The 72,089-nt window shown below is 49.4% G+C and overlaps 1 protein-coding gene across 2 annotated transcripts; it reads left to right on the forward strand.

The window, feature by feature from the left end:
• The first annotated feature begins 1,378 nt into the window (after nucleotides 1–1,378).
• On the forward strand, nucleotides 1,379–27,715 carry TOB2 (transducer of ERBB2, 2). Of its 2 annotated transcripts, none has more exons than XM_085601206.1 (2): nucleotides 1,379–1,586; nucleotides 21,630–27,715. In XM_085601206.1, exon 2 carries the CDS (start codon nucleotides 21,688–21,690, stop codon nucleotides 22,621–22,623), a length of 936 nt encoding a protein of 311 aa, XP_085457332.1. In that variant the 5' UTR covers nucleotides 1,379–1,586; nucleotides 21,630–21,687; the 3' UTR covers nucleotides 22,624–27,715. The 2 variants fall into 2 exon arrangements, with proteins under 2 accessions (XP_085457332.1, XP_085457333.1); XM_085601207.1 differs by lacking the exon at nucleotides 1,379–1,586 and adding an exon at nucleotides 15,728–15,863.
• Nucleotides 27,716–72,089: the final 44,374 nt, after the last annotated feature.

Consider the following 72,089-nt stretch of genomic DNA (forward strand, 5'->3'; position numbering starts at 1 on the left):
TGCCACAGTTCAGATTATTCCAGGTCCCCAAAGCTAAAAGTATGGCTGGGGAGGCAAGTATTAGTATTTTTAATATATATTGTATTCATAAACAAACATTGTCCTGCTTATCTCTAAATTAGATGGGCAGCGCCACCATGCGGCAGAGTGTCAGAACTGTGGTGATGACAATTAAGTGCCGGTGCCGAGCTCCGGAAACCACAGGCTCAAATGAAGCACTGTGTAGTCAGGTGAGTCACTCACTCTTTTTGAACTGAAGTTCGCTTGTCTGATCTCTGCAGCAAGTGCATTAGCCTACTAGGCCACACTTTCAATTAGTTACAGTGATAGCCAGAGGCATGTTTTTTCTTTGTATTTCAGATGCACAATTCCAAAAAAATAACTGTGCGGTACACACAGCAAAGTTGCCATGCCTGCAACCAGAAAGCTTCTTTTTTTTATATGTAAATAAAAAAAAAATTTGAACTGTATTACGAAAACAGAAAGATAATTAAAGGACCACTTCTATCCCCCTTGAATTAACATACTACTTGTACCTTAGAGTTAATCTTTAATGTTTGTAAAAGGTGTGTGCTTTTACTCGCGAGAAAATGTCACTCTCAAGTGTCACACATTCGGTCACTTAATGCCACTCGTAAGTGCCCTAAATCAGGGAAATGACACACGCAAGCAATCTTAAAACTTGGCAGCTATGAGTACCCTTCCATTTCTGGTACTTTGCAGCAGTTTTAAGATCTTCTTAGAATTTCTCGTTGCTCAAATGGGTGTAATTTCTGATATGTATACGTTTCCCTCGTCTTCATTGCTTGATTTTACTCGTGAGAAGGTGTCACTCATAGTTGTTGAATGTCACTCATAATTACACTGAAATTATGCAGATGTCACCCATAAGCAACCTGAAACCTTGGCAGCTGTAAATAAGGTAGGTCTAAAATAACCATCGTGTAACTAATAAAAAGCCGATTTGGACAATTTGTGGGGTTCTCGTCTCAACTCCTGACGATTTCAAGTGAACGGAGAAGCAGTTCTGTTACGCCAACAATCGGGGAAGGACTTAAACTTTAATTCCCAAAAACTTGTATGAAATAAAGTAAAATGGCCACTACGTTTATGTCCTTCCAGAAGTAACACCCAAGGCGAAGGAGGGGTCTACCCAATCCATGAGGGCCACCGTTTTCGTCATTTTACACGGGTTCTACCAACCCACTGGATCGTAGCGGCCTGGGGAAGAAAGTAGTGCCGGCCGTAGCCCCGCCCAGTCGCTGTCCTTGTGATGGCGTCAAAGATAGCGGCCGCCCCTGGTTGCTGACGGTGGAGGGTGGAGCGCCGTGTCCTTCCGCCGGGGGAGGGGAAGGTTGCTACGGGGTGAAACTTTTTCATTGACTTTGCTCACTTTGGGCCAGGGAGAGGCAGGCTCCAGCTCCCCAGCGGAGGATTCGAGGCGGCAAGGGGCCGAAACATTATAATCCCCCCAAAACCAGACTACAAAAATAAAGCAACAGAAAAAAGGAAACTCCTCCGCCAGCCGCAGCAAAAAAAACAACAACAAAAATCACTCTGCAACAAGATCTCCCGGAGCCCACCGAGTAAGTCTTCTCTCGGGGATGTGGGGAGGGAGGGCATGTTTTTTTTTGTGAGGGGTGTTTGGGTGGCTCTTTTTTTCTTTTAACTACGTCGCAGAGGGACAGCGGGGGTGGGGTTACCGGCGATCAGTCGGCCGGATCGAACATGTCGTCGGTGCTGGAGGGTATCGTGACGTATGCGTTACGCCGTCCTGTTCGTATGGAGGCTATTATACGTTGTTGCGCGTGATATTTACCTCCGTGGGATACAGTGATTGTTTTTACTATTAGTTACCTGGAAAACTAATAAGAGGGGTGTTTGGGAGCAAAATGTAGTCGCCTCTACCGAAAATGTAGGAGGGGGACTTAAAATGACCCCGACGCAATTAGGTGCCCCCCGCCCCAAAAATTGAAAGGCGCGTTTGACCATTAAAGGGTCGGGCCGTACCAGTGGGCCCTCCTCCTAGTTTACAGCCTTTTTATGATGGGACAATGTGGCCTGCCCTAAGAACGCAGTTTTAAAGATTCATTTTCTGGTCCTCGTTTAAACAAGGTCTTTTTTTGTTTTTTATCTTTTAACAATGTATGTTGAATTTGTGCGTGCGATATTGAAAACAGGTGCATTTAATCACCCCCTCTAATCGATCATAACGATGAAGTGCCTTTCTTCCCTTTTCTCCTTGATAACTTGCTCCACCCCCCACGCAAAAAAAATGTATTGTGATAAAGTCTCTATTGACTATAGCCATGTCCAAATTGTACACCTACGATCCACTTTTCCACCAGGCATCAACACTTCTATATCTCGCATGGCCCCGAAAACATCTGACAGGCCGATTTAATCACCCCTTCAAAACCTCTGCCAGCACAGTGTGTTTTGGCTGTTTAAGATTGGAGACTTATTGCTGGTATTGGAAGAGATTATACCTCTGTCCAGTAAGTAGGCCAGTATCTTACATTCTCCTTGCGGAGTGGCAACTATCACAGTAGATAAACCTCACCTTGCTGCCCGATCATGAGTAGATTGACATTAGAACTGATACCATCACTTTGTTTCTGTAATGTAGCGGACATCCTATCTTCCTTGTTGTTGTATAAGTGGATACCCTCTCTCATCCGATAGTTTTTGAGCTTGAATTCCCCCCTGCCCTCAGGTGTTATCAAAGCAGATACCACTACCTTTACTGCCAGCTGATTCTCTCACAGACAAGCCCACAGCTGCCAAGAGCATCTTCCACAACAGGAGGAAGGCAGTCACCACCTGGATGAAGGACAGCTGCCTCAAGCTCAACTCTAAGACCGAATTCCTCATCCTGGGCTCCACCCCCTTTGAATGAAACAACTCCTGGTGGCCCGCAGCCCTTGAAACACCCCACCACTTAAGTCCCACACATGTAACCTCGCCATCATCCTGTACTCCTTGCTAATCATCGCAGTCTTGTCCTGATTGCATATGCTCTCTGATTTGTAAGCTCTTCAAGTGGATCCCCACCAAGTCCAGGAAAACTGTGACCCATTTGCTCGTCAGCAGCAGACTCTACAACGGCAACGCACTCTATGCTGGCAGCGCCCAAAAACAGAAACCGCAGAACATCCAGAACGATTCCGCCAGGCTCATCCTGAACAACCCCTGCCGCGGCCACATCATTGGTCACCTGAGACCGCCACTGGCTCCTGATCAAAAAAAGAATTACCTTTGAGATGCTCTAACACGCCCACAAAGCCAAACCAGCTGACCTCAACCACTGCCTCTCCTTCTACATTCCCACCAGACATCTCCACTCAGGCCAACTGGCCCTGGCCAATATCCCACAAATCTGCAAGACCACGGCTGGAGGAAGTTCCTTCTACCTCGTTGCGAAGACCTTGAACTCCCATTCTACATCGCTGGCTATCACTGCCTCATTCCAGGAAGGACCTGGCTCTTTGACTGAACCGCACATCCCTCCCACTCGGCGCCTTGATACCCTAACGGGTGAGTAGTGGCGCTTTATAATAACCCTGATTGAGCAGACATCGTGCCATTGCTGAGCTACAAGTATTGAATCTGAAAGACTTCTCCCAGCGGCTGATGTCAGAGCCGATGGTGTTCCTAGGCCTTGAGCCGATGGGTGGGTGCTGGCCCTCCCTCCCTCCCAGGCCTTGAGCCGAGGGGTGGGTGCTGGCCCGCCCGCCCTCCCAGGCCTTGAGTCGAGGGGTGGGTGCTGGCCCGCCCGCCCTCCCAGGCCTTGAGCCGAGGGGTGGGTGCTGGCCCGCCCGCCCTCCCAGGCCTTGAGCCGAGGGGTGGGTGCTGGCCCGCCTGCCCTCCCAGGCCTTGAGCCGAGGGGTGGGTGCTGGCCCGCCCTCCATCCCAGGCCTTGAGCCGAGGGGTGGGTGCTGGCCCTCCCTCCCTCCCAGGCCTTCAGCCGAGGGGTGGGTGCTGGCCCTCCCTCCCTCCCAGGCCTTCAGCCGAGGGGTGGGTGCTGGCTCTCCCCTCCCTCCCAGGCCTTGAGCCGAGGGGTGGGTGCTGGCTCTCCCCTCCCTCCCAGGCCTTGAGCCGAGGGGTGGGTGCTGGCTCTCCCCTCCCTCCCAGGCCTTGAGCCGAGGGGTGGGTGCTGGCTCTCCCCTCCCTCCCAGGCCTTGAGCCGAGGGGTGGGTGCTGGCTCTCCCCTCCCTCCCAGGCCTTGAGCCGAGGGGTGGGTGCTGGCTCTCCCCTCCCTCCCAGGCCTTGAGCCGAGGGGTGGGTGCTGGCTCTCCCCTCCCTCCCAGGCCTTGAGCCGAGGGGTGGGTGCTGGCCCTCCCCTCCCTCCCAGGCCTTGAGCCGAGGGGTGGGTGCTGGCCCTCCCCTCCCTCCCAGGCCTTGAGCCGAGGGGTGGGTGCTGGCCCTCCCCTCCCTCCCAGGCCTTGAGCCGAGGGGTGGGTGCTGGCCCTCCCCTCCCTCCCAGGCCATGAGACGAGGGGTGGGTGCTGGCCCTCCCCTCCCTCCCAGGCCATGAGACGAGGGGTGGGTGCTGGCCCTCCCCTCCCTCCCAGGCCATGAGACGATGGGTGGGTGCTGGCCCTCCCCTCCCTCCCAGGCCATGAGACGATGGGTGGGTGCTGGCCCTCCCCTCCCTCCCAGGCCTTGAGCCGAGGGGTGGGTGCTGGCCCTCCCCTCCCTCCCAGGCCTTGAGCCGAGGGGTGGGTGCTGGCCCTCCCCTCCCTCCCAGGCCTTGAGCCGAGGGGTGGGTGCTGGCCCTCCCCTCCCTCCCAGGCCTTGAGCCGAGGGGTGGGTGCTGGCCCTCCCCTCCCTCCCAGGCCTTGAGCCGAGGGGTGGGTGCTGGCCCTCCCCTCCCTCCCAGGCCATGAGCCGAGGGGTGGGTGCTGGCCCTCCCCTCCCTCCCAGGCCATGAGCCGAGGGGTGGGTGCTGGCCCTCCCTCCCTCCCAGGCCATGAGCCGAGGGGTGGGTGCTGGCCCTCCCTCCCAGGCCATGAGACGATGGGTGGGTGCCCCCCCCCCCCGGCGCCTTGAACCGATGGGTGGGTGCTGGCCCACCCCCCGCACCTTGAAGCGATGGGTGGAATCCCCCCCTCCCAGGCCTTGAGCCGATGGGTGGTGGGTGGGTGCCCTCCCCCTGGCGCCTTGAGCTGATGGGTGCCCCCCCCTGGCGCCTTGAGCTGATGGGTGCCCCCCCCTGGCGCCTTGAGCTGATGGGTGGGTCTCCCCCGCACCTTGAGCGAGTGGATCTCCCCGCACCTTCAGCTGTTGGGTGGGTGGGTGGGTCCCCCCCCCCACGGCGCATTGAGCCCCCCACGGCGCATTGAGCCGGTGGGTGGGTGGCACTCCCTCCAGTGCTTTGGGTGAGTGGTGCCCCCTCTGGCACCTTGGGCCGATGGGTGGTGCGTCCTGAGCACCCCCCCCCCCCCCCCTTGGGCCTATAGGGCGCCAGCACCTTAAGCAACCGGCGTCTCCGCTGACGGGCATCCCCACAGCTGCTGGTAGCTTGAGCTGATGGGGTGCCGCTGGCGTCTGTGCTGACCGCTGCCACCTGTGTCTGAGCTGATGGGTACCTCTTTCTTCTAGCTGCTAGTAGTGGAGTTCATAGACCCTCCCTTAGCACCTCCAATCTGTAGGTGTTGGAGCAGATAGCCTCCTTCCAAATTTCTGCAGCAAACGGATCAATCCAATCCACACTGCTTGACCTAAGAGTATCCGCATCTCCATGGCTGCTGGAGCAGAGAGGACACCCCCCACCAGATTGACTGACTGAGCCAAGACACAGCCCCGGTGCTGCTGGAGCTGATAGACCGCATCCACTTTCACACAGCTGGCAGTGTCAGAGCTAATGTGTCTTCTTGACACAGTGTCACATCACTCTTGTCAATGGACCCTGCCCACTCATTGGGCTCAATCTCATACCGTTCTGCCGAATCTGATTGGCTCTAGTGGAGTTGACTGAATGAACTACTGGCTGCTGGATCCAATAGACAGCCTCTTCCACAACTACCAAACAATATTGCCCCCAACCAGCTGGCAGTACAAGTCAGTAGACCTCCCCACATGATTCAGTATATATGCTGATGTACTCTTCCCCACTACACGTCCGCTGTCGGTATATAAGATGATAGACTTTCCCTTGGCTGCTGCTATTGAAACTTTGGTCGTGGGACAAAAAAGTATAAACCATCGCAGAAAATATGAACGGACAAACAACGCACCCTAAGGCTACAACTGTACGTTCTATCCTAAATCAGAAACTGATTCACTTCCAGTCAAAAAGAAATAGTGAGTTCAGCCGAATTGCCCTTTCAATATAGAATTCCGGATTCAGTAATATCAAATACAGGAAAGGGGTTATATTTTTCCCATGAGTCTCAAATGAATGCGTAGATATTTTAAAGGGCCAAATGAGCAACATCTTTGACCTTTGATTGTGCACAGCCTCTGGCTTTTAGTTCCTACCCGAATTGTAATGATAAATATAGTTCTCCAGTTCAAGATAACTTGAGATCCGCCATGGACGATCCCTTAACGCCCTTACCCACTTTTGTTCACGAACCATCATTTCCCTTGCACAGTAATTTAAAAACATTTAAAATCAAAGGATAAATTTATGCCAGTAGCAAATACTTGGGATTGTTGTTTCGCAGCTCCATGATTTTAAGTGAGCTTCCATCCCAACAGCTTGCACTTTTAGGAATTCCTGATAGTTCTTTTGAGGCAACATCCTTCTGCCTTATCCCAATCCATATATGATCCTAGGCATAATACGCGAGGAGACACTATGGCACTGCTGGCTCTTGGAGCTGATAGAACCCATGGCTGCCAGAGCCATAGACCATCCCTGTGGTGCTGGACATGATGGACCATAGCTCAATGGAGACTCAATAGACTCTCCCAGTGGCAGGAGTCCAGTGGTCTTCAAACTTTTTAAGCCACGCCCTTGTGGAGGAAAAAATGACCTGGGCCCCCTTCAGATTTTTTCCCCAATTCCATTAAATTTGCAATGGTTTGCTATGTTTCGACTTGTATAACAACAAAACATATTTAAACATTGCAGTTAAATTCTGTTACTGTTTTAAAAATGCAACCAAATACGTGATTGCCAAACATACGATTGCCTATTGTCTCAGTGGATTAAATCCCCCACTCGTACTCTATGGTGAAGGCTGCCAAGGGGGATTATTTTGCTGAGCGCATTGCCCAATCTAAAAATAATTCTAAAGAAATCTTTTCAATTGTTCAGAGTTTCTTGGATCCCAGGGCTGAACAAAGGTCTTCTCCTGAATCCAATGATTGGTGCGAACAGATTTTAGTTTTTTTTTCTCCGACAAAATTAAATCCATACAGATTAGCTTGGGGCCTGTCAGCCAGTCTCTGGTGATGCAGCTTCATCCTAACGGTGCAAAGCTGGGCACGATCTGCCCGTCTTTGACTACATTTTTGTTCTCGATCATTCCCCTGTCTGACACCCTGACGGTACTTAAATCGCTGAAATCTGGTTCTCCCATTGATCCCTGCCGAGCTAGGCTTCTGGCGGCGGTTGCGGACATAGTCAATCCGGAAGTGAACAATATTGTGAATATGTCCCTCCAGGCCGCTATGATTCCACCTGAGTGGAATCAGGTGAAACTTCTTCCACTGCTGAAAAACCCTCACGCAATCCCAGCTATGCTATCATCCTATTTCACTCCTTCCGGCTGTGGCAAAGGTTTGTGAGAAAGCTGCCCATAAGCAACTCTCTGAGTTTGTTGAGACCTCGGGCGCCCTCAACTCTGCCCAGTCGGGCTTCAGGGCATCCCACAGCACCGAGACAGCCATGGTCTAGATAGCAGGGGCAATTAGAGACTGTCTTGATGCGGGCAGCAGAGCAGCATTAGTGCTTTTGGATCTCTCTGCCGCGTTCGACACCGTGCCACATCAACTCCTGGCACGATTGTCCCACATCGGCATCACTGGGCAGGTATGGAGTTGGATTGAATCCTTCCTTGTCAATAGATCGCAGCAAGTATGGCTGCCGCCTTTTTCCTCTACTCCAAGAAGTCTGAATATGGGCGTCCCCCAGGGCTCTACATTGAGCCCTCTTTTCAATGTTTATATGACGCCCTTGGTTTATTTAGCAGAGGAGCTGGGTGCTAGGATCATAGCTTATGCTGATGATACCCAGCTCCTCTTCACGTGGAGTAAAGCGGACTTCTCTCTTTCTTAAACGCCTTAAGAAGTTTTTGCCTTTCCTTCCGAAAAAGGCTAAGGGAATGGTAACCCGCACGCTCATCCTATCCAGGTTAGATTACGCTAACGCCTTGTACATTGGACTACCGGTTTACCAGCTAAAAGAGCTACAGATTGTACAGAACGTGACGGCTAGAATTTTGCTGAACATGCCAGGTAGATCCAGTGCTAGTCAGAACCTTCGAGATCTCCATTGGCTCCCAGTTGAGCAGCGAGTACGGTTTAAGGCCCTGACATTAGCCCATGGTGCTCCTTTACAAGACCAGGCCTCAATACTTCAGAAGGCGTTTCTCGTTTTATGAGCCGTCTCGACAGCTTCGCTCGACTGGTCAATGCCTTGCAGTGGTTCCCTGGTTTCGTTTGGCTAGGCGGCTGCTCTCTTTCTGTTAAAGCGGCCAGGGCCTGGAATGCCTTGCCCTTGGAATTACGAAACATGGAGAGCCTTGGGTTATTTAAAAAACAATTAAAAACCCTGCTATTTAATTAAACTTCTGTTAGGTCGTTTCCCTCTCTGTCATTCCCCCCCCCCCCCCCCCCTTCCTCTTTTATCAGCTGGCTTTCGCGCCGGGACACTTTCTAGTAGCCGTGCTCGCTATAAACAGAGGTTAACATAACTATTGTGGCCAGCGGGGCGGCAGGATCCTGCCGCAACTCAGAGGTGGCGGCGAGTCCAGAGGCCTTACTAACTTGTAAATGTCTCTGCAACGTAACTATTAGAAATGGGGGGTGGGTTTTTGGAGAATATTTGGAGTCCCTTCCCTTTTGACTCCTCCCCAGCTAGGATATAAATGACAAAAGGTATTACTGATGGCCACATTATAGAAAGGCTTACTGCTGCTCATCCCCCCCCCCCCCCCCCCTTAAAACAAAAGACTCTTATCAGCATACTGCTTCTTTTGGCCAGAGCTTGGCTCCCCCCGGGATTGCTCGACGCCCCCCCTCCCCCCAGTTTGAAGATCCCTGCAGTAGACTGACTATGCTCCTTCATAAGACTTAACCCCCCCCCCCCCCCCCCCCCCCCACCCCTTGCTACTGGTGTACAAGCTGATAGACTCGTACTGGCTGCTGCTGCTATAAAAGCAGAGTGTTTTGCAGCTGCTGGTGTCGGAGCCTATAGTCTACCTCGGGGTGATGAAGCTGGCAAATCACTCCGATACCCCTATAATCCTTAACCCCTTGGGTGCCAGGCCTTTTCCCCCTCCTGTGCCGGGCGTTTCATTAGTGGGTGGGTGTCATGACGAGATAGTCTCGTCATGGGCACAGCGCGACTGTGCTCCATGACGAGACCATCTCGTCACGGGCACAGAAGAGGTTAAATGTCGGTCTGAGCTGCTGGAACCCGTTAATTGTTTGTGGTAGCTGATCTGCTTTGACTGCCATAGCCCACAGGATCGTCAGAACAGCCCCCACCAGCTTGCGCTGCGGTAGTCAGTAGGACACCCCGAGGTGCTGTTGTTGTCGTCATCCAATAGACCAACTCTACCAACCTGCTGACAGCCCCCTCGAATGTCTGTTGGGGTTCATAAACTGTCATATCTGATACAGCCTCCCCTCATGGTTCTGAAAGTGAAAGGAACCCCCAACCATGGCTGCTGGTATAGAAGCGTACTTTGCTGCTTCCCCTTAAAGACTGACTCAGTGTGCCCCCTGCATAAGGCTGTCTGAGCCAATATTTATCATGAAAATAGTAAACGTGAGGCGTGACACACAAGTGAATTGTATCCGTTTCCTAGCATCGGGAATCACCCATGTGATATGGGGGGGGGGGGGGTGGTCCTGGTGTCCCAAGGAGTCTTGGACCCAGACCGGACCCAGGGAATTCTCAAAAGCAATGTCCAGCCTTGCTGGGTTTTTTTTTTATTTTTTTTTTTTTTTATTTAAATTCCCTGGTTCTGTCAACCAGGTATCCTACTGTGTGTGTGTATTTTTAGGGGGGGGGGGGGGTAGATAACCATCCACTTAGTATTGGAGCTGATAGCCCCTCGTCTCTGCCAGTGTTGGGCAGACCCCTGTTTCTGGTACTGCAGTACGACACCTTTTAGTATTTGATATGTTCCTCGTTCCAGCTGGTAGTATAGCAGATATCCCTCCTTATGAGGTAAGTAGTGAAGTCCTTATTTGACAGAAATCCCTTACCACCAGTATTAGAGCAGATATGTTCCCCGGTTTTTCATATATCGCTCCCTGTCCATATTGTAACTTTAATATAATCATTCCTTTTCAACAACTAGCTTTAGCAAATGGGTCACTAGTGGCGAGAATCAGAGCCGATATTTCCTCGTTGAAACCAGTGTTGGGCTTTTTGGGTTAGATACCTCTCGTATCCCTCCTTAAAAGAAACGTCTCTCCTTTCCAGTATTGGAGCTGATATCTATCCCACTTAAAATCGTGATCGCTAGTACCAGAGAGGATAAATCTTAATTGTCAGTTTTAGCCGCGTTCAAAGCGCAATTGGTTTAGAGAAATAAAACGGGGTTGATTGGCCGAACGTGTCTGTCATGGGGGCAGTTGGCTGTCACACCCACCATCAAGTCTGCTTTCTGGGCTCCAGCTTTACACCTGCTCTATGTAATTGGTGCCTTCTCCCATACTGCGCTTATCACACAGCTGTCTTTTATGGCACCTTGTTCCCGGCAGCACCTTTTACTTTTGACTAGCTGCTTTCTCGAGTCCCACAACTCGGGCTTTGCATTACTTCGCACTATTTTCTCTTTGGTACCTAGTCAGCAGCTTTTCTTACGAAGCACCTTTGTCTCCCTTGTATTTCCCTCAGGTATAGACTCTGTTGTATTCCTTTCGCCCCTTGCAGAATCCGCTCTACTATTTCTCACCTATGGCCTAGGCCTCAGCCTGTACCTAGTTTTGAAAAAAGTTAAGAGTCGTCGTCCACCTGTAGCTTTTTTTTTTTTTTTGTTTGTTTCGTTTGTAAATAACCCCGGCCCCACTACAGCGCTCCTGTGTTCAGGTGTCTCACTTCACTCTGGCTCCCATTTTGTTCCTCGTCTGTTCCAGGCCAATGCAGTCCATTTTTTTTCTTCCTCAGCTTTGCACAAATACTTACAGGTAATTTGCAGATGGGTTTTAGGGCACAATAACAATGCTATGAAGTCTATTGGCGATAAGCTATCCGCCTTGGGCCCAGATACCTAAATTAGAGTTGGCAACTTATGACCCTGTTTTAAGACGGCTCGTCTTCTAATTGGAGTGTAGATAAAAATGCACAAGGGATTTTACTTGGTCTGCCACCCCCCTCGAGTATCTTTACGCAGCTTGCCATATGGCTGTGTAGACGGCATTGAGGCAAATATGTGGTAACTTTCCACATGTAGTTATCAATTGCGGATGACCTTCGGACAGTTTCTTATTTTTGTATTTAAAAAAGGCACCGCTAGGACCTTGGCGCATTCAGCACTGTGCTGGTTGGACATTGTTTGCCTAAATACGCTCCTACGTATATTATTTATTTTTTAGGATAAGCGAGCGACATTTAATTTGGGCGGAAACGATTTTTTTTTTTTTACACAAACAAGTTGGTGGCGTGGTCTCAGCAACCTGCAAATGTTTTATTCCCCTGTCTCTGTAAATGGCTCCTGTGTGCTTCATTTATCTAGGGTAATTAATGGATGCTGTAAGCGTGTGTGTACACGGTTTCAGTATTAATGTTCAGATGGGTCGCCTCGGTTGATCCAGATGTTCCTTCATCTTGCTGTACCATATACATAAGTCGTCTTGTACCCACTGTTCTCTACAACCATGAGTTTTAGTATAGCTTTTTTACCTGTTCTTTGTGTATTTTGTTATGCGTTTCCATCCGTCCTGTGACTTCTGTGTGTCTGTGGTTCTGTACCATATCGAGTTGTAGCGTTCATTTTGCTTGTTTGTATTCTTGCGGACTGGACTGCTCCACGTATGATAGATTTTGTTTTTATACATGTTTGCCCTTACCAAACCAATATGTATGTTCTGAGGTGCTCCGGTTGTATGTTCTGAGGTGCTCCGGTTGTGTGGTATGTTTTTGTTTTCACATGTCTTTGTGTCTGCCCTAACATGTACCATATGTCTCTTGGAGGTGCAAACCCTACCCTCTTAATAACATATGCCAGGGTTGGTCCTGTGGTTGTCAACCCCTCCCCATATACTGAGGTCAGATGTATAGCTGGTTGTGGTACAATATATGCAGGGTAGGAGTCTATTTTAGGGTATTTGCGTGTCCTATTCGTGGACTGGTTTGTAATATTCTTGTGCCGACCCTGTACCATGTTGCATTTTTAGGATCGAGTCTTGTTCCTAAACCTGGTTAGTTCTGTAGTTAACCAAGCTTCTGCTTGCAATACAACACATTTGGGGAGAATGTATTCTTTTGGATTGCTTGCCCTGACATGTTCCCTATGATGGTGTGTGTAATTTGATGTGCCTGCTCCATCCTTGTGGGTTGTTTCTTTAGTGTTATGGTGCTTTATCAGTATATAAGTTGGCGTGTTCTTTGGGTACAGTTGTGTAGTATCGTAAGTCTGGGGTGGCCTTTTTTCTTTCTGGGGAGCAGTGGACTGTTTTGTTCTACCTAGAGATGTTTTAAGGGTTTGGGTGACGTGTGCAACTGCCCTAGATCTTAAAATAGGATTGGGTTTTGTAAGTTATTTGTGTGAGGAAAAGCATCCTGTATTGTTAAGCAGTTGTCCGCATTTTGGGATGCCTATTAGCATGGACCTCTATGATTTTTGTAATTTTGGTATGCAGACCTTTGTTTTGTTACATACTCATTCTTGTTTTGGTATTTTAGGTGTCAACGTCTCATGGTTGCCTCCTTTAGTTAGGAAATTCTTCATATTGATAAGTTATGGTGGTTTTAGATACCACCCTTGCCATTTTTTTTTTTTAGTTAAGAGCGTTTTACTGTAGTAAGTCGTCGTGGATGCAGGCCTAGTCCTTAGCCATATGCTGTGTGATTCGTAATATAGTTGTGGTTGTTGTAGGGGTGCCTTATGTAAGCTTGTGGTTCTGTTTCTAAGGTGGACTTCATTATTTTGGATAGCAGTCTGCACCATATGCCACGGTTCGTTTTGCCTATTAGTTGTGAACAGGCCAAGTTCTGTACCATAATGCTGGTGTTTCTTAATGCAGTTCGGTTACCTGCTCAGGCCTGTTCCATATCCCGGGGTTAATTGGGCAGTTTTGCTTTTCTTTACTGTGTGCAGCGTTTGTTACTGTAGTTTTCGGCAGCAACCGACTCTTAGACGCATTTTGTCTTTTAGTTTTCCCGTACGGTTCATTGATTGTCTTTTCACTGGCTCTCAGGTGTTGTTTTTGCGTCTGCCTGTATTAAACTACGCGCCAGCTTATGTTGTAGCTTTTCAGGGTGTGCTTCTCCGTATTATATGCTGGGGTTCACGTGTAGCTAAAATGTACGGTACTTCTCATAGTTTACTTTAAAAAAAAAAAAAAAAAAAAAACTTGATGCCAGTACAGTTTTTAGTGTAGAGGTTCGGTGATGTTTTTTTTTGGGGGGGGGGGGGGGGGTAGCTGGTTTAAATGAATTCGCGATTCATCGCTCTGTGTAAGGTAGGCTTATCTCTATTCCTCTGCCCCCGGAGATGGATAAAGTCCTTCTCCCCTCCCTTGTGGGCAATAAACCCCTGGCCCTCCCTCTCTCGTGACCCAAGAGTACTCTTCTGGTTTAAGTGTTTGTGGGCCGTTGTTAAATGTACTGCCAAGCAAACGCCCCCAAGCCTTTGGACCCGGCGTTGTCCTTGAGCAGTGGACTTGGCGTCCGTCCACCCGCAAGGAAAAATGGTGTAATCCACCGGCTCTTGGGGCGGGTCATTACCTCTTGACAACTACTTGGGTGGGGAACTAGTCTGGAGGGGGGCTTTTATCTTCACCATGCTCTATTTAGTGTTTTGGAATGGGGGCTGATTCGAGCTGGCTTTTTATTAATCCTTCGGGGGAGGGGGGGGGTGTATGAGGGGGGGGTTGAGCTTGATCTTTCAAAGTTGTTGGTTGGATTTAGGTTGCTCGATAGGGGAGGGAGACTGGAGTTCAGTAGGTGGAAGACGGGTGGTTTAATGAAAAGGTGGGGTTGGTCGAGGTTGCTCTTTCGGGAGCAGAGGAGATTGAAGCTGCTAGGTTAAGAAGGTGGGTTGGCCGAGGTTCGTTTTGACGGAGAAAGGGGTGGGCGGTTCGAGGTTATTTGTTTGTGGCAAGGGGACGTTGGCCTGAGTTGATTTTCTTAGACTCCTGTTTTGAGGGAGGCCAAAGTTGTGTTTAGGGAGAGGTGAGTTGGATGTGTTTTGGTCGAGATTAGCCTGTGTGTTGGAGTTAGGGAGGGGTTGTTTTATTGGAACGGGTGAGACTTTACTGTGGTCGGAGCATGGGGGAATGGCATAGTTTGAGGTTGGTTTTGGTGGAGCAGGGGGTTGGTGGTTCGGTTCTGTCGAGAGGGGGTGTAGGCGAGGGTTACATTTGGCTGGAGGCTCGTCAGTTCTTTTTTTCGAGGCGGATCCGAGGTTGGTTTTGTAGATTATGGGGAGTTGGCGGAGTTTAGTTGGGGGATGGCTTAAGTTGGTTAGTTGAAAGGATAGGCTTGGTTGGTTCTAGTTGTTATGGGGTGGTTTTGTTAGGGTCAGATGGGCGCCGCTGGACCGCCTTATCTGCGGCCGACGCTGCGATTTGATGTGGTCAGAGCTTATGTAAGTGGCCTTTTCCCTCTTTGGGTTTAGTGAAGCACCAGGCCACGGACCGTGAAGGTCGCAGAAGGGTTGTACTAGGTTGTCGGGCTGTGCGGGACCTCGCGGCTGTCGCGCTGTGCCCGAGCTCCGGGGGTGCGTGTCTGTTTGTCTGTTTTTAGCCTTGTTTATCTGAGGTACTAATGAGCACGCCGGAGCTACAGGGGTCGATAGTCTGTGCTGTCTGGCCGGATGAGGAGATTCTGTACTGGAAGGGGTGCGGGTGACGCCCAGGGTTCACGCTACAGGGTGGAGGGCCTCTACAAGAGGCGGATAATGTCCTTATTGTGGAGCCAGCTGTCGCCTGGCGGTGCCCGGCCCATAATCCTGAACGCGCACCCGAGAGGGTGTGGGGGAGATCTGTGCGCCCCCTCTTTTCATCAGTTAAAGGGATCCGCCCGGAACCGGGGGTGGCGTGCTGTGCCTTTTATCATGGGGTAGAGACTTAAAAGATTACAAAACGAAGCTTGTAAATGACTGCCCCCCCCCCCCCTTTACAAAAAAAATGCGTCTTTTTGGATCGCCTCCAGGTACAGACGGGATGAAATCTGCTACAGGGTTGTGCGAGCAAGGGACGAGAAGGCCTAATTCTGATGCTCCCCCCCCCCCAGGTTGAGCAATAGCCCTGGAGGAGGTGGGTGAGTGTGACGTGTGCAGCGTTCACTGCAAATGTACCTCCTCTTCTCCCTAAGCATGCCGGTGGAGGAAGTCCAGAGTAAAGTGGGTCAGCAGGCGGGCGGGTGCTGTGGGCTGCCAAGACTACATTTCCCTGCATGCTCTCGACGCGCAGAAAGCGGCTTTAGGAGGGGCGGGCGATAATCCTCGAGCCGAGTTTGCGGAGGAGCCATTATGTGTACAGCCGGAGCGGCTTCGTGAACTCCACCCTCGGTAATACACGGTGTCTTTCTACTCGTTTTAAAATGAAGATTGTAAAGGTAATAAGTGCGATCCGTCGCTCGCCGTCAAAAGTAGGTAAGGGATGGACACTCCCTGACGGCAAGGCGGGTGCCTCGCAGAAAGCAACGTTTTATTGGAATACACTCGCATTCATTTGGGGTCGAATGTATTCGATGGAATCCTCCAAGTACGCGTGTACTTTCACCGCAACAGAAAGGACGTGTCTCGAGAGTAGATCTTGAATTCTTTTCCGAGGAGACCCTGGTGACATATGGTAAACACATCCGGACGTGCAAATGAAGGTTTTGCACAGTTTGTGGCTAGGGATGCGGCAGCCAAGGTGCCATATTTTAGTGCTTGGAGACTTGGGTTCATTTCACCAAAGTGCCCGAATGCTTGTTAGATTTCTCATCCGACAATCCAGGTTACTTTTTGCGTTTTCCTCTGGCTAGAAGTAAACGCTGCTGATGGGGTAAGATTGGTGTCATCCATAGTATTTTAGAGGTGGAGTGCGGCCCAGACATGTAACGTTCTGACCTGGACAGAGGGCGAACATGCTAACGACGGTGGCCACTACATTCTGGGTTGTCAGGCCATACACAGATCGTGGCAGTTCCGCCAAGTTTGCGGTTTCAACTTGTATCAGGGTAAGACTTCAAAGGCCCGTCGCTGCGTGGGTGCTGCCAGATAATACCTATTCACGGAACGAGTCTGTGGGGGGCTCGGACCTCCGGTGACTGTCTGATCTTAGTTTTAATCTCGCCTTATCGACGTTTTGTTAAATGTGCGCATCTCCCCCTTGGTCCCGTATTGCAAGTGACGAGAAGCTGGTGTCGTTTTTGTATTAGAACTCTGCATATTTACTTGTAAATATTGTTGACAGGGTGTGAATTGGCCATAATAAAATGATGGGTGGCGATGTTGCACAATCTCCAGTGACACTTTTCGCTTCTCGACGCTGCCCCTTTAATGAGTTTCGGATTAATATACCCGTCTGTATTGTTCTACAACCGTCTTCTGTGCCCACAGGATTGGGATCCTTGGTAAAATCACCTTGAATTGCCGAGATAAAAAAAAAAGTCGGTCACCTGGCAACCTCCCCTTATGCTTATTGGCTGATGCGGTCTCCACCCTCTAGCAGATGGATTTGTCTATTTTTATGCACGGCAAGTATTCCAGAGGAACCTTTGCACTTCACTGACCCTGTCTCCATAGAGGGATATGAGCCTCGAGGGCTGCCCCCCCTCCCCAAAGCTCTTCCAGGGCTTCATAAAACATTGTCTGCGTGGGAAGCGCTTACCTTCCCGGGTACAGAGGGGATCCGGCCTCTCGGGAGATCTGTTGCGGCTCCTTTTCCCGTCCTGTATCAGACGTTAAATTAGCGGGTGCACAACCCTTAAAATTAGGTTGCCTACGTGGCTTGGGCATTTGAACCATTTTTGATTCCCCCCCCCCCACCCCCCCATTCAAATAAGTGGCTTGTGCAACTAAATGTGTAAACCTTTAATTTAGCTGAGCTCTGTGAAGCGAGGTAAACCTGCCCGAGCGTAGCTACGCAATGGAATTTCATATCAGTTTGACCCGATCGGCTTTTGTACCAGACTCCCAAATATCCCCTCGTGTCTTTGCCCTTATTATTGATTATTGGTATATGCACACTCCAACGTGCCAGAAGGACTGGGGGGGGGGTTAAAAAATTACAATTCATCGCTTATACAATGTATTGGGGGGGGGGGGGGGGGACCAAAAAACGAGCTCTGTAAGTAACTCGTCAAATTTGTGGTGGTGTCGTTCCAACCCCCTATTTTTGAATATGATAAGCAGTCGAATTTGATGGAAGTGTTGAACAGTCTTCGCGTGAATATTGACGGTGAGGATATGAATACCTCTTCCGGGTTCTACGACGCTGCAAGCATCAGCGTGATTTCTCTTCGGCTGAGTGGAAGCTCAGCAGAATGTGCCCGATCTAGCGCCAAGCCGAAGAGTACCGCTGGTGTTTGTAGTGCTTCGCGCTGACAGGTTACCACTTTCAAAGCATTGCAGATTTATGCCCGAGGAATAGAGGCGCATGGGCCGAGTGATTCGAACAGCCTTGTGCCCAAGGTAGGCACCCCGGGATTGCATTTGGGACAGCTGGTTCCACACTGAGCCCCTAAACCACGATGGATTGTGCCCTTTGCAATCTGCCTGTGGTGATTGGACACGGGCCCCAGACAGCACAGCTACCCCTCGTTTCACCCACATCCCCGTCTGGGGTGTCTTAACTCCGCATGAACAGGTTCATGTCTATGCTGCGCAATTCTAAGGTGAAGGGGTCTGGCCTTTGCCTTGGTCTGCAAGGGCAGAGAGAGAGCTTGCTTTCCTTACTCCCAGAGAAGCACTTTAAGTAAACACCTTCATCTACAGTTTGCTCTTAGTTTCCTCGTGCCCACCCTGACTACTTGGACCATCGATCCTTCGTATTTGGGGTCCGCCTCGCCATTTCCATGATATTTAAGATATCCGGAAAAAGGGTCATGCCAGTTTGCTCCACGAATGACTGTATAAATTCACCGAGATCTTATTACTAGGCTCCCCCTGTACCCGAAGGCCCCAATTCACCTTTTTAGTTTGCCAGAGGATGGAAATGCGTGTGCAAGTTGGGGCCAGAACCGCTCAACAGCTACTGCCTGCATCCTGTGCTTTACATGGGCTGGCTCTGGCCACGTGTGTTCTATTTTACTGCAAGAAACGCGAGTTTACCTACGTTTGCGTGCGAGTCTTCTAAACCGAAGGAGCTAATCTGTTGGCGGGAGACTGAATATACATCCATGCGTTGAGATTTACATTTAGTCTTGATTTAGTTTCTAGTAACCATCGACTGAAAGGATGCTGTAGACATGAACATGATGCGAGACCCGACCTCCCAGACCTGGAGGGCAGTTTGAAATGACTGGTGGCTCTTACACTGGCATGCAGACCAGCTCCTGGTGAAATCTTAATTATGACAGTCATTTCAGGGAGGATTTTAAATAAACAATGTAACTTTTCTGTAATTTTTTTTAAGCGAGCTGCATTTCAGGTAGAATTTTTGAGTCCCCTGCTTGGGTAATTTTTGAGTGCAAAGCTACAATATTGAATGCAAGCAGTAGTTCCTTTAACGTCAGCAGGCAACTAACTTTTCAGGGAGTTTTTTTAAATGTATACTTTTTATTTTATTTTAAATATCTAAGTGGACCATTCGGGCACGATTTCGGAACTCTTCCATCATGACCTCTTAAGGCACTTCACTGGAAGAGTTGACTAGCTACATGTTTGCCTCCCCAAAGTCAAGCTAAATTTCCATTGAGAAACAGTTGTTCAAAAATGTGACAGGATGGCAGTTGGGTAAACGATCCCCTATGCATTGACACTTCTAAAATGTGTTGCCACCTTAGGCCTGCGCGTCCTAATGTCCTTGACGTGAGGACCAGGAATGGCCAAAGTGCTGGTTACCAGATGTGGCCCCGTCACTTCTGTTGCAATCTGCAAAAACGGATGACTGTTGGTGGCTTGTCAGGCCATTTCCGACCTCCACTGCCATCCGGTTTGGAAGGCATGAGAATCTTTGGTGGCACGCCGTACCTACCTGGAGTACATTGTCAATCATGGAAAGTCTTGACAAGTGGTCGGATTTTGGCCAGAAGTCCGCGTGTAAACGTGAGTTCACCAGATCCTTTTCGCACAATTGTCTAAAATGTCAACAGCTCAAGGTAAAGTCTTCCACAGTCCTGTTTACCGTGCGCTACAGTCACCACAAAGTTCAAAGGGCGCTAAATTGCAGGGTTTTAAGAAAAAGCAGATGGAGGTGGAAGGTACATGTTCTGAAGGAAGACCATGGAGCACTTTGGCAGGAGGTTAAACTGCCTAAGCATGTAGGAGCCATTCTGGTTGAATGGCCGAACTGCAGGCCTCAGTCAAGCGTGGATATGAGGCTGTTTTTAAATGTCCATGCTTTGGGAGAAACCTATCATTTTTACCTTTGGCTCCTGAAGACCCAAACGGTGCTCTGTTCCCCAAAGCCCACCTCGGTTATTTCAAAGCGCCTCATTCGGTCTAACCTAGGGACCCATTTAGCTCTTTTGCCAGTAATATATATATATATATGTATGTATATATAATATATATATATATATATATATATATATATATATATATATATATATATATATATATATATATTTCTATTGGGCTATTTGGCTTTCACGCACATTTTGCTTCTGGTGGTCAGAGACCAACATCCACATTAAAATAAGCGTTCGGTGTTGGTGGGTTAACCCTTTACTTAAAAAATGCATTTTCTCTTTATGCGCTTTGTTCTTTTTTAATAGTCCTATGTGTTTGACCTATCTGTAGCTTGCAGTAATTTAAATCAAATGGAACCCTTTCGTTTTGCTAATGAGCACATTTTCATGTGCTGTGCATTAAAACTAAAAAGGGAGTTATTCTCCTATTGCATGTTCATCTGTCTGCTGGAAAGCACTGGCATTAAACAAAAAGCCAATCCTTTAAATGGAAAATAATTGCTACCTTTTGATTGCAAGCGCATACATTTTAGATTGTGGCATGTTTTATCTCTTAATCTGTTGGCACATGCTTGCAATAAAAAATGAAATAACCTCCACACCGACTTGCCTAGCTAGACCTATTGGGTTTGCCAGTGACCTTGTGGGCTACTTTGCTCGATTATTTTGAGATTCGTTTTGGCTGACCAAGGACGTAAAGTGCGTGTGCCCCACGTTCAGCACAGTCCTGGTGAACTTGAGCAGCACAGGGGGCACTTTTACAATCCGTACAGCAGTATTAAATCATGGAGGTCGTCATCTTGAGTATCTGGGCACCTGTACCACCTGTTTGACATTGATACCACGCTGCACTGGTGACTGCCTCGGAGACGAAATGTTAATCTCTCTCGTTTCAATCTGATAGCTAGATGCAGGAGGGGTAAAGGCTTCTGAAGCTTGCCCCCATTAGGTGATCTAGACTGGTGCAAGGGGAGGTGGCTTGAAGCAACAGGGACAGAACAACTGATTTAAGAAAATGACATGAACTGTAACATAACCCGAGATGGCGAGGGAGCGGGGAGTGATATATTTAGATGGATGAACAAGGCATTTATAAATAGCGACGCCAGAGGTGATGTGTTGGCTGTGGGCTGGTCTCCGGGCCCTGGTGTTCAGAGGCCAATTGCTACCGTCATATACTTCTGGTATAGGAAAACAATACAGTTAACTGTACTAAAGCAGGGTGCTAAATGTAGGTCCCATGGATACCTACCCTATTATCTCAGAGGCTGCTGCTTTGGAGATTGCAAGGGGTGGGGCACACGGACCCAGGCATACTCTGCCCTGTCTACTGAGCCACTAGGTAGACCATTAGAGCCATACAAGCTGGCTTAGCGGAGCTAATGGTTTAGGAGGCACCTGCTGTACTTTGTGATATCTTAAATTGTGATAGAATCTGTATCGCAGAGGTTGCTGTTTCACGCGTTATGTTGGACCATAATGTTCCAGGAGGAACCTTATCTTTCTCTGATGCTTATTTAAGGGTAAACAATGAAGTTCCCCAATGTGTTTAGCTTTTCTTTAGGTTTTACAGAGCAAGACTGTGAATGGTTTAGGGTACTTGTAGATAAGACGTGCCTGGTTCTCCCTGGGGTTGGAGTGGGGTGCTTGGGTTTGAAAGTTTGAGGCGTTAATACTCAACTGTCCTTTTTTTTTTTTCTTCCTTCTTTTGCAGGATTATTTGGAACCAAATATTTTATACACTGCCCTGATTCGTTGCTGTGAAGGAGAGTATGCATCTGGAGATAAAAGTTGCTCTAAACTTCATCATTTCGTACCTGTACAACAAGCTGCCGCGCCGGCGCGCTGACCTGTTTGGTGAGGAGTTGGAAAGATTGCTGAAGACCAAGTACGACGGCCATTGGTACCCTGAGAAGCCCCTGAAAGGCTCTGGCTACCGCTGTGTGCACATTGGGGAGACCATCGACCCGGTAGTGGAGCAGGCAGCACGCCGAAGCGGATTGGACATTGACGACGTGCGAGCTAACGTGCCAGAGGAGCTCAGCGTGTGGATTGACCCCTTTGAAGTTTCCTACCAGATTGGTGAGAAGGGGGCCGTGAAGGTACTGTACCTGGACGAGCTTGATAACAGCCTGGAGCTGGACAAGGAGATCAAAAGCAGCTTCAACCCAGAGGCACAGGCATTCATCCCCATTACCAGCCAGGACAACTCCCTGTCCAACTCGCCATCTCCCTCCTTTGGCCAGTCACCTAGCCCCACCTTTATCCCTCGCTCAGCCCAACCTATCACTTTTACCACTGCCACTTTTGCCGCCACCAAGTTCGGCTCCACCAAGATGAAGAAAGGTGGGCAGCGGGTGGCCCGCTCCCCCACCGGCAGCCTGCCCAAGCACAAGGGCCTTTCTCTGTCCATGCACTCTCTGAACTTCGTCAGCAACCCCAACCCGCCACCACAGTCCCAACTGTCACCCAACGCCAAGGAGTTTGTCTATAATGGGGCAGGTGGCTTATTCTACGATGGTGAGGCGGGGCAGGGCGCCTTTGGCAGCACTTTCGACATGGCACAGGTCTTGGCAGGAGGAAATGCTGGTGGTACTGGCGGCGCCCTATTCATGGAAAAGTCCCAGTTTGTCGAAGGGCTTAATTTCAACCTAAACTCCATGCAGTATCCTGGCCAGCCCTTCCAGCCTGTAGTTTTGGCTAACTAAGAAACCAATCCTTTTTATACCTTTTTTGTGAAGATACATTAAAAGAAGAGGAAAAACAAATCTATAAATATAGCTACTGGAAGATAAAATTATTACAAACCAGATTATTTTTTTTACTCAACTTTGCTGTAGATCACCTGTGAAGCGAATCTTTAAGTAGAATATTTAAACAGAGCAAAGAAGAAAAAAACAGGTGGCGAGTGTTTGTGTTTTTTTTTTTTTTTTTTTTTTTCTGTCACTTCCCTGGCGATCCTAACGGGAAGACTGAAACTAGTGTTGCCTTTATACACACAAATATATATTTTTTTTGTACCTCTGGGGCATAGCCCATTGTTATGACTTGGGTGGCCGTCTGTCGTGGCAGTGAGCCAGAATTAAACTGCTTCTGGAATCTGAAAGCCCAGTGTGCCCGTATGGACTATGTGACTGCCTTGTTCCAACTGCCCCCCACCCCCACTGGACCCAGCAGGCATGTGAAAAGGTTTTCCGTAGTTGGCCATTATGAAAAATGGGTGTAGAAAAATGTAAGCGTTTGGGACAACTTGCGTGTACTGGTGTACCTGGGAAAGGCCTGGAACAGATATCGCTATTTCCCTATCTGAACTGCCTCTTGTGCCCCCGACCCACCACCACCCCAACTCTTTACCTCTTGGTATCAGTTTGGGGAAATGGTACAAGTCATTAATTTTGTCTCCATTCCAGCTGCTTGGAAAGGTCTTGGTTTGTATTTTCATGTGTTTTTGCACAGGTGGATTACTTCTGACAATTGCACCCTAATGCGCACAAACGAAATGCAAATTTCTTTGATCTTTTATTCTATTTGAATATCCAGAATTCGCCACCACCATGCTCAACTTTTCCATTTATTTTATTGGGGATATTCCAAAATTATTTTCTGATGACCTCTCTCTCCTTGACTTTTTCTAAAATAATTTTGCCACCAAAGGTTCCTCGAAGTAGTCTTGGATGTTGTTTCCCACACCAATTTATTTTCTTTGAGGCATTTAATGATCTCTGGGAGTAGTTCTCTATACAGTCCCACCCCACCTCAGTCCTTCTGGGGTAGCAACATTGTTATTGGCGCATAACCGCCAGTATTTTTCTGTTCTCAACAGCTTGGGTATAGTCCCTTATTTTTTTGGGTTGTTGTAGTGCGGAACCTTTGGCCATGCTGTTTCCAAAGTAAGGAAATTCATGTTCAACCTATTTTCCGTGGTTCAGTGTATAAGCTTGAACAATAGGTGTGGGGCGAAATTTGAGACTGCATTGCAAATGTAGTCTGAGTGGTTACGTGTTTTGTCCCATTTCCGAAGCTGTGCTTGCAAGTGTGCTTTGAGCTGATTTGTGTAGGTATTGGTGAAGATGAGCCAAGCTGCCTAGTGAGGGCGATGAAAGCCAACATATTTATGGCAAAATGAGTTAATTTTTGAACACACTAATGAACAGAGTTCTGGCAAGCAAATTGACCCCGCGGAGTTGGGTGCCTTGCGTACACTGAGACTGCACAGGTGCCTTATTTGGTCTCTCTTCTCCATTCTATTATCTATCACAACCCGTTTCAGGCCCGGTAAATGCCCTTAACTTGTATTGAAAGGGGCTGCGAGGGTTTGGAATGGTTTAAAATGGTAACATTTGTGAGAGCTTGGTGGAATTGCGTGCAAATGAAGTCCGGGTTAGGTGTTTTTATTCTGTCTCCCAGTATTGTAAACTGTCCTCCTCCTTCCTCCCCAGGTACTCGGTGTGTCTCTTCTCATCTGTCTTACTGTTTGGGGTGGGGGGTGGGGATGCAGCACTTTGAATCTCATTACGTGCCTGGGGCTAGGGTCCATGGTACTGTTTCCTGTGGGGCTCTCCCATTAAGAAGTGGGTGGGTGGCATGTTGGCAGGGCTAAGAAGTGAATGGAATGTGGCGCCTTCCAAATGACAGTATTCTTGTGCCCACCCACCTCTTCCTAAAACACCTGTGCCACATATGCCATCTCTAATGCCAGCCAATGTTCATTCCTGCCACAAAAGCACTTTTTTGTTTACTTGACTTGGTTCTGATAAGGGCCCTAAACGAGCCATGGACCCATTCTTACCTCCAGCCTTCCTCACCACCCTCCCACCCCTAAGTATCTATCTTCCTCCTCCGCACTGGCTTTCAGTGAGATAGGTACACAAACGTTTTAAGATCTGTGGCCTGGCTGCCTTTACTGGCAAAGTTGCCCATGCCTGCGATCTCCACTCGTTCGACTTGCTTACTTGGGCTGCCTTGAGTAATGCCTTAAGCTCTCCCTGAAGGGGTGCAGAGGTGAGGGAGATCAATTTTGTTTAAACTGTACACAAAAGGTAATGGAAGGTCACAACATGGCACTGTTTCAGCCATAGTGCGTGTTTAGTATTTGCCACCCCCTTGGCTGCAGTGGCCTGTGCATTTTGAAACTCCTGGTTTTGACTTGTATTTCTGTGAGGCAAAATTTTGCATTGCACTGCACACTGATGAAAGGCGTGGCAGAGATTTGTAGGCCTTTTAAAGGTTTTAAATGATATTCAAACAAATTATGGTTACCTCTAAGGGTGTTCACTTATGTCACATTTGATGGCTCTGCAGACTCCTGAATACCAGTTCTGGCAAAATGTTGCTTAATGATACTCTTGCCAGATAACTACTGTCTGGACTGGTGCATTCTAAGGAGTAGCTGTACTGTTTGAGGCTTGAAAATCTCTAACCTCAGGAATGGTGTTGTGTGAAGCGGAAACCTACATGATCTTAGTGGCTCTGTTAAGTAGCAGAGCTTTTGGAACCTCTTTAACTCTGAAATTTTGTTCCATTGAGAGCCTGGAAGACTTGCATAACCTGAGCAACTGCTCTGCTGACTGACTAGAGCTATGACACGCACATACTCTGCCAGCTATGAACTAGCGTAATTGGTGCTAATGCAACAGCAGAATGGGAAGAATGTACCCGGATTGCTCCTTTCAACCGCTCTGCCAGCTGTAAAGCCCTGTACAGGTTCCAAATCCGTTTTTCACTGAAATGCTACTGCTGCGCACTCCTTCCTATTGTCTGCGCCAGAATTTGTAGCTGGATAGAGATTGAGCGCTCCTGGAAGGGGGTATGGGAGTAACGTCCTCAGACTTCCACAAGTTTGGAAATTTATCAATACAATTCCTGTCTTTAACTCATCCAAGCCTAACCAAGAAACACCCACCATGGAGTTGACCAGGCTCTATTCTCAAAGCTTTTGAAAGGCAAGCTTAGTGCAGCTTGTGCTGTCGCAAGGTTTTTTTTTTTGGGGATCAATGACGTGGTTTGGTAAATGGTTTGTGCTGACATTCTTTCATGCAACTACCTGTTAATAGGGCGTCACTATTGCAGAGCAAACAAATTATTTTAACTAATTGGTAATCCACGTACCGAAAGAGTATATGCCCTTTTGATGTGCGTCCATAAAGTTATGCAACCTGCATGTTCACGTTTAACCGATATGTGCGTCAAGGGAGGCCTGCCCTGTGTACATGCGTCCGATACTCAAGCCGTCTTAAACTTTTTAAAAAAATCATTTTGTAATGATTGTACACCTGGGGTGCTCGGCTGAGGTAAAACCAAAAGCAGTTTAATATATTTATGTAGCCTCAAGTGTTGACTGCTTCAAGGCACTCCCTGACATTTATTCTGTAACTGAGAGCCATGTGGTTGAGGACCAGGGTGTCCTGATTAAAAATGCTCTGAGGTTTTCCTGATTCTTATGAAGGGAAAATGGAGGGAGGGGATGTAGACTGCTGTGAAGAAGCTATCTGTATATGATTGTGTTTACTGCCTCCCCAAACAATTCTGCAACTTTTGACTTGTGGCATATAAGTAAAGTCTAACCACGCCCAATTTTTGTGGCAGTTAGCTTGATCCATGAGTAACCAGAGCTTCAGTATTTGACAATTTTCAATATATTCTACATGTTCTGTGCTCAAACCTCCTTTCTGGTCAACCTGTACGGTTACTGCAAACTCATTTAGAATACCCCATAGCAAGCAAATTCTGTCAAAGTAATAGAGAAATGAATTCAGTTATTTAAATGTTCGCTGAGATGGAACGCAAGACTCCTCCCATCATTCCAACTTTTCAGTTCTCCGGGAAGTGTAAAGGGTTTCTTTCTGGTTAATATTCAGCATGGTGACGACCTGCCACAAAGAGTGGGGGGATTGAAGAAAAAGTATTGAATTGAACTTGCACATTAGGTGATCAGCAAGTTGGAAAGGAAAAAAAAAAACAGCCACCAAAAATAGAAAAAAAGTTCTTTTTATATGAAAATACAAGAATGCACTTCACAAGGGTGTTAAAAGTAATATATATTGAAGTGAAATTCTTCAAGTAGCTATAACGACACCTGCTTGATTTTTACTTTTTTTTAAAACAAAAAATCGGCACTAACTACTGCCTTGTTCTTAAGTTTTTATTTTGCTTCCCCTTCGCCCTCCAAGTCCAACCTGTCTCCTCAGCCTGTCCCGTCCTTTCCTTGTTCCTTTCTTCCTTTCAGTTTGTATGAATTATTTGATACATTGGTAAAATGTAAGAGGTATATATTATGTATATATATATTTCTAACGTACATTGTAATTTCTTTCCAGATTTTTCATAAGAAAAAAGTGAAAAGCTAAAAAAAAAAAATATTTTTTCAATAAAATAAACTTGAAAAAATTTAGTTTAAGCTAAGTAAGAAAATTCCCTGTTTCCCCTGTGCCCACCCCTCCTCCCTTCTGGTCTCTCAGTTCAATCAACACAATGTGTAATCTTGTACAGCTAAGGAAATTTGATAGTTAAAACATTGGAATTATGAATGTTTTTCTAAAGACGGTATCCTAGTTTTGTTTTCTATCTTTTTTGAGAAGGGCGGTCTATGTTGGGAAAGGAAATTAGTTTCTTTACCAGAGATGAAAAGGAAATAAAAACGAAGCTAGTTTAGGTTTTAGTTTTATTTTTATTTGAAACATTGTGCAATATTTTGATGGGGGAATGGGAGTGTTTTGGTTAAGTTTAAAGATTGATTCAAGTTGTACAGTTTCTATTGTCGCAGATTTTTTTAAGTTTGTATTAAAAAAAAGCATGATGTAAGCTGTGCCTTTGTTTGTCCTTATTTATTTTTTATTTTCCTTTTGGGAATTTGTCAATTTTCTAAATCTCTGCTAGCTTGTTTGCCTTTTTGCTGAATCCATCCGTTCTGATGATAGCCTTCTTTGAGTTTCCATTTGTTTATTGGCCCTATACAGTAGCTAGTATTTGAAGTACTTACAGGAGCTCTAACCTCAACCAAAATATCTCCGATTTCTCCCTATGGCTTGGCGTTGAGAAGGGGAAACGGCATTCTCCCTTCAGGTTGATTACCATCTGCTATGAGGTTGGTTTTGTTTCTTAAGTTTGGCTTGCTAGTGCAACTGTGTGAGGGATTTAGTATAAATTCTGCTATGTAAATGGGTAAGGGCTTTGCCCAACGAGTATTACCATCTCTCCTCATACAATTAGCGGATTGGTGTAAAATCGCCCCTCTTATGGAGTACTTGCATCGCAATTCACAAGGTATTATTTTACATATCAGAATCACTCTTGATCATCAAATTAATGTATGTAATAGGTCAGTGCTTCCCAAACTTCTTAGACCCAAAACTAACTTTTTAGAATGACTTTCAGGACCCACCTAGCTTAAATAGACATGAGGACAGAGATTTAAAAAAATTAAAGTATTGTGTGGCTTCGCACTCCGTTACAGTAGATTTTCCATGGAACTGGCCACTAAATTTGCAGATACAGTTTTACTTCTAAAACGAAATTGCACAAACGATGTGTGTTGTAAATCAGGTTGTAGGTCCTGATTCACAAAGGTAAACAAACTTGTGTATGTTTACAATTTTTCTTATTCACAAACTGCAAGTTAACCCTTTTGCTGCCAGGCCTTTTCCCCCTCCTGTGGCAAGCCTTTTTTTGGCTATTTGGGGTAGTGCGCAATGCGACCCCTGTAACTTTTTGACCACATAAGGTATCCACGCCAAATTTGCGTCCTTTTCTTCTAACATCATGGGGATTCTAAAGGTACTCCGGGTTTGTGGATTCTCCTGGAGGGGTCACAGAAATGAGCCAAAATACAGCAAAATTTTGTTTTTTTCCAGAAAAATTGGGAAAACTGGCTGCAAATAAAAGCATCTGGGTTTTTCCCTGCAAATGTTATCAAAGGGTTTGTGGGGTTGAAATCGCCATTTCCCCAGCTTTTAGGATATACCAGACTTTTGTCAGAAACCCAACATTTTTTTACACATTTTTTGGCATTTTTCTGGGACATAGCCTATTTTTGCTATTTTGTGTGCTTTCGACCTCCTTCCAGTTAATGGTAGAAATGGGTACAAAAGCAATAATGGATCTTGGAAAGCTATACATTTTAGAGAAGTAGACAAAATTCTGAATTCAGCAAGGGGTCGTTTGTGTAGATCCATCAAGGTTTTTTTATAGAAATTAACAAATATAGGATAAATTGAAAATTAGTTGAAAAAACAGCCTTTTGTGTCAACGTTTTGACCTGTAACTTCTTCTAATTATGACAGCCCTTTGAAAGCAATATACTGTTACATCCGCTGGACATTACTGGTTGTGGGGATATATAGGACTTGTAGGTTCACCAAGAACCCGAAGAACCCAGAGCCAAAAACTGAGCAGCAACTTGCAATGGTTTATTATGTACCGGGTATATAGTAATTATTCTGTAAAAATGTGTACATGGAAAAATCGGTATGAAAGACACCTATGTATTTCTGAAATGGGAAAAAATTATGGAGTTTAGAAACAGTAGATATTTGCACATTTCCGAAATTAGGAATACTCATACTAGCATGAGAATTATCAGTCATTTTTTAGAATGACTTCTTTTTTACACAATGTCTTTCATTTGGAAGGCAGAAATGCATCGAAAGTCAATAGGTAATAACAGTTCCTTTACAAAGCTGAATTACCCTAAGTCTCCCGATTAAAAATGGTACCCCACTTGTGTGGGTAGGCATAGTGCCCACAACAGGAAAGGGCTCAAAACCCAACGTGAGCACACCACATTTTCACAATGAAAATGTACCCTTTTTTTGCGAAGTGTCTAGCTGTAGTTTTTGAACACTAGCTCTACCTAGTGAAATGTTGCAAACCTATACATTTTTGAAAACTAGACACCCAGGGGAATCCAGGATGGGGTGACTTGACTGCCTCCCACCAGGTTCGGTTACCCAAAATCCCTTGCAAACATAAAAAATTGTCAAAAAAACCACACATTTTCTCCTCATTTCTGTGGTGGAAAGTTCTGGAACCTGTGTGGATCTACAAATTTCCACCCACCCCGTGTTCCCCAAAGTCTTACGAAACAAATGGTACCTCACTTGTGGGGGTCGGCCTAGTGCCCGTGACAGGAAACTGCGCAAAACGCAACGTGGTCACACCTCAATTTCGCAGTGAAAAATGACCCTTTTTGTCAAAGTGCCTAGCTGTAGTTTTTGAACCCTAGCTCTGCGGGCACCTTGGGGAAACCTAGCAAACCTATACATTTTTGAAAACTAGACACCTGTGTGCTTCCAAGGATTTTTGTGTGGGAAAGTTGTGGCATCACCGGGCTCACTCAAATTTCCCACCACCCAGCGTTCCCCCGGTAAAAATGGTGTTCAATTGTGTGGGAGGCCCAAGTACCCGCGTCAGGCAAGGGCCCTAAACGTAGTGATGCGACATCAACATTGCATATCAAAAAAAAATTCTTGGGCCCTTGCCTGTCGCGGGTACTTGGGCCTCCCACACAATTGAACACCATTTTTACCGGGAGACCCAGGGGAACGCTGGGTGGTGGGAAATTTGAGTGAGCCCGGTGATACAACTTTCCCACACACATGTGTGAAAAAAGTGTTTTTTTTTGTTGTTTTTTTTTTTTTTTTCCCAGCTAAAATTGAGGTTTGCAGAGGATTCTTGGTAAGGAAACGTTGGGGGATCCACACAAGCCATACCTCCCTGGAAACCCCCGGGTGTCTACTTTTGAGAAATGTATGGGTTTGGTAGGTTTCCCTAGATGGCCGCCGAGCACGTGCCAAAAAGACAGTTGACTCCCCTTGCAAAACCGGATCGTTTTGACATAATTAGTTGTTTGTTTCTACAGCGTGAACATTTCGGCACAATATTGCAAGGCAAATGTGACAGACATTTTGAGGTTTGCAGGACGTTGTGGATAAAATAACTTTTTGGAATTCACAAGAGAGACATCACCATGAACTCCCATGGGTTTACGACAATATCTACAGTTGGTGGGTTATTCTTACATGGAACATACACCTTAGCAGAGAAACTAAAAAGACAAAGATTCCTGCACAGCCATCTATTCCTCACACACACTCATGTTGGATTTGGCACGAGGGCTAGTGATGTTTCAGTATATTAAATTTTATTAACAAGAGATTTCACAAAAACGAAATGCACTGTCCATAATTAAATGGACAAAAAACTGAACCAATGACTCGCAGCTCGTGAGCTGTAAAGCCACGGCAAGGCACCAACCGCTTACAAGCCATTCACACACCTTTCATACGTGATACACACAACATTCACACCACCAGGCACAAAACCAACACATCACAACAGTCACAAAAAGGGACAAGGTACACCCTGCTTCAGGAAGACAAAAAAGACAAATATTACTGCACAGCCATCTAATCCTAAAGCACACACATACTGGTTGGATTTGGCACGAGGGCGAATAATGGTTCAGTATATACAATTGTATTAGCAAGTGATTTCACAAAAATGAAATGCACTATTAATAATTGAAAAGACGAGAAACTGAACCATTGACTCACAGCTCGTGAGCTGTAAAGCCACGACAAGGCACCAACCTCTTTACAGGCAATTCATACACCTTTCATACGTGTGACATACAAAACATTCACGCCGCCAGCCGCGGGCCCATCACATAACAACACTAACAGACCGTGCCATTCAAGGGCCCATCACTTCCAAACGCCCACATTCCTGACACCGCAACTACACAAACTGATGGATTGTGTGGAGTGGCGCTGAGCTAGCAGTGTGTGTAGTGACCAGCACCAAGTCACTCCACGCACACTGCCAGCCAAGCGCCACTCCACGCCCACCGCCAGCCAAGCGCCACTCCACGCCCACCGCCAGCCAAGCGCCACTCCACGCCCACCACCAGCCAAGCGCCACTCCACGCCCACCGCCAGCCAAGCGCCACTCCACGCACACCTCCAGCCAAGCGCCAACGTACACACACCACCGTCACATTTAAGATTTTATGTACAAAAAAACACAAACAAATTGCAAATAGATACAAAATCTGAAACTAAATACATTGCACTAATGGCAACCTTGAAACAGAATAATTTTTGTAAACAATACAGACCAGGCAGGTCACTTTACCTCTCATGGAAGCTCCCAAAATTTATCTTGCGTGTGGTATGCTCTAAAACAAGCAGGCATACACAGCCCAGGGTTAGGAGGACACCCGGGACAGAAATAACGAGACTCCTTATGCCTATCTCTCCGCCTATCTCTTCGCCAACAGACTACATCTCCTAGTAGGAAAATCTTTTGAAGGTTTTGGTGGGATGTAATCGGGAAAGTGGCGATCTTTCAATCGAGCCACATCCTCCACCACTCAATCTAGTAACACTTGCCTGTTCCACAACAAGGCTAGCTGTCACAGAGTGCTGAAACTGAAGAAATGTGAACTTTGACGCAGGAGAACACTCCTTGAACACAATAAAAGCATTGAAATTTGCTAATTCGAAGAAATAGATGGCCAACTTCTCATACCAAACATAAGCCTTCCGAATAGCAGAGTAAGGTTCCAACCTCTGATCTACTCTGTCAACACCACCCATGTGCTTATTGTAGTCTAGAATGCACACAGGTTTGCGCACTTCAGCAACCTGACCCCAAACAGTCACAGGAGAAGTACTCTTATCATGGATGGTAGTCAGCATGTACACATCCCTCCTGTCCACAAATTTTACAGCTAGTAGTTCATCACTATGCAAGGAACTGCACTGCCCCCTCTGAAGTTTTTTTGCAAACAAGCTCTTTCGGATAACCTTTACGGTTAGAGCGGATTGTGCCACATGCAAAAGTGTCCACTTTATACAATTCCTTAAATAATTGCACTGCAGTATAGAAGTTATCACGGTACAAATGGTGGCCTCTGTTAAACAGTCTTCTAGCAAGATCCCACACGATCTTCTCTGAAACTCAAAGTGGATGGACAACCTGGGGGGGGGGGGGGTGTCAATAGTAGACTCTCTACCAGTGTACACATGAAAATTGAAAACATATCCTGTCCTACTCTCAGACAACATATACAGCTTAATTCCATAGCGTGCCCACTTGCTAGGGATGTACGGCTCATGAACATGACCAAAGACTCGTCAATAGATATTTTTTTCCATGGAGTATAGATCTCAGAAAATCGATCTACAAAGTGATCAAGAATGGGCCAAATCTTAAAAAGACGGTCACAGTCAGGGTGATCTCGTGGCAACGCCATAGAATTATCAACAAAATGCAGCATACGTAGCAAAAGTAAATACCGATTACGAGTCATAACTGCAGGAAATATGGCAGTTGCCAACAAGGGGATAGTAGACCAATATGAAGCCAAGGTTGGCTTCCTTACCACACCCATCAATAAAGTCAAACCCAAAAACTTCTTAATCTCTTCCAGATAAGTGTGAGACCACTGGGTAGCTCTAGACTGGGGCCTAAGTTTGTCACTGTTGTCCCTCAAAAACTGTTCAGCATACAAATTCGTCTGCTCAACAATCTCACCCAAAAATACATCATCCATAAACAACTGAATAAACTGTATAGGCAAAAAGTGTTGACAATCTACTCTACACTCTGCATCACCGCTAAAGGCAGGCAACACCGGCTGCACCATGTTTGGATCAACCCAAAGTCCAGCACTTCCAGTTAGAAGCTTAGCAGCCTCAGACTGCAATCCAGATGCCTCTTGCACCATCGACACAGCAGTTTCCTCCTTTAGACAGGCACTTCATCCGCACTGAGAGTTGCTTCATCCACACCAAGAGTACCTTCATCATCCGATGATTCCATGTGGAGAGAAAACTCACTGCCAGAATCTTCCCCTCCCTCCCCTCCCTCAGACGCACTGTCAGACTCATAATCATGATCAGAGGAAGATTCAAGAAGCATACCAACCACCTGTTGAGCAGTCATTCTACGGCTAGCCATAATGCTTTATTAATCAAGGTAACTTGTCAAACAAGTCAACAACAACAAACACTTTGTAAAATAAGTAATAAACAAAAAGCACCTTTATCAAAAAAATATATACTCCAAAACAATGCCACTCACTTGCCAGAGGCAGCTAAACTACTCACCACCACCTACTCTGCACAGACACAGTATGGATCAACAATATCCCACTAAAAAAGAAAGAGAAAAGAAATTACACACAAGACTATGCAAAACACATCGCAAAGAATTTCATGCGTAAACCACTAACTAAATATGCTGCCATTATGACATCACTTACAAAAAAATTCTAACATTACAATATTACTCATTTGGAGTAAATACATAAAAAAAAATTCTTACCCAAAAAATGCAACTACACAAAACTGCAGAACAACCACTATCGAAACAGGAATCAAAAGCTTTAGACTAGAATAAAAAGGAGAAAAAAACATTAATGTCACATATGCATATAATGCTCTAGACCATCATTATTATGAAATCTGTTTATTGGCATTTCTTTGTTTTAAACAACATACACCGTACAGTTTAAGATCTTGATTACGTACAGTGGAAGGAGACTCAATGGTACATATCTAGTCAGGTGCACATTAATTAATGGGAGCGGGCTCGTCATCCAATCTCTAATACAAAAGCAACTTTGTGGGCCCTCAGTTGAAACTACTAACCCATCGCCCCCTTCGTCATCTTGTCACTAAGGGGCCTCACTGTGACAAGCCGTTAGTATTTCGCCCGCTCACCCCCTTCGTGTTTCCATTGTTAGTAAATCTGTACATTAGCATTTCGTAGTTATCACAGTACCTAGTACATTGGAGCAACCTGATGACTGGTGACTGAAATAAGACCAATGATACAACAGTAGGCGTGAGCATGGTAACAAACCGGATCAGGTGCTACACGCACTTACTAGGGAAAACGCGCATTATGGGCCTTCCAGCCAACACCATTATCTCAGCATCCCCTGTGCTCTCACATTACTGGGGGGCTTCCCCTAGAGGAGCCACTTATAATGCACCCGTACTGCCCCATTGCACTCCTCTAAACAGTTCACTTAAACAGCAAAAAGGGAGGGGCAAACAACAAGTGCCTCAACATAACAGCAGCAACTTCGGCATTCACTAGAACATCCCCATGTGCCGTCCCCCGGCCTGACCCCACCCCCCATCAACCCCGCATCCCTTTGTGTAGACGGCTCCATTGATAGCATCTCTCTGCTCCCCGGTACCACACCTAGCCAGCTAAAGCTCTGAAGACACCTCATGTCTGATTCCCGTTCCGACCTCCACCCCCTTCCTCCTCGATAAGTGGATCCCCAGCATGTGTCTCACAGGGTCTCAGGGTGTCCTCGTCTAGTTGTGTCAGGGTCTGCAAGAATGCGCTCCACTGATTCGTTATGGGAGTTCGCCTGAGGCCCATCGTCTCCTCCCTCAAGAGGGCTGCACCTGCCCACACCAGCATCGAACTCCGCCATGCTCGTGCCGGGGGGGGGGGGGGGAGGACCAGTTGGTAGCCCCGTCTCCTCCGCCAGCAAGGCGAATGGGACAAGAGCACCATCTTGGTAGAGGTCCCCCAATGTGTAAATATCCGCCGCATGCCAGTCTGTAAGCTCAGTCAAGCGCAGCACCCTCCGCCCACTATGGGAGCCCTCTATAGGTATGGCAGGGGCATAAGGGATACATTTCTGGGTGAGGTAAAGAGCTCGGCGGTAGCATTTATAGGCCACTTTAACAAGGAGGGGTCTCTGCTGCAACACCCCTGCAGTCGGATGGAACGACGCAACAATGTCAGCCAGAGGGATAGGGGGCTCCGCGGACGCCGTGTCATCCCTCTCTCTATCCGCCAGCCACCTGGCCACCCATTGCAGTTGTGCTGCTAGATAATAATGCGCGAAGCACGGCATCGCGAGACCCCCCTGGCCTGTGGGGAGGTATAACTTGGGTAGCGCCACTCTGTGGCGAGCATTACCCAACACAAAATCCCGGAGCGAACGCTCCAAGGTTGCAAAGAAGGATGCCGGAATATAGATAGGCAGGTTAGCAAAATAGAAGGATGCCGGAATATAGATAGGCAGGTTAGCAAAATAGTAGAGGAGCCTGGGCAGAACCACCATCTTGACTAAAGCGATGCGACCGTGAGAGGAAGGGTACCCCAAAACCGCATCTGGGCTCTGACCGCTGTTACTGCCCTACCCAAATTGCCCTCCACTAGCTCAGCTGGTTGCCTATATATTTGGATGCCCAAGTAACGGAAGGTGTCTGGTTGCCACTTGACTGGCACACCCCCCAAACAGTACTGCGGATCCAGAGTATCGGGCCGGAACGCATAAAAGCACGACTTAGCCGCGTTTACCTGCAGTCCGGAGAGCGCAGCAAAGTTAGTCAGGACTCACTCCAGGTCCCCGGAGATGTGCGCCACATCTTTGATGAAGACCAGGAGGTCATCCGCATATAGGGAAACCTGATGAGTCGCGTCGCACATGGGAATGCCGTCCATCAATACCCTCCGTAGGGTAGCAGCCAAAGGCTCCATTGCAAGCGCAAAAAGGAGGGGCGAGAGAGGGCACCCCTGCCTGGTACCACGACCGACCGGGATGGCATCCAGTACCAAACAGCCCGCCCTAGGCCAGTGTTGCGCTCCCTCTGTGGCTACCCGGAAAAACCATCGCAGATTACGAGAGGTGCTGCGCTTGGGCACAAACCCATTTTGGTCCTTGTGCACCAACACTGGCACCGTTGGGGTCAGCCGCTCCGCCAGGACCTTGGCCAGAATTTTGTAGTCAGCGTTGAGAAGGGCAAGGGGACGGTAAGACCCCAAGTTGGTAGGGTCCCGCCCTTGAGTAAGGAGATCAGGTAGGCCTCCTTCATAGAGGGAGGCAGGGTAGCCTCGTCAAGGGCCGTGAGAGAGCGCATGCAGCCTAGGTACTAGGGACTCCCGATAGGCCTTATAATACTCCGCCGGAAGTCCGTCCGGCCCAGGCGCCTTTCCAGAGGCCAGGGAAGCTACTGCCTCTCCTATCTCCTCCAACGTGAGGGGGCCCTCCAGCGTCTCCTGATGGGCTTCCGGAACCGTGGGCAGACAAGCGGCCTCCAGAAACTGGTCCCGATCCTGTGCCTGTCTACGCCCTGTCGAGGTGTATGGGGCCGCGTAATGCGCTGTCAGTACTTGGTGGATCTCCCGCTGCGTATGTACCAGAGTCCCGTCCGGGCCACCAATAGATTCTATTGGTGCATGTGCCGCCTCCTGTCTAATCAACCAGGCCAGTAACCGCCCCGCTCTATCAGATGTAGCATGGACCCGAGCCGAATGAGCAGCATAATTGTGCCATCGTAGTCTCTCCATCAGCTCAGCATGTTGCGACCGGAGTCGCGCCAACTGAACCGAGTCCCGACCGCCTCCTTCACCATGGCGTTCACACGACAGAAGGCGCGACTCCAAGGCAGCGAGCGACAACATGAGCTGCTTACGAATATTCCCTGCCGCCCCTAGGCAGTGTCCCCGCATTGTGGATTTGTGCGCATCCCATTCCGTCAGCGCGTTTCCCGCCGTTCCCTCGTTTAGGTCTAAGAACTGCTCGATCGCCGTGCCTAGCGAGGCACGAAACTCCGCGTCCTCAAGAGCGGCCGGCTGCAGTCGCCACGTCGGAACGGGGGGTTTTCCCGGGTCCCAGCATAGCCTCAGCCGAAGTGGGTTATGATCCGAGTGGGTCCGGCCCAAGTATTCTGCCTGAGCTATCAAAGGGGTCAATGAGGGAGAGCCCACCACCCTGTCGAAGCGGACATGAAGGTCGTACACCGCCGAGTAATACGAGTAGAGACGGTCGCTAGGATGCAGGGTGCGCCATATATCATATAATGCCCAGCGTGTCAACCATTCTGTTAGACTCCTTGCGTTTGAGATCGCCTGTGTGCTACGGAGTGGCGGGTATGACCTGTCGAGGTGTGTGTCAAGCACCGCGTTAAAGTCCCCACCCAGTAGCCATGGAAGACCCACATATGGTGTCAGCGCCACCGAGAGTTGCTCCAAGAACGACGATTGGTCGACGTTCGGGGCATAGAGCGAGCCCAGCAGTATAGGCTGTCCATTGAGTTTCCCCCTAACCAGCGTGTATCGCCCAGCGGGATCAACCACTGTCTGTGTATGTAAAAGGTGTACCCGCTCTTACCCAGACGAGCGTGCCCCGGGCATGTGCAGAGTATGTGGTCCCAAAAAGCTGCTCCCTCCATCTAGCACGCAGTTTATCTAGTTCTGGTTGGGTCATATGGGTCTCTTGGAAGGGCTATGGCCACCCTATGCCGTTGCAGGTAGGCGAAAACAGAATAGCGGCGCGCTGGTGTGTGCATACCTCTTATGTTCCATGTAACTAACGCAGTGTCTGCCATCGAGGATGAGTGAGAACTGTATGAAGCACAGGGCCAGGAGTGGGCCAGCCAAGGGGAGGGACTACAACTACGGTTGTCATGGCTGCCTGCTGCAAGAACATAAGGAACAAGAAAACTATGGTGCGTTGCTGAGTGCACCTAACTAAAATCAAAAACTGCAGAACTGCGAGGGCAAACCCCAGAGCGAGCATTCGTCCAAACTTGTAACTCATCGCCTATGAAATACTAGGCCAGGTGTTTGCTAGTGGGTGCTAAGGGCAGAGTGATTGGTCCCGAGTCATTAGAGCCCAATGTTACCCTCGTCTGCGCCTTGTGAGCCTTCTGAGTTGCCAGTTGTGTCAAAACACACCCCAGGAGTGCGAGTGCGCCCACTACCGCCGCCCACCTTCTATTGGCTGAATCTTGTGCATCCCTCACCTGCCACTCCTTGGGCGGGGAAATCTCTGCTGCCCTCCAACCCCCGGGCCATCAGCGAAACCCCATCTAGTCTGCATGCACTAGCACAAGGGGCCACACTACATTAAAGAAGAAGACAGCAAGGTCCACAGCCCCGGTTCCCATGGGTGGTCGGCGATACTCACTTCACCTCCTCCCATCGCCAGTACTTATCCTTGTCCCAACGATCCAGTGTTCACACAATGTCAGCACTTTGAGGTGTCACCACTGGCAACATTTGGTCCTCTGAGAGCATGGCAGCTGGAGAGGAAGATCTATCAGTCTCTATCACTATGTTCGTGGGTTGCAGCATCCCCCTGACTGCTCACAGATCCCAGTGTTGCCACCGCCTCAAGGGGTTCCTGGCGTTCCAGCCGCATCTTCTCTGGGCTAGGTGCTGCAGGAAGGCTCAGTCCTGCCCCTCCACGCCGTTCCCTCTGCCGGCGTCGTCTCGGCCGCCGCTCTCGTCGGCCTCCAATGCCCGAGTCCGTAGGTTTCGGGCCACTGTGTTGTCCCGTTTCCTCCAGCCAGTCCCAGACCTCAGACGGGGCGTCAAAGAAGTGTGTCTCTTCCCCCCCCCCCCCTTCGTAACCACCCGAAGGCGCGAGGGGAACAACAGCGAATATGGGATCTGCAATTCGCGTAGCCGGCGCTTCACCTCTAGGTAATTACTTCTCCGCCTCTGGACCGTCGCTGTGTAATCCGGAAAGCGCATCACCGGGCCACCCCCTACCATCAGGGCATCCATCTTCCTTGTTTCACGGAGTATCACGTCCCTATCGCGGTAGTTGAGGAGTGACGTGGCCGTGCCCCAGGGACAGGCCTCCGCGCCGGCACTCCGTGTGCCCGTTCCACTACAAACTGCGGGGAGAGCACCCCAGAAGGGAGTATGTCTTGTAGCCACCCCTCAACAAACTACTCCGGATGCCGACCCTCTTCGCCTTCCAGTAGTCCCACTACACGTATGTTCTGGCGCCGGGAGCGGCCTTCCGCATCCTCAGCACGGTCTTCCAGAGTGTTGACCCGATCGATCAAATCCTGTAAAGTTGCAGAGTGGCTGCGCACCACCGGCTGGACATCCTGTAGCAGCTGACACTGGCTAGCAACGGTGTCCGCTAATTTACGATGATCAGCATGCAGTAGGGTAAAATCCACTGTGACTTTGTCAATACGGGATTCTAGTGAAGCTCTAGTTTGTTCCAAGGTGTTGCCCAGTCGGTCCGCCGCCGCCAGCATGGCGTCCATTTTGGCCGCCAGTGTCGACACTGGCGGCTCCGTATCTCCCATCAGAGCGACCAGATGCCAGACCAGGGCCCTCCACTCGAAGCCGGTTCTCATTCTGCTTGTTCCGCCGCCGCCCCATGGCCAATTGCTGAGCTGACGGCATTCACGAATTCCGACGAGGTGTTCCAGGCAGCAAGGGGCCAACTTCCCACCTCTACAACCAGCCTCGGGGGAGGGTGGGGGCCACAGTCCTCCTACTCACTATCGGCGCCCCTGTAGAGTCGGCTGTGTCTGGGTGGCTCCCTCCGTGGTGTGAGAGTGTCGTGCCCCGGTCACATTGGGTGCAGCCCGCGACAGAATCGCCCACCGCTTATCTCTTCCCGGGCCCAACGATTGCGCCACTCACCAGCAGAGTCCTAGGACGCTCCTCCTCTGCTCTCAGCGCCGAGCGCTCAGGGGCCACAGACAGGGCATCTCAGTCCGCTGGGCAGCGCCGGTATCCTAGGCCAGGTAGCGCTTAAGGTTGTTCCGCGCCGTGTCCCCGTGACCCTTCACCCATATCAGGGACCGCTCCGCCACTCCCCGCCGACTTCAGCCTGTCCTCACTAACCCGTGCCGACAGGCTTACCGGCGTCTCAGCGCCTCCTGCGGGCGCCAGGCGTGAGGGGAATGGGGCCCATTCACAACCATATGCCTCCCGGGGCTCGGAGCTCCAGGCAGCCGCTCCGCCACACAAATGTCTGCAGCTCCTCGTGGCTCCGCCGTCAACCAGCTCTAGGACTGCTCATGGGTGCCAGGTCTCAATCCGCTACGTTGCTGGTTCTCAACAGCGCCGCTCAGAGCGTTAGGGCGGCCTGACTCCCCATAGTTATGTTCGGGGGCACCCAGTCGGGCCGCTCTTTGCGCGCTGCACACAGCCTCACCTTCACAGTCTCAGCGGTCCCCCCGGCTCCAGACGACAGCCCTGCACTCCTCACCCGGTCACTTCAGCAGGTAATTACCGAGGTCTCACCCAAGGGATCTCAGTTGGAGCGGGAGATCTTTACCGCCCACACACTGGCCGCCCTGGATCCTCTCTTCCGGTGTCAGCTCCACCGCTTGTAATGCACGGCGCCGTCTTCTGGCGGGGACAACCTCCAAAGCGAGTCCCGTAGATCCGCCGCCGCTCATATGCGGGGCCGTAGCGTAGTCTGTCACCAGCTCCCCCGGGCCCCGTTGTCATTTGTGGCATCGTCAATGGCCCCACAGATCACCAGCTGATCGTGCACTGCCTGTTTCCGTGGTGCGCGGCTCGTGCGGCCTGGGCCCCGCGTGTCAAGCCGCGGTCCATAGTAGCTGCCGTGGCCGGCCGCCACCTCCAGCACGCTTCGTGTGTTGTGTTGGGACAGCCGTCGGAGCCGGAATCTTCGGCGGGGAGTCTGCTCCGCTTCCCGTTTTTCTCTCCCAGGGCCGCCGGAGTCCCTCAGCCGAGAGCGGGCGGCAGCAGCAGCTCCGGTGCGCGTCTCAGGCAGGAGAAGTGCAGGATAACGGCTCTAAGCAGCGGGAGCCTTACAGGTTAGCAGAAATCTTGACCGCGCGCCCTCTAGCGCCCCATGCTCTAGACCATCATGTACTGCGCAAAATGTATTGCTTGAACCTCCCACTTTCAAGAAGGAAAGATCGATGGCCCAAACCTTTACAGGCAATGCGGCGAGTATCTGGAACTCCGCCTCAGCTCCGGACCTCCCAGTCCTTCAAAACTGACCTCCAAGTTCTCCCCCTGCAAAGACACTTCCAAACTTAATTCACGCCCTCTCTATTGTCTGAAGGAAGTCTCTACATTATAGAAAATTCTGTTCTCCATGCCTAAAGAAGTGCCTTACCAGTGTGTTCCTGTGTTTTGAGTGTCTGCCATTATTGCACTTTTATACTTGTACTTTGTACTCTTTTGTAACTTGCACACATGTCACTTTTCCTCTTGTAACGTATTGTTTGCTACCTCTTGTATTTTGTTTGCTTTTGAAACATGCACAATTACCACCATTGCCTCATGTAACGTAACATTTGCTCTTGTTTTCTGAGTGTCTGCCATTTATTGCAGTATTTTACATCTACTTGTATTTTGTACTCTTTTGTAACATGCACACATCACTTTTTCCTCTTGTAACGTATCGTCTGCTACCTCTTTGATTTTGTTTGCACTTTAAAATATAAAAAAAATTATGCAGCCATAAGTGGAGCGACCCTTGCCTAAGGGGCCGCTCCCACAAACAACCCCAAACCTAAAAAAAGAAAAAAAACCCTGGCGCTAGTGGCCATTCTTGCTGCACAATCGAACGATCGTGCAGCAGGAATGCATAAAAGAGACACCGGGGCTATCTCTCAGATTGCCGCCCCTGGGGAGTGGGGGTTGCTGGGGAAAAAGTACGGCGACCACTTGAAAGAGGTCCGAGAGACACTTAGTATCGCCGCTAATAGTTACCTCGATCATGCAAGTTACATACATGACACGGTCCAAGGCTACACAGTTGAATACACCGGTGACTGGCAGTACAAAAGAGAACACACAGACTGCATGATCTATCTGGGGACTCAGAAAAACCGCATGTGACATCCATCAGAGAGCTGCGTGAATAATTACCTGGTAATCCCATCTGCACAATGCAAACATGCACATACATGACACTGTTCAGGGAGCCATCATCTACAGCTGACATTAAATGACCATTCATCATGGTCCCCCCATTAAAGCAGTGCACTTTGTGATCTGCATGGTACATGTTCTTTGCAGCAGGCACATTAACCCTCTGTGCTACCTTTCCAGGAGTCAACCCTTCCACTAGACAAAACTCCATCTCTCTCTCTAGGAAGAACATTAATCACCAAAGTTATCATGACATTTTTATTGTTTCTGAAACTTGCTGGAGGCCAGGAAGGAGGCAGCAAGTTTTTTTCAAACCATAATATACTTGCAAACACTACGCACCCACCCGAAATAGGTACCCAGTGAGGTCACACTGTTTGCATCGCCCTAACCTGCTCAAGGTTGATGTGACCTCAGTGACAGAGTCACAGCGACTGGATCACTGTTGCTCTAGGGTGTGCTGCTTCGTAGGCTTGCCCGCAAGACTGGAGATGAACTTCAGTATGGATTGTGGTGTACAGGCCTTCAAGGTTAACCCACAATTGACACCACTAGGGTACACCTGCTTGTGCCAAGACATCAAGCCTTCTAAGGTCTAGCATGGGAATGTGCTCCCTCAGTACAGTGGTCTGGTGGACTGGTCATGAAGGCTGAACCCGGTTCCCCAGTTCCAAATTCGACAGCTCTGGCCATAGTGCCACATCCTCTCCCCCACTGAACACCATACTTGCCCACTGAGAGAAACTCGCACTGCCTTCAGCTATAACCTAATTGTGCCCGCTATAAACACTTGGATGTGGCTCAATTCAAACTATGCACTTGATAAGAGTAATATACTGCCTAAAAAAAAAAGCATGTGAAATGTAAGCAGAAACAACATGGTTACCTTAACGATCTCTCACTCACTATTCAGAAATCAGCGAGTGGTTTTACCTGAAAAGTTATGGACATGACTAGAGGGCCCTGAAGGGAACCGTTTCAATGTCCATTGCTTATATCCTTACAAAACGTAAGCAGTATGGTATAAAAAGACCACATCCATAAACACAGAGCCATGGTACACATTGTGTTTTCTAATCCACCCATCAACCAGGTATTGCAGTACCTCCAGGAATGGTACACTTTCCCACCTGGGAACAACAATGCTGTTCAAAGAAAGACGAGAAAACGAAAGTAGCGCTTCACTGGTAAAGTCTGTAAAGTGAGGCTGATGTATTTGGATGTAAATAAAACCAATCTGGCCACTTTGCAACCCCTCTGTATTGCTTTATTTAGTTATGTATTTATTTTTCATATTTAAAACCTTCTATTTCTCTCCATCCTGTTGCACATTGGAATAGAGAAATGTCAGCAAAAGGGCATTTCCTGCAAGTGTTTTTCTTTTTTGGATCCATTTCACAGGGAAGCAAATATATGAAAGAGGTTGTGAACCGTTTCAAGTTACGGTTTTCAGTAAATGAGCAAGACAGAAAGAGAGGGAATAATAGGAAGAGAGGGGGGACAGCTGCCAGCACAAAAAAGAAAAGGACATTTCCCGAGTCCAAATCCCCCCTCCCCAGCCCCAAAACTCACCTTTCTTCTCCATTGCGCAGGAAGCAAATGGTTTCCTGCGCGACGGAGAACAAAGGGGAAACCTCCAATGACGTCAGCGCGGCTCGTGCGCTGACGTCATTGATGACGTGGGGGGAGGCAGGGGAAGTTCTTCCCCTGCCTTCCCAGTAAAAAAAAAAAAAAGGATCGACCACTCGCGGGGAGAGCGCCAGCGGTTCCTCCGTGGGTGGGTGTCATGACGAGCTGGACTCGTCATGGGCACATCGCGGCTGTGCTCCATGACGAGTCCAGCTCATCATGGGCACAAAACGGGTTAATAGTTCGACTGCGAAGACAGGCCTATCTTTTTATATGTGGAGTTCTCCGCCCCAACTATAGTCTGCTCAAATGTTGTGAGAAGTTGGCCTGGCATATGCTGTCTCCTAGTTATAGAGGACACCTTGCACCAGTCCAATTCGACTCTTATTGATGATAGGTTTAAGACAACCTTTAAAGAAAGCTATCCTAGTGATAGCTGTGGAGAGCAGCCTTCAGGCTAAGTCTTGAAGGAGTGTTAAGCTTATTGTTTTACCATAGATAACCTCTTGAATAACCAAATGAAAGAGTAGCCCACACAGGTATATATATAAAATATGTATTTATTCTAAACAGAATCCCACAAGTCTCTTTATGAGGCTAGAGGCAAAGTTACAATTCAAACAAGCATTGATAGATACAATAAATAGCACTGGAATCACAGGGCCCCGGGGGGACCAAACCATATATTAAAAAAGTGGTATAAGAGCCACGACAATTCTACAGACAATGCCTAGGGCATTTAGGATCGCTGGCCACTTAAGAATCCACCCCAGGTTATGAGGAAGGGGACCCACGGGAGGCGCGTGCAGTGGAAATAGCTGCTATCGGGATCTCTATTATAGCCTATGGAGAATGTTGCGGTTTGATTTAAACAGATTAAAGACACTTCTAGCAGGAGTTCAAAGTTAAGGGCTTAGAGTTAAGCCTTTGAGGAGCCCACTACCACAAGAGTACCGAGGTACCGCTGTTACCTGCCCCAGGGAAGCCGGGTGCATAGGTCGTTTTCGATGTCGGGTCACGGGCTGATTTTCAATGGGAAAATGTACAAAACTGCTGCTAGCCAAAAGCGTCGATGATGCCGTGAAGATTGAAGTTGTAGATCTTGTAGAGAAGAACCTGAAAGCAGAGGGGACAGAGTCTGGGTCACGGCACAGTGACCAGGGAGCTCAAAGGAAAGAGCCCTTCAATGTCGGGTGCTTCAAGTGGAAAGAGGTGTAGCTTGGATCTGCAGCCACGGGCTCCGGGAGGCTTCAAGGAAGACCAGCTTCGGGAGGGCGACTGTCCTATGTCGGATGAGGGTCGCTGTGGTGTTAGTGTCCGGATTGGATCCACTAAGCCTTGGCAACCACAACCCACCTAAGATGAACAAATTAGCTACTGGTGCAGACCCACGAGGTCTGTGAGAGGTCTCCTTTGGAGAGACTGTAGCGCATGCCTGGAGCAACCAGGGGAACTCTTAAATGTCGAGATTGTCCTCTGCTAGGGCCCACAAGTCGAGAGACAAGGGACCGCGGAAGGCAGCAAAATGGAGTGCGTAAAAGGGAGCCCACGGGCCACCGGAGGGGGCTAAGGCGCTGGTCTTTGGCACAATTGCTGCTTGGTAGTTGGCTCAAAAATGGGCCAAAGCACAACTTCCCCACTGGTCAGGGTCATGTGCTATGCAAGAGGTGGCCGGTGTCCTGGGGTATTGGGAATCTCGGCACCCACTCGGTCCACGGTGCTCAGCCTTGCTGTGCACACTCACTGGCCTCTGGGATGCTTAGGAAACCCACCTCAAGGTTGCTGGGAGTCGACGAAGTTCGTAGGAGCAGCGAAGTTCCAACCGGGTCACTTGCAGTGTTTCAGGTGCCTGCCAAGCAGGTGGGTAACTCCTTTACCCCAAGGGAGATTTCTTCAGTCAGCTGGGCAGCAGCTTGTCGAAGGTCAAGTCTGTAAAGTCCAAGATTAATCTGAGGCTCTGGGGCCACGTTATTCACCTTTATCCCCAAGATTAGGGGAGTGTCCAGAGTAGTGTCCACCAATGAGAGATGAGGCGGGAAAGGGTGGCTACACCCTCTCCTCTTTGTGTGTTTCCCGCCTGGGCGATGGGCAGGATGCCTCTGAACCGGTTCCAGGCGGTGTATGCAGAATGTAGGCACTGTAGCTGCCTACGTGCAACTCTGAAAGGCAACATATGGTGCACCCACCCTGTTCCAATCCACATATCCTGTCTGGGGAGATGCTAGCACCTCCCTGCCACAGGAGCCCTATTGTCCAGCTGGCGAGGCTGGGATTTTCCCCAGCAACAGCCAGCCAGAGTTGTGTGGGTGGCGGGTAGTAGCCATTTTGTACTACGTGTGCACTTTTAAATTGGTGTCTGAATTCTGCCGCTTTTCCCATATCGCCCCTCTAGCAGGGGGGAATCGTGCCCCCATGCCCATGGCTGGACTGGGGGTAGGATTCCTACATGTTTGACACCAAACACGATATGGTTCTGTGTAGCCATTCTCAAGTTATCACGCTATCGCGATAGACTTATAATGCGGTTAAGAGTATATGGTATGGCTACACTACAAACAACCCAGCAATGATTTTACAAAGGTTGCAGAGAGGCCCTACTCAGGTAGGGGTCCCCCCTCACACATACCTCAGCACCCTGCCTAGTAGGATTAGCAAGGCCTGCTATAGGGGTGACCTATGAGAGTATATGTGTTGTAATGGGGTGGGATATAGGGTACCTATATCCCTGTAAGGGGTGCTAGCACCACCTTACTCAGACTAGCGTAGTGGTCTGGTAGTGTCAGTTTGTATGGCTGTCCCAGGGTGGCACAAAAAGTGCTGCAGCCCTAATAGGCCTACTCAGGGACCCATGCCCTGGGTACCTAGGGTACCATCTACAAGGGACTGCCAGGGTATCCTCAGTATCCAATTGAGTTGTACCTAGGGTACTCACATCGTTTAAGAGAGGAAGCAGATAGGCTGGGGTCCTGGATAGCAGGGCACAGCCTGGCTAGAGTCATAAAACAGTAAAAACATAAGCAAAAAGTTGGGGGTAACTATGCAGTCGATGCCACTCTCCTACAGATGTGTACTTACTAATAACTTGTAGTTTGTGAGTACAAAAAAATAAAAATACACAAGTGTAGATTTACCATTGTGAATCTTGCCCTCAGTGAATATTTATAATTTGTGCATCGTCAAGTAAAGTCTTGATTTGTTTTTCGCCTATTCAAATCATTGTTCCCATCACATTTAAGAACTATTTAAAAAATGTGCGTTATTTTTGCTTTTGTGATTTACGTTGTTAAAAAAAAAAATGACATCCAACAGCTTTTCCTTTTTCATATACTTTACCTTAGCTACATTGTCACATAATTCACTATGTTTTTCTCTCTGACTGCAAAGTGAGAGGCGTTTGGGAACGCCAAATGCAATGTTAAAATAAAAAAATTGTCAGAAGACAGCTGACAATTCACCTTGGTCTTAGAAGCACATCAATCAATACAGAATTTAAAGGCATCTTTAATTATTGCTTGGACTTTAATTACCCACCAAAAATCTTCTCGTGTGGGGAGGGGCGTGGCTAGCTAGCCAACATGGCCGACGCGAGCCAGTAATGCTCCAGCGGCGATTCCCCAGTGATCCTGTCATTTCTCCTGGGAAACCGCCATCCGAGACTCTACTGGCGGGGGCCCGACGGCAGAAGGTGTCCTACTCCCGGTGAGGCCCCCTGGGACTGCGGTGGAGACAGTGTTGCCGCGCGGCGCAGTGTGCTGCAGCCCGCGCGTGGCCACTTTGAATCCTAAGATGGCTGCTGGCGCTTAGGGAAGAACCCCGGCGGCTTTAAGAGCCCGCTACCCGGGACGATCAGCTGTGAAGCGAGGATGCTGCCGAACACAGAGAGCGTCGACCCCCTCCCTGGTGGAATCATCGCGCCGGCATTGTGAGGAGCCCGGTGGCGTGGTGGCTGCGGGAGTGTGTCCTGCTCCCCCCCCCCTACATGTTGAGATCCTGCATCTGATGGAGACACCGCTCTGGAACCAGGGGTCCTCAGGAGACAGCGCCGGCGGTGACATGGGACCGCGTACGCAGTGAGTGTGGAGCGTAGCGCCACAGGACAGTGCATGGGGCTGACAACCACCAGACATTAAGTTAAGGCTTGGCGAGGGCAGCACTGGGAAGGGGGAGACCTGATAAGGCTGTGGCGGACTGCGGTGCAAAAGTCGCGGGTGTGTACTAACGCCCGTGGGAAAGGAGACTACAGCACTGAGGAGTGGCGAGCCCTAACAGGACTATCCCAATGCAGGCGGGAAGCTGCATTCAACGCCAAGCAATGTAATCCCTGACTGGAGTGGGTTAGGTAGCCTTCACGGGGGCCCTGCCGCAGTCAATAGCGCGCGGTGACACAGGCACTTGACAGGGTGAGCACACTGTGTCCCGAAGGACTTTTCTGCAGCAATTAAAGAGCGTGGTGGAGGTACGAAATAGGTGTACAGGCGGCAGGCGCTGCTTCTGAGCATCGCAGATACTGCCGCAGCAAACGCCGGATCTCACGTGGGCCACAGCCTTTGGGGAACTCAGCATTGGCGCCGCCTTGTAACTGCGCAGACTGGCAGCCCACACTTGGTCACTCTGGATTGCTGAGGCCTAAGCACCGCAGGGGGTGACATTACCCTTGCAGCAGGCAATTGGAGGGGCGCAGGCGAGTAGGCCCCACGGGTCAGTGCATGCACCCGGCGCACAGACGGCGGAGACTAGTGAAACTATTACGAACTTCCTCGACTGGTCCTAATATACGTGCAGCCTAGACGGGAGAGACGCTCCCTGAACGCTCGCTGCCTTCCTGGTGCCACACTGCGAATGCCCATGGCGCAGCAGATTGTGATGGGCCGGATGAGAGCCAAACGTCAACAGGGACCATCGCGTGCGGGCACGCTGGACTCCACAAATATGACTACTGGAGGGACGGCAGAGCCGACGTTCACAGCCATTGCAGCCAAAATGGACTCGGTGCTGGCAGCGGTGGAAAAGATAGGTGCTGCATTGGAACGCACAAGGACCTCCTTGGAAACCAGAATAGATAAGGTCACCTCAGACTTCACTCTTCTTCACGTGGACCACCGTGGACCACCGTAAGCTGGCGGACAAAGTCACCACGCAAGGCCAAACATTTGTCAGAGCTGCAGCCTGTCACGCAAAGTCATACAGCGGCGCTGCAGGACCTGATAGACCGCGTCCATGAACTGGAAGATAGAGCGGAAGAGGCGGAAGGCCGTTCCCGCAGCAACAACATCCGCGTGGTGGGCCTGCCGGAAGGCGAAGAAGGTAGAAGCCCGGAGCAATTCACAGAACGCTGGCTGTGCGATCTCCTACCCCAAGGAACGCTGTCAATGCAGTTTGCGGTCGAACGAGCCCACCGCATCCCAGACCGCGACTGTTCATTTTTTTTTTTTTTTTTTTTTTTTTTTTTAAAACCTTTATTTCTTCAAGAATCTGGACACAGCTATTCAGCCGACAACCCGGAGGTTCGGCAGCTTCGATAGGAGAGTACAAAGAATCGTCCACAGTACATTGAAGGAGCAGTAAGAAGGTTCCATTTTTAATAATTACAAACACACAACAAACCCCAGCAAGGCAACAACACTGAATGCCCATGGTGGTAGCCCCTCAGGGGGAGCCGGACCCCAATCGTCTAACAGTCACAGTACTATGATAAGAGGAGAAAGGGGGAAAAGCAGAGGCCCAAGAAGTCAATTAACCATCACATCTGCATACTGAGCTGGAAAGAAGGTCAAGAAGAAAGCTGTTCCTCGGGGGGATCCAGATCAGGGGCAAGACATATTCCCCCCCTGTATTGATTCCACCGCCCCCAGATGGCATGCCACTTCCGAGGGCGGCCTCTGGCGCAATATACTGTCTTCTCCCTGAGCATACTCCAGTCCATATTTTCTTTCCACGCAGTTAACGTGGGGGGCCCCCCGGAACCCCACAAGCGCGCGATGTCCCTCTTAGCAACCATGTTACCCAGGGTCACCCACTGGCTCTGTGCCTCATCATGGTCAGTGGGCCCCCAGACATTCAGGAGACAACACCGCGCTTCCGGCTGCATAGCAATGCCCGTCACCTCCCCCATCACCGCATGAACTCGCCTCCAAAATTCCGTGATGACCCCACATTCCCAGATGATATGTAGGAAAGTACCCACCATACCGCATCCCCTCCTACATAGGCCTTCCTCAGAGAATCCCATATGAACCAGTCGCGGCCCCGTCACATACACTCGATGCAGGATCTTGAGCTGCACCAGCCTCAGACGCGACGGGATCGCAACCTCCTTAGGAGAGGAAACAGCAGACTGCCAGTCCTCATCATCCAACTCGAGTCCGTCCCTAGTCCACTGGTCCCGCAGCCCCAATAGCATATCAGCCCGAACATTTATCAGTTTCTTGTAGATGAGCGAGATCGTGCTCTCCGGCATATGGCCATCAAGGATCCGGTCCTCCAAAGGAGAGGACTCAGGCACCTTCTCACCCTCCACGAGGACTGACCGCAGGGCATGACGCACCTGAACATATCGGAAAAACTCAGACGCCCCCAACTCATACTCCTTCTGCAACTCTTCAAAGGACTTCACCCTACCCTTAATCAGCATATCTCCAACCCTGGAGATGCCGATCAAGTCCCATTTATCAAACCCTTTCGTATGCCAAAGCCTACCCAACCTTTCAGATTCAAACAACGGGGCAGCTAGGGTGAGCCTATCCTTCCAGCCCAGAGAGTCAGTCGCCATCTTCTATACACGCACCGCCACCCGAAGGAGGCCCCGTGAGGGATGAGTCGAGGGACCGCGAGTACAACGCCCTAAGATAGTTCCCACCGCGCAACAACCATCTGTCCATGGCATAACCAGGGCTGAGGGCCGGGCCATAGAAACCGTGGTTAATCGCGGACAACTGGGTGGCCCAGTAATAGCGTCGGATGTCTGGAAGCGCGATACCCCCGTCATACCATGGAAGCGTCAATTTAGCAATCGCTATCCGCGGCCGCCCATCCCACAACAACGTCCGTTGGAGGCTTTCGACCTCACGAAAGTACTTGGCCGGCACCCAATCTAGAGTATTTTGCAATGCGTAGAGGAACCGAGGAAGGGACATCATTTTGAACAAGGCAGCGCACCCGACGAGGGAGAGCGGCAGCCTCCGCCAGCTCTCAACATCCCGCCGCAGGCGCGCCAGGGGGGGGAGCAGGTTTCTCTCATACCGCAAAGCGGGGTCCATGGAGATAAAGATCCCCAGATACACAAAGCCCTGCTGAGCAATCTGGATCGAACAAGTTCGCGGGACCGGCGGAACCTCACCACTCAGGACGTATAAATACGATTTACTCCAGTTGATGACGAGACCCGAATTCCTACCGAAGGATGTAAGAACGTCACAGACCACTATGAGTGAGTTCTTGGGCGAAGCAAGATACAACAAGATGTCATCAGCATATAGCGAAATGCGGTCCTCGTGTTCGGGCGACCACCGAAGGCCACGTATATCCGGGTGCCAGCGTATCCACGCCGCCAGCGGTTCAAGAGCAAGGGCGAACAACAGAGGCGACAGGGGGCAGCCCTGCCGAGTCCCCCTCCCAAGCCGGAACGGAGTCGATGCCCGGCCATTCACCACCACACTCGCAAGGGGTCCCTCATACAGCAACCTCACCCAGCTCACAAAACCAGGGCCAAAGCCGAACTTGGCTAGCACAGCCCACAAATACTCCCATTCCACCGTATCGAAGGCCATCGTGGCATCAAGAGACGCCACAATAGCCGGTTCTCGCAGCGTGCCAGCCCTGGCGATCACCCCATGAAGGCGCCGAAGGTTCAACGCGGTGTTGCGATGCGGAATAAAACCGGATTGATCAGGGTGAATCAAGTCTCCAAGTACCCTGACCAATCGGCTCGCCAGGATTTTAGCCAGGATCTTCGGCTCGGCGTTGAGGAGTGATATGGGCCTATATGAGGCACACTTATCTCGGGGTTTACCATCTTTATGTATCACAACAATTGTCGCCAGCCTCTGGTCCAACGGGAGGGTCCCACTCCCCGCGCCTCCACGAACATGGCGCGCAGGTGAGGGGCCACCCTATCCGGGAACAGTTTATACAGGTCAATCGGCAAGCCATTCGGGCCCGAGGCCTTGCCCGAGTTCAGCGCGCGAATAGCTCCCGCCACCTCATCGACCGTTAAGTCTCCATCAAGATCATCTCTATCTACATCAGAAAGACAGGGCAGAGCGATATCCCGCAAGAGGTCACGCGAGTCCTCGGGCGGCCTATCCGACACTGAGGCATAAACCTTACGGAAATAGTCCGAGAAACACTGGACAATCCCCTCAGGTTCCACAATCACCTCTCCCCCCTCTCCCGTCAGCTCCGGCACTACTCTATTAACCCGTTCTTTTTTATCCAGCCAAGCTAGGAGCTTCCCGGCCTTGTCACCAACATCATACAGGCGGCCCTGCTGTTCCCTACTGAGGGTCTTAGCGGCATTTGTCACAAGGTCCTTATACTCGGCTTGCTTCAAGCTCAGCTCATGCAGTGAGGCCGCTGTTACCTCCTCCTCTAGCGCTCCCTCCAAAGCCACGATCTCCTCCTCCACCTGCATAACCTCGCCATCTCTCCGCCGCTTGGCCGCCACTACAAGTGAGAGGGCCTCCCCTCGCAGCACGGTCTTAAATGCTTCCCAGAGCGACACTGCCGAGTCCACGGACCCCTGAGTATCCTTGAAAAATTATCAACTGTCTTCACCAGTGCGCTGCGCATCTTGGAATCTCGAAAGTACCAGGGGTTAATAGGAGCCACCCTTCCCCCTCCCTCTCGGCCGACATCCAGCCTGACCCACACTGGCGAATGGTCCGATATGCCACGCGCCATGTGCCTGGCCTCAGACACCAAAGGGGCGTGCACAGCCAAAGTGAGCAGATAGTCAATCCTAGAAAGGCTACCATGCGCCCCGGAGTGGAAGGTGTATTGACGCTGTGTGGGGTGTCGGAGCCTCCAGCAGTCTATCAGGCCGAGTGTGTCTAGGAAGTCTGGAAGCCACTTCTGAGCCCCCCCTGTGTCTCTGGGCGGGCACCTATCCAGCAGCCCAGAGCCGACAGCATTGAAGTCCCCCCCTACCACTAACATACCCCCCGGGAGATCCAGCAAGGCCCTACCCAGATCTACAAACGTGGAGGCCTGCAGGGCTGGAGGGACATAAACCGAAACTAAAACCAAAGTTCTACCTTCCCACCTCCCCCGCCACCGCCACAAACCTCCCCCTATCGTCAACAACGGTGGAGTCCACCTCAAATGGTAGCGAGGCCCTGACTAGGATGCCCACACCCCTAGACCCGGAGGAAAATCCCGAATGAGCTATGAATTTATAACCCTTCCTATTAAGAGCATAGCACGTGTTACCTATAAGGTGTGTCTCCTGCAGTAGGGCAACATCTGGCATTGACCGTTTCAAGTGTTGCAAAACTATCCCGCGCTTAATGCGATCCCCCAAACCATTAACATTCCAGCTAATAACACTTAAACCTCTACCCCCCCATCCCCAAACACAAAGAGGCCCACCCCCCCCCGAAGAGCCACCATGGGACAATACCGAAGATGATCACTACGCCTTGCAGAAACAGACCCCCCAACAACAACCCCAAAATCCCAACCATCCCCCCCACCCTGCACCCCTGCTGCAGCTTACAAAGCCCCCCCAACTTGCAGTGTGCCTGTCGCCCTACCAAACCCAAAATCTACAAAAAGCACCCTAAGGGAGGAAAGAGCTCCCCTCGTCCTCCCGCAACCCTCCGCATTTACTGCACTCTAATCAAGTCATCAAATAAAGTCAAATCGAGTCAGACCGGCTCCGAAAAATCAGCCTTGCCCATCCCGGCCACTGTCCCCATCCGCGGCAGTGTCCTCTCCCGTCCGCCGCCGGGGCAAAGCGTCCAGCCATTCATCGGCCATGACAGGAGACTCAAAGAAGAATGTCCGATCTTCGTACACCACACGTAGTCTGGCAGGGAAGAGCATGGCATACTTCAGATCCCTCTCCCGAAGTCGCCTCTTCACCCCCAGAAAGCCCTGTCTCTGCCTCTGCCTCTACACCTGCTGGGTGAAGTCCGGATAGAAATTCACCGACGCGTTCTGGAAGGGGACCGGGCCCGTCACCCTCGATGCTTGCAGGATAGCGTCCCGATCTCGAAAATGAAAGAGCCGGGCGACAATCGGCCTCGGTGGGGCTCCCACCTTGGGCCTCCCACCCGGCACTCTATGGGCCCTTTCAACCGCAAAGAATTTCCCAAGACCCCTAGGCTGCAGATGGTTAAGCACCAAGTCCTCGACGAGCAGGTCAACCGAAGCCTCATCCGAGGACTCCGGGACCCCGATAACGCGCACGTTGTTGCGCCTGGCCCGGCTCTCAAAGTCCTCCAGCCGGCGGGCGGCGAGATCACTCTCGGTCCTCAGCTTACGAACCTCGGTCTGCAGTTCCGTGACATCATCGGCGAGGCCCGTGGTCTTGAGGTCCAGGGTTTTAACCCGTTCATTCGTTTTTCCCAAGTCCGCACGGATCAGGTTAACATCCACCAAGATGGCATCCACCTTATGCGCCAGGGCATCAAACTGTCTCCCAATCGAAGTCTGCATCCCTTCGAGAGCGCCCATGACATCCTGCAGCGAGAGCTCCGGGGCCAGGGGCGAGGCCGCCTTCTGGGTATCCGGCGACTGGCTCGACCCACTCGGTGATCCCTTCTGCAGAGCATAGCGGTCCATATTATTGACTTGAGTATAGGCTCCCCGCCTGGTAGACTTAGGCTTCAGCCGATCCACCTCTGCTTTGCCCGACATGGTTGGTACCAAGCAGGTCGGTTCAGATAAGACGGCCCTCTCTCAACGAGAGGAATCAGGAGTAATCAGTTCTGCAATGGGCCGCCAGAGTAGCATGTAGAGCGTCCAAAGGATAATAAAGCCACCAAGAGCTCTCCAGGGGCAGGGCAGACAAAGGGAGAGAAAGCGAAAGTGAAAGGACGGGGACCTCCATCCGACAGTTCACACCTCGCCTGGCCGTTGTTGTTCAACTAGAAGTCGGGCATCCTGCCAACTCTAGCCCCTGGCATCCCTCGGAGATAGGCCGCAATCTTCCGCCATGCATAACTCCGGTTCCCGGTGGGCGATCCGACCGCGGGTAGCATCAGTCGCCTCCCTGACAGGTCATCTACACGATGCCATGCATACAGACAGGATTAGAGACAGGATAGTCGACGGAGGGCGCGAAGGTCTCGGGAGCTCAGAGCTCACGCGGCCATCTTGGTCAAGCGCTAGGCTCCTCCGACTGTTCATTTTTAAACTGCTCAACTATAGGGACAGGGACGCGGTGCTCCGCGAGACACGCAAGATAGAAACCCATAAGGTGAGCGGCAGTCAAGTTGTGTTTTTTCCAGATTATACCGCTCTGGTGCAGAGGCGTAGGAGCAATTACACAGTGGTGAAACGTCAACTCAGAGCCCTGGAACTGCCTTACGCGCTGTTATTCCCGGCCCGGCTACGAGTGGTCACGAAAGAGGGGACCCGTTTCTTCGACTCACCCGAGGAGACGTGGGACTGGCTGGAGGGATTGGGCCTGTGGTCAGGAGTGAGGCCCTCGGGCCCAGATGGCGACAATCAAATCAGCAGGCGGCACCGGAGGCGGTGGCAACAGGGGATAGTGAGGAAGATGCAGCCTGGGATATCAGCCCCGAGTCCGAAAGACATGCGGAGGGAAAGGCAGCACGCCCTGGAGGCAGTCACAACTCTCGGCTCCCCAAATCTCCCAGAGAGGCCGGACTCCTACGCGTGCAACATCCTGACACCCAGCGGCCCCTCATCCCCTGCAACAGATGCATCAGAGGACCTTGAACTAATTGCCCGATGGGTGTAAGGGAAAACGAAAATAGCGCTCCAACAGGAATTCACATAAATATTTAAGAACTTCAATCTAATATGTGCGGTGCTATCAAGATAGGGAATAACACCCAATTCCCTAAGTAACTCAATCAAAGATTGAAAAGACCAAAAACCAGCTGTTGATGCACACGCAAATTATTTAAATGTATGTATACAAATTCAGTAGACAAATGACATTGATTAGAACTCTTATTCTTCTTTATTATTGAAAAGAGGTCTTCCACTCCCAACGCGTTTCGTCGCGATAGGGATTAACCCAAGCGACTTCCTCAGGGCTGGAAGTAATGAAATTACAATAAATCCAAATATCCCTCTAATGTACATAAAATTACAGTTGCATAAATCATTTGTAGATGACAGCAAAGACAAAATGCATTACACAGAAAAAAATAATACTGTTACCATTTTACTACAACATGTTATCTCCAAATGATTCCAATTTAAATATCCTTTCATTATTAAAGATCTGTGTCAACCAATATTCGTAAAAACCCAGTGTCCTACTTGACCAAGACCCGAAATTCTAAACTGGATTTCATGTGTTAAACGCACCCAGAACAGAAGTGCAGTACACCCCCAAAGAAAAAGTAGGAATTAGGGGACAGCCGTAGCATGATATCGCGAGTCCACGCAACCCAACAGGCAACACACTGACCTAATTTGCATTACCCAATACTTACAGAGGTTTGGACGGGTATCACCAGATGCCCGCCCCACATGTTACAATGTTCTTAGTTTACATATCGCTCTTGTTACAGCATACCGACGTGCGCATGCCGGTCCCTGACCCTCGTGCCCTAGGGCGCGCTTCACCCCTGACGTCCCTGCCGAATCGACTTAGCAGACATGACTCGCACTGACATAATCACCTGGAACATTTGTGGCATGTACACACCCGCGCGCCGCTATGCCATATTCGCATTCCTTTAAAAGCACTCGTCGTCCATTGCCCTTCTACAGGAAACACACATGACACAGCTGAAATTAGACAGATTGCGCAGGCGCTGGAGGGGGCAAGTGTATGGCACAACATACTCGGCGCATGAAAGGGGCGCATTAATCTGGGTCAGGGCGGGCACCCTGTTCACCTGCGTGGACACAGTGACGGACCCAGAAGGCAGATATACTTTGGTGCGGGGAACGCTTAATGGCCCGCAAATCCTACTAGGCTCCATATACGCCCCGAACGCAGATCAACCCTCATTTTTGGCGCAGTTGTCCACGAAGTTGGCCCCCTACGCTGGGCTCCCCTGGATGATGGGTGGAAATTTCAACTCTGTACTGGATGTGCTGGTGGACAGATCTTTCCCACCCCTTCGAAAAACAACAGCTGTCTCAAATGCGCAGGCGCTTGCATATTGGCTGTCGCATTGGGCACTGTTAGACCTATGGTGGGTCCTCCATCCTAATGATCGTATTTACTCTTACTACTCTGCTGTGCATGATCTACATGTGCGGTTGGACAGGGTGGTGGGTTCCCAGGCACTTACCCCGCTGGTTGAAGAGGCGGAATACTTAGGCAGGACACACTCCGATCATAATCCTATGAGGCTACGGCTGAACTGGGAGCCTGGCCGTCCCCCCCCATACCCACTTGGCGATTGCAGCCAGCTGCGCTGGAAGACCCGGGCTTCCGCGCATCCCTGGGGACAGCTGTCCTGGAGTACTTTGAGCTTAATGAGGGAACGGCGAGTACCGCATTGGTGGAATGGGATGCCCACAAAATAGCTATAAGGGGTCACTGTATTGGTGCTACATGGAATATACGCAGACAACTAGAACTGTCGCTCGCCCGCCTCGAGTCGCAATTGCTCCAATACGAGCGAGAGGGCGAGAGCGGAGGCCGTCACGCCGACTGTCTGGCGAATCTAAAAGCGCAATACGCGGAACGCATGGAACACCTGCGATGTCACCATTATACAGCCCACCCGGCGCGCACCCATGCTAAGGCGGATAGAGCAGGCCGCTGGTTAGCTTGGCTGCTCAGACAGGAGAGCAGTCACGCCCCCATCGGAGCCATGCGCATGCCTGAGGGGACCCTGGTGTATACACAGCGAGAGATACATAGGGTGCTGTCTGAGCATTATGCGCAACTGTATCGGTCCAAGGGGCGCTGCTCGGCCCCCGATTTGGAGAGCTTCTTGGAGCCTATTCATTTACCCACGGTTGCCGAGGACCACCAAGAGGCACTGGACGGTCCCCTCACTTTGGAGGAAATTGGGGAGGCGATTGGGAGCATGGCAACTGGGAAAACCCTGGGGCCGGATGGCCTGCCTACTGAATACTATAAGGCCTACCGGGAATCCCTGACACAGAGACTGCATGCCCTTTACTCCACAGCCTTGGAAGAGCACACATTGCCCCCCTCGATGCGTGAGACCTATCTGGTGTCCCTGCTCAAACCGAATAGGGATCCCGCAGACCTGGGATCATACAGACCCCTAACACTTCTCAATGTGGACTATAAAATATTCGCTAAGGTGCTGGCGGAGCGCCTGGCGCCAGTGGTGCCTGCACTAGTTCACAGTGACCAGAATGGCTTTGTGCCCATGCGTAGCACCTCGCTGAACTTGCAAAGGTTTTTTAGAGTGGCGGTAGATAGTGTGCAGGAGTGGCCGAGGGCAGGATGTATTGTGCTGGACCTTGAGAAGGCCTTTGATTGTCTGGAGTGGGGCTATCTTGCGGCAGTGCTGTAGCGGTACGGGCTGGTCTCGGGATTTCTCCAAATGGTTGATATATTGTAAAAAAAAAACAGTTAGGGTGAGATCAGGGCCATACATCTCTGAAGCCATACCAATATGCAGGGGCACCAGGCAGGGGTGCCCGCTTTCGCCCCTCCTGTTTGCGTTGGCGATTGAACCCCGCTAGGAGATGGAATACCTCTAGGTGATGAAACACACCAGGTGTCCCTGTACGCCGATGACCTATTGATCTTCGTAAGAGACGTGGGAAATATACCGCCTCAACTAGAGAGCACGTTACGTGACTTTGCCTCAGTGTTCAGACTCAAAGTGAATGTCGGCAAGTCTTGCATTTATGCATTCAGGGGTGACACACCGGACCCGGGCTATAGTCTGGGCGGTATAAGGGTGCAGTGGAGAGCTGATACTTTCTGCTACTTAGGAATCCAGATATATCGCCAACCGGTGGATCTTATCAAGGGCAACCTGGGTCGAGCCGTGACAGTCATCAAGTCACAAATGCACTTCTGGAAAACGCTCGCACTAACGATTGCTGGTAGGGTCGCATTAACTAAGATGGTGATCCTGCCCCGCCTACTATATCATTTCGCTAACCTGCCAATATATATTCCGGCGGCCTTCTTTACTACACTCACCAAGCTAATTAGGGACTTCCTCTAGGGCAACGCGCGTCATAGAATGTCGTTGGCTAAGCTGTATTGGCCCACTGATCAAGGAGGCCTTGCGGCCCCTTGTTTTGAACACTACTATTTAGCCGGACAACTACAGTGGATAGCTCGCTGGTTAGCTGACAGGGGCCGTGAAGACACCGCGTCCACAGCACCTCCCTTTTCTCTAGACGATCTTACCAAATTCTTTCATACAGCCTCTAGAGCCCCAAAGCCGACACCGCTCCTCCTGGTGGTGGCGTATAGATGCTACCGCCGCAGTCTCTACCTCACCAGAGCGCTGATCCCTTATGCACCGGCCATTCCATTGGTGGGTTCCCCCAGCGGGCCCGGGGTACTCACACCTCCTGAACTCATGGAGTGGCACGAGGCAGACATACAGACCATGGATGACTTGTACCGGGATGGTGCCCTCATACCATATGAATCCCTGGTTGTAGAGATGGGGCTGCCGCCGGGGCAATTCCTAAGACACCGCGCATTAATTGCGACACTGACCTCCAGATGGGGGGACATGAAAGAGGAGCCGAGCCCCCATCTCACCATACAGTACCTTTATGTCATGGGGCGGGGCAGGCACTTGGTTCGATGGTTTGCGGCGTCTCTTCGCACGCACGCAGCAGTGAGTCTGGAGCCACTACACCACAAATGGGAAATAGACCTGGGGCGACCACTAGAGGATAAGGAATGGGGCAGGATACTACAAAGCCCAACATGTATACCCAGAAACATGCGCTTCCGTCAAATACAATTGTTTATAGTCCACAGAGCATAACTTACACCCGAAAAAATCAATCCGTATTATCACCGCACAGACGCGGTCACGCTTGACGCCACCATCACCGCACACGCCCCCCCCCCCCTTTAAATCCCGTTTCGGAAGGTAATAGCTCCCACGAACTCTGATACTCTACCCACGATACCTAATAGATTGCACTTATCCTTTGCACTGACCAAGTGCGCCCCTAGCACTGGGGCGGAGTCTAGGCCCACCATAGTAGACGCAACGTGAACACATGAGCAACGACGTCCCCGGTTCACCCCCCAGTCCCCACCCTTGCTGCGTATTCTAACACGGTCTGTCGCGACGCACATCCCCTAGCACACACTTCGATGATAGTGGTTTCCCGTCCCTAGTTCTTTCTCAGTTATATTATTGTTTAAAAGGAAAAAAATAACAAAAAAACAAGATCTGAGTCACCTTGTGTTGTCACCGCTGCCCCCCTGACGCGGCCGGCCCCACATAGGGTTGTAGGCGGCTTGCTGTGTATTCTTCCTCCCCCCACATACCACCTAGCACTGGTACTTTAGCCCTGCCGGCCCGATGGGATGTAGGCAGTGGATGAGTTGTATGGCCTACGATACTAATAAAGATCTTGTTTGTTTAAAAAAAAAAGTTTAAAAAATCACCGCACAGACGCAGTATGCCCTCGCTGCGCGGAGCTGGGAGTTGGTTTGGTGCACATGCTGGGGAGCTGTTGTAAACTACACTCCTATTGGTGGGCTGTAGGGAAGGTCCTGTGCATGTGCACGGGCCGCCTCATACCCTTTGAGTGGCCTGTTTATCTCTTGCATCACTTTCGCAGAACCCCGGCTACTAAAGTTTCCTCTCGCTTTCTTGATTTGGGGTTGGTAGTAGCCAAGCGTTTGCTAACAAAGAGGTGGAAGGCACGCGACCCGCCGCACATACAGGCATGGAGGTATTCACTCCTAGCGTGGGCTAAAGCAGAAGGAATAGCAATTCTCCGAGAGGAAACGCTGGGGCTCCGGAAGACACCTATTGTGACACAGTGGGAGGGACTGCTTCAGGCCTTGACGCGCACTGGAGGGGAGGGCGTGGAGGGGCGATCCGGACGGGAGAGTAGCGCCCTACCGGAGAATGCTGGATGGCCTGTTAGTGGGCAACTGTGACACCATATACCAGCATGTAAGTCGTCTGACGCTTGGGGAAGGCATGGTTGTGATTGCTGGAGATGGGGGGCAGCTTGCGGGAAGACATAAGGAGGGACGTCGGGGTCACGGGGGTAACGGAAGGGGGCATGGTGGAGGAGCGTCATCTTACAAAAATGAGAAAAGTCGGACTATGCTGCGGTTACTGGTTTGAAGGTTTGTTTTTTAGCCTTTGTGATTATTCTTTAACATCTGTACATTTCCGTATGCGGTCACATTTGAGAAGACTCTGTATACTACACTAATAGAACCATGTCATAAATGCATGATGGTATCTAACTTGTCGAGGCTCCGCTTGTAACTAGGCCAACAGTGGCACCAACACATGTGTATGTACTACTTCTATGCAACCAAAGCGATGATGTGCTATTGTTAAATGGTTCCATGTATGGTTGACTTGATATGATGTATTTAGTCTTTAATGACGTTGAGGACTCTACTGAAAACAATAAAAACAGATTTAAACAAAAAAAAAAAATCTTCTCGCGTGGGCGAAGCCTAGTCGAGCTGCAAGATGGGACACTCTAAAGACTCTCTGCCGGCCGGTTTTTATGATCCTCCATAATCTGCGACGCAGTGAACCCATTTTTCCCCCCCAATTGCAGTATTGACATATGTGGACATCCCTGCTGTGCAGGTGAGCTGGAGCAACAATCGAGTGGCCTGGAGAGGGGCGTCTGAACCACTAGGCCTTAGTGCGGCCTGCGGGGTGACGCATGATTGGTTTATGCTGCGGCGGCCCGGAAGAGGCGCCCAGTGCTGGCAACAATAAGGGACATTGACACCTGCCCTGGCTTCGCTGCATTCTAAACAGGACTGCTGCCTGGGTGTCAGTGTGGCTGGACCGGCCTGCAGGTCACAGGTGGGGAGCCTCACACCCCCGTTGAACTGCGGACACACGAGGCCGGCCGCCAGATTGCAGTCCGGACCCAATCGCAATACCTGTGAGTGATGGCCAGCTGCCTGGCTCGTAGCGGTGGCCTGAGATCGCAGCCTAAGGAGCCATCAGTTTGCTGCTTCTCTGCTCGCCCGGACCTGGGTGTGGGTCCGGTGCTACCTAGCCTAATGCTGCGCGTGACCTTCTGGCTGGTTGCCAAAAGGTGAGCTGGTGCTCCGCTTCTGACCCTCGCGTGTTCGCAGCCACGACTTATATTGATGGGGGGCTATTTTGGATACTCCTTGCCCCCCTTGCACCGTTCAGTACCACGGACATCACCTGCCCCATGTATACTCCAAGCTTCCATACTGCTATGCTGGGCCCTGTGGGTCTCGGAGCCAGCTTGTGCCCCGACTGAGGGTTCCTCCCAGAGTGTGGCGGGGCTCCGCTGCGTGGCTTGGTAGGTGCTACGCACAGACCACTACCAGTGTGCACCAAGCTGCTTTGACCTCCTAACAACATTTTCTGGCAATGGTAAATCGCTTCCCTGCTGACGGACTGGGGTGGCGCGAGCCACCGACTTGCCCGGCATTGTTCTTCATCCTATCTCTGTCACACTTGGTGACCTCCATCAACAAGGCCCGGCTTGGCCCTTTACCTACCACATATTACAACACGCAATTGACGTACCAGCGACTGAGGCCGGCTGCGCCAGGTACAGATTTACTAGGCCTGCTCATACGGGGCCCCAACTTCACACACTGTGTCCCAGGAAGGGTGACTGAAGCTGCTGCTGAGATCTGTCTGGGGATGCTGTGAGGGACCCCCCTGAACATTTGAGACCTTTACTCCGGGTGCAGTCATCGACAAACATGATGCTCCGTAATCCAAACTTAACTTAAAAGGCAGGCGCCTCACACGGCAGGTGGAGCGGTAGGCTCGCTTTGAACCACCTTTGGAGTGCTTGACAAGCAGCGACTCCCAAAACAGATCTCAAGGAGTTGCTAGTGGATGTCAGAACCAGCCTCAGGGCTATAAGCCCAAAATTATACACAATAGCCAGCGACGTCGACCATATGAAACAAAGGGTTGATGAACACAATACATGTCTGGATCATATTGAAAATCGCGTCTCCGACACACAAGATGGCCAGGCAGACTCCAGTTTACACATGCTGCGTATGGACAGTATTCTAGAACTGATTAAGACTAAAAACAAGGATCTTGAGCTTCGCTCTTGGCATAACTATCTCAGAATTACAGAACCCACTGCTATCACCACAATGGATGGCTTTGTAGAAACCCTACTCTGCGAGTTCTTTGAGGAGGCCCTGTCACTGGTCTTGATTGTAGAAAGGGACCATCGCTCCCTGTGGCCGCGACTCTTCTCTCCCCCCGCTCCCCGGTGCATCCCGTTGTAGCGTGCCTCCTCAAACAGAGCGCAATACAGTCCTGCTTCCCTACACGAGCGCCAATCTGTATGCCGTCTGGGCAACTCTCTACCCAGACTTCCCCATGTTGGTACAAGCTGCCTGACGAGTGTTTCTGCTCGTTAAGAGACCCCTACAGAAGGCTTAAATCCCATATGCTTTATTATATCCAGCCAAACTGAATATCTCCCATGCCTGTAACTCCCACTTCTTCACCAATACTAAATCAGCCCTCATTTGCAAAGCTTTTTACCCGACAGCAGCTCTCTCCTGATACATCACCACATCACACTACTGGCAGCTCTTTAAATAACCATGATTAAGAGAATGGGCTAGGATGGCATGAGATTGATTGTTTTATCAGTCACTACCCCTCTCTTGGGTCAGTTTCGAGAGCGGTACACCCCCAATTCTTTTTATACATGATGTACCGTCATTGAGATTTGCCTTGTATTTGTTCCTGTTGTGATAGCTGACCTACTATTGGGTCCTATTTCATTCGGCCACCCAACCACTGTTTGGCAGGGATGAATGTTCAACCCTGCTCCGCCTCCAGGGAAGTATCCCAGTTCCATTTATGATGGGTTGTTGGGGAGGGGGGGGGGTCTAACTACTTGACCAAGTTTGAGGTTGGAGTGGGTGGTTTAGGTTATTTGTTATTCATCTCTTTGCTTTTCTTTAGCTCTCTTGGACCCCCTAGGCAATACATCATAGCATCTTTTCACATTCTGACTTAAACAACCAACTCTCTTGCACCACACTATCTACTGACTTTGCATCCCGACACCAACGAGGAGCCTCACTTAGAATATTTGCTGACTTAACCACCAGAGAGCCTGCCTAGTTCATGACTACTTAGTCCACCATGAAATAGACAAATGCTTCCTCCGGATGCTACATCTCTCCTCGCACACCGCTCCAAGGCTGCATGCTGTGTGGTGTGCCAAGGCACATGCCTCCCTATACTCTTATTGTGCCAGAGAAGTTGCCATTTTAATACACAAGACCCTTCCATGGCATCTCATAAACACTGTTGCAGACAAAGAAGGTTGCTATATTAGCTGGCCGACTATACAGACAGCCTTTACTCTTAGCTGCGCTCCATGGTCGTAATACAGACGCTCCTGAATTCCTCACTGAACTTTGGAGGATGGTGGCTGTACTCGATCCCGGGGCCATCCTCTGGAGGGGGGGTTTGACTTCAATGTGACATTGGATGACCAACTAGATCATTTTGGGGCCTCGGCACCCTCACCCTAGTGCGGCACTGACACTCAAAACACTTATGCATGACAATCACTTGCTAGATGTCTGGAGAAAGACCCGTTTGGAGACTCGGGAGGGCACATGAATCATATCGCACCACCGTCCCTGGTCAAGGCTTGAGTATTGGCTTGTATTTAAGGATGTTAAAAATTAGGTATTTAAAGTAACACACCTACCTCGCATGCTGTTAGATCATGGCCCAGTACTTTTAGAATTCACAATTCCTCAGGCCTCAACTTGCGCGTTCTCGTGGCGTCTTCACCTGCAGGAGCTATGGGAAGCAGAGAGATCTGGTAGGAGGTATGTGCAGAGATAATCGCATACTTCACACATAGTGAGGGCTTGGTGGACCCCCCCCCCATCCACGATATAGGAGGCATTGAAGGCAGTGATTCCGATGTGTATCGTGAAATAGGTTGAGGGCTATACATGGTCTTTTAACCAGGCCGGCGAATGAATTACGCAGCCTAGAGGTTGAATATTTTCAAACTAATGACCCTGCCTGCTATACAGGGAACAATCACAGAATATTCCAATAAGGCAGTTCATTAGACCAACTGCTTGGGGCAGGACGTTCAAGTCTGCTGTTACGGGAGAGGGAGACCGCCTGAGTAAAACATTGGCTGGCCTACTTCGCCCGTACCATGCTTCCACATATGTGGTAGAACAGTTTGAAAGCTATACTCAAGGACACCCCCCCCCATAGGCCTCCTGTTAATGTCTGCATTTTATACTCGCTTGTATTCTGCCACCCCTGTACACAACCAGGCAACGCTAACAGAACCTTTAGTTACTATCCAGCTGATATGGCTCGACTGAGCACACAGAATATCTTGATTTTCCCCCACCACCGTTGAAGAAATTGTGCAGATAATTAATTTGCTCCCACAAGACAAAGCACCCAGGCTGGTCAGCCTCACTACCACATTTTACAAAGAAGTTGCATCTCTCTGCTATATATGTAGACTCCCTGGGGGCAGGTAGTGTGCCTCACGCTTAGAGAGGATATTATAGTATCACTCCTTAAACCAGACAAGCCAGCTTCCGAGTGCGACTCCTATAGACTGCTGTTAATGATTAATGTAGATAAAATCCTTGCCAAAAATCTGGTAAACGATCTAACACCTCTGCTACCCAACATAGTACGACTGGACCAGTCGGATTTATTCCTGCCTGATCTACTTCACATAATCCACATGCCATCTTTGCTGTCATGCACAACCTTGACCCCTCAGATCTCTGCTGTTGCTGCCCTACTCGATACTACAAAAGCCTTTGACTCGCTAGAGTAGAATTATCTTTTCCCACTCCTGCCGCAATCGGAACTCAGTCCTACCTTTATCTGATACATTCAACTTTTATACACACTGCCCATAGCACATATCAGTCTTAACAGGTTGATTTCAGACCCTTTTTCAATCAACCGATGTATGCGACAGGATCGCCCACTCTCGCCATTGCTGTTTGTGATGACTATGGAGCTCCTGCCTGCTAGATTCTGGCAACATCACACAAATCGGGGCATAGGCTTCCCTTTTTTTTTTATTAGAATTTTTTTGCAGCATCATACAGCATAATCTCCGCCCAAAAATACACTGCAATAACATTCCTTGCTTTAAAGAACATCATAACAATTTAAAAACAGAAAAATAACGTGGGAGGTACCTTCTTTTGATTTGAATATAGCACTCATGTACATGACTTGCCTTGCTCTTTACACAACAAAAATAAAACTGCTAGTCCGGTAGGTTGTGGTTCCCCATTAATCGTCCACTGCCATTCCACCCTACACAGCATCTACAACATTTTGAGCCAATAAATAGTCTCTCAGAGGTGTCCAGATATCTGTGGGTCTAGAAGGTGACGGCAATTCTTCAGCATATAATTCCAGCTGGTCTCGACAATATATCATGTCTTTAATCTATCCATCAACCTTTGGAACCAATTTGCTTTCCCATGTGAATAACACTCGCCTTCTTGCAAGTAAGAGGGCCACTCGTACAAACCTTCCCATCGCAGCTTTGATTTTGGGGACATATCCCAGAAGGCACTCCAGCGGCGTACATTGCAAAATCTGTCCCGTCATAGTATGTATGGTAGCAACAACAGTTTCCCAATACTGGAATACCGGAGCGCATTGCCATGCGAGATGAAAGAAGTCAGCACCACCCTGGCTACATCTCCTGCAAGTGTCGGAATCTCTAAGATCCATTTTGTGCAACTTAACATGAGTATAGTACACTTGATGCAAAAACTTAAAATGAATGATTCTCAGGTTACTATTGGATGTCAGCCGTCCAGTCAGTGCACAGATCTGTTCCCAGTCCCTATCAGTGATCTGGGAAGTAAGTATAGCGTTCCATCGCTCCAAACTCCTGTCTGGTCCACGGACTGTATCCCCCTGAGACGCTTTGTATAATTTAGTAATCAGCTTCTTCCTCGTTGGGGCTACTATCAGGGATTGTAGGGTCTTAAGTGGTTGCGGCTCATCAGGAAAAGCAGGAGAATGGTCCCTCACCGCCCGTTTCAATCTATAGCAAGTGAACTGAAATAGTGGAGTGGGATTTTGGATGTATTGTAAGTCATCCTCCGTGATGTACTTTCCCCCAGTATAGAGGTCACTCATATGTGTGATTCCAGCTCCCCTGAGAGCTGCTATTGGCTCAGGTTCACATGCCACGGATATTGCCGCGTGCCCCTCAAGAGGTAGTGCCGGTGCATACAAAGGGAGCTTGTGCGCCTGCCTACCGATTGCCTGCCAGGCCTTGACAGTGGCGTCTATTGTGTTGATCTCCGTCCTGGGCATTTGTCTATGAGTATGTGTGATGACACTCCTCAAAGGCACAGGGTGAGCGTCTCCTTCCTCAACCGCCACATGTGGAATATAGTCATGCGATTTAAACCAGTAATATGCGTACTGCGCCTGCGCATATAGGTAATACACATAGAAGTCTGGAGCGGTGAACCCCCCCCCCCCCTTCTCGTAAATCAGCGTTAAAGTATGCCAGCTAATCCTAGGCTGCTTATTTCCCCACACTAGCCTCAATAATTGAGTTTGTACCGTTCTAAAAATGTTTTTGTCAGTGGGATTGGAATATTGCAAAAAAGATACAGATACCTAGGGAGGATGACCATCTTTATTACAGCTATACGATCTGCCAAGGACAACGGCAGGCGGGCCCGCCGATCCACCTGCTGCACTAAAGTGTTATAAGCCTGCCCATAATTCACCGTGACCACCACCTCAGGGTCTCGATGCACCCATACCCCAAGGTACTTGACCGGTTCTTCTGACCACACCAGTGGGTACTCCACCTGGGGTGGGGCCGTAACTAGCGTTAGAGGAATTATAAGAGATTTTGCCCAATTTATTTGCAACCCTGAAAAGAGGCCGAATTTAATATATTCTCGTATAATCTGGGATAGATAACGCTGGGGTTCACGCACAAAAAGGACCATATCGTCCACGTAGAGGGAAATTCCGACCGGCCGATGAATAAAATTTAGGGCAGCATCCCTTTGCCTCTGCCTTCTTTTACACGCTAATGGCTCTAATACAAGGGCAAAGAGAAGGGGGGACAGGGGACAGCCCTGTCTGGTGCCGCGCTCTATCTGAAATGGTTCAGATGTGAGGCCGCCCACACGAACTCTCGCTGAGGCATCCACGTAGAGAACCTATATCCAGCAAGTCAAAATGAAGGGAAATCCCATTCTGTGTAAAATATACATCATATATTTCCACTCTATAGAGTCAAACGCTTTTGCAGCGTCCAACAAAACTGCAACAGCTGACAGATCTGGGTTGAGCACATGGAACATAGCAAAGATGGTGCGCAAGTTGTGGGAGGTGGAACGTTCCGGAATAAACCCAGATTGATCTGAGGCATAGGCTTCACTTTGAGGGGATTGATACACTCAATGTACGCCGTTGACATTACACTGTACACCTGTAACCTCTGCAAAAACCTGGCACCAATTACATGGGAGGTAATTTGCCTTGGAGTATTCTGTTGTTAGGGGAAAGGAGCTCCAACTGCCCACAGCAGAATGACCGCTATGGATCTGTGAGTGGAGAGCCACAGTCTATTTCCCATAGTGTGCAGGCTCCCAAGAATGAGGCTGAAACATTTCAAATTTTTACCTCATTTATATAGAACCCCAGCATAGTTATTCAAGATGGGTCTCGCCCCTGACTCCACCTGCCGCTGATGTGCTGCGACACTAGCCTTCCTCCATTGTGGATGTGCCCTACAGTGGCAGAATTCTGGGAGGAAGTGTTTTTAACCATACATGCTGGACAGCTTATTCATTGTACCTTCTTGATCGGATTATATCAAAGAAATTCCAGCCACAAACTGCAGACTTATAGCTATGCTTCTCCTCGCTAAACACAGGGTGGCCATGAACTGGGGAAGGCGTCTGGTGGATGCCTGATTGCAGGATGCAACATATTGCTCTGAACAGTTCTCTCACTTCCGGAGATTAATGCCTTTGCGGTCACGACCCAAAGGCAAATGGGATCCTTTTTGTTTATCTGCGCACTAGAGACTCACCGGCATACTTGCCACCAGCGGTCTCATTTACCATACCACCGGGCCCTCCTGTCGACTGACACTTTTTTTTTACCTGCAATCTGTGTTGGACTGGTGTATCCTTTAGTCACACGATTCCTGATATCCCACATCAGTCCCCTCCCCCCATTCCTTCATTGTCTACTGTTGATGGGCTGTTGTGTTATCTTGTGTTTGATGCAATTTGATCATTTCTCATTTGCCTTCAAAAGTTGTGTAAAGGCATAGCATGCATTGATTCCATGCTTTCATGACATGATCTCAATCGCTGTTCTTCCTCTCCTCCCTTCCTCTTGTCTCTAACTTTCTTTTGCATCCTGCCCTTTTCGAATTCTTTATTTACTTTGAATCTTCCTGGTGGTATTGTATTTCTTTAATTTCTTTCCAAATAGCAATAAAAATAATTTTTTTTAAATTAATCTTGCGACCCACCAGTGGGTCACGATGAACAGTTTTTGGAAACGCCTTTGTAGCTGCATCTTACAAGAAACTAATTGTGTTTTCTTTCGTTGCAGTAGACTTTAAAAAAAATAGATCTTAGTCAGGGCTCTGTAAGCATGCCAGACTTATTGGCTTTCAATGCTTGTCCTTATTTGGTGAATCCGAATTGTGAGGCATTGTTGGTATTTTCAATCTAGGTTGTTGCTCTCTTCCAATGACTTTTTTTGATCACTTTGTCTTTTTTCCCTATTTCTTAAGTTATGGTGTTGCATATGTTACTGTGGGTTTTAAGTATTGTGCACAGTTAAGACCTTCTGTAGCAGGGAAAGCAACCAAGTTGCAAGCATTCACTACTGCCTAGGCTTTTCTATAGTTTTGTAACTCCTTTTAGCTGACTGTAGTAATCTCTTCTGACTGACACTAATGGTTCATCTACAGGCACTAAAATTATACGATTCTGCTGTGTTTACCATTTTATTAGAGGTTTGCCACACTTGCTGCATAATCTAAAATCATCTCCATAATTTGCGTATTTCAACCAACGTTTCTTAGTGGAAACACGTAAAAAAAAAAATCGGCACATGATGCAGTGTAGTACGGTCCCTTTGCAAAAGTTAACTGTGCAACTTGCTGGCGATCTGCAGTTTAGAAGAGGCTGGCCTATTTCTCACAGCTTCTGCCCTTACATGTTTTGATACTGTTGCTAGTCTTGGAGGACATGCCTGATGTGAAGTTTACTGTTGGTTTTAATGGTGACTGCAAACAAAGAGTCTTGAGCTTATTGCTATTAATATATAAAGTGGTTAAAAGTGCAGTAGTTTGAAAGAGCCTAGGTTATTGCTTAACATTCACACACCACTGTCAAATTGTCACTTTTGTTGGTCTTTCCTACAGACAGTTTTCAGACTTAGTAGGATTGGAGCCAGTTTTTTGCTTACCATTGGTTGGCTTTCTTCTCGCTTATTTGCTTGCTTATTTGATGACTTTCTTTTCTCTTGCTTGTTTCTCCCCAGGGGTATAGCTTCCTGACCATAATTAATGGGTGACTTGTATCTTTTCACTGCTTACATTGAAAGAGCTACTTTTTCTTTACATTTCAGCCCTTTAGAGGAGTGCTTGGGTATTCTTGTGCTGCTCTTCCCTCTCAAAACTTAATTTCCCATACTTTTCACATTGTTGTCTTCTTGACAGCTCTTCTGTTCCTTTCCTCCTAATCCTTCCTGATTTATATTTTTTTAGTCTCCGTTACCCTCAACCCTTACGTCCCTGAACTGACTACATCTGTCCTACCTTTAGCAAAGCTGCCAAGTTGCTCTTTTTTAGGTCTCGCATAGCAGCGCGCATGCGCTGCTCTGTGAGACTTATTGTAAGGGGTCTTCAAAAAGCTCACCACACGCTCGGGTGCCATATGTTTTGAATTATCGTGCCCAGACGCGTGCGCGATAATTCAAAACACATGGCTAGCTGTTTTAAAACCAGCTCAGAGAATCTCCCATCTTTTTGTCCCCGGAGAATGATTGCTTCTCAGTAAAACCAGGAGCGCATAATCTGCCACTGACATGAGGTAACTATCCTATGGCACGTGTATTCTTAGAGATGCTGATCTCCTTCCTTCACGAAACTATGACAATGACCTCATCCTTGTAAAGCCTTGCATTGTAGAAACTCCACGTGGGATGCATCATGCAGCTGTTTTGGCCGGAAACCGCGTTGGACGAGTCGCAGTTTGCAGCATGGACTATTCTGGGCACTGTCACATACCGTTATTACAACAAAACATGTTTTTAACGGTGAACAGTGTTGAAATGGCTGGGGCTGGTTGGCCGGGATAGACGAGACGAAGACACTGCTGTAAGCTAGGGGAGAGGAAGCTGCTTTCAGGGCTGGATGGGAATGACCCGTGCTTCCTCATGCATCTGGGCACCGAGCCGCACGCCACTTCCAGGAGAGGCGCACACATAACGTGAGTTGCAGGTGCATTGAAAGACTGCTTCTGGGTATGTAGGCTGAACTCAGAATGTTTAGCTACTTTCTGGTCAGAAGT

This window comes from Triturus cristatus, chromosome 4_2 (genome assembly GCF_964204655.1).
Source record: "Triturus cristatus chromosome 4_2, aTriCri1.1, whole genome shotgun sequence".
In the NCBI taxonomy this organism is placed as follows: domain Eukaryota; kingdom Metazoa; phylum Chordata; class Amphibia; order Caudata; family Salamandridae; genus Triturus; species Triturus cristatus.

What these genes read in the sequence shown, in the direction of transcription:
- TOB2 (XM_085601206.1), top strand. Translation starts at nt 21,688, where the DNA reads ATGCATCTGGAGATAAAAGTTGCTCTAAACTTCATCATTTCGTACCTG.